This window comes from Eschrichtius robustus, chromosome 21 (assembly GCF_028021215.1).
Source record: "Eschrichtius robustus isolate mEscRob2 chromosome 21, mEscRob2.pri, whole genome shotgun sequence".
In the NCBI taxonomy this organism is placed as follows: Eukaryota; Metazoa; Chordata; class Mammalia; order Artiodactyla; family Eschrichtiidae; genus Eschrichtius; species Eschrichtius robustus.
In genome coordinates this window covers 17,424,431-17,485,378 of record NC_090844.1, presented here as the reverse complement: position 1 = coordinate 17,485,378, position 60,948 = coordinate 17,424,431, and the positions used below count along the sequence as shown (strand labels likewise).

Below are 60,948 nucleotides of genomic sequence, written 5' to 3'. Positions count from 1 at the left end.
TACTCAACTCTTGAAATCTAGGATCTAGCTGGATAGCCTATCAATTCTATGATTTTAAAAAAAGAAAAAAAAATAGGAGCTATAATCTCTTCTCCTAAACAAGCACTGAACGATTTTTAAAAAATCCATCATACTAGCTCTTGGCATACTGAGAGCTTAAGGAGATGACAGAAAAATATTTTCAGTATCAGATTATTTTGGCCATGGCAGATTTTCAACGTGAAAATGATTTGAAAAATATAAATTTTTACCTGGCTGCAAAGACAGCGATATTGTTCAGTACATACTGATTTGTTACAGATTCCCTTATTCCATCTAGCAACTGTAAATTAATGGGAAAAAACACATAATACTGAAAATCTATTTTCTACAGTCAAGACGATAAACTTAATTCTCTACTGATAATGACAGGGCAAGCCAATCATTAGGTGTTAGGTACACAAGGAAATATTTATTTTCAGTAACTAAGATGGAAAGTCTTACTTACTTATTCTGTTTGGCGATAATGGTTCATTGTACCTGAGTATGTGAAGAACAGAAACTGTTATTAACATCGTTTTTTCTCCTTGGTCATTGCTCCTGTGGGTAATGAGATTTCACTCACCCACACACACCTGGGCATGCATGGTCTTGCAAGTTGACATGTTAGAACACCCATCTCTTATCATAATATTTTGAAATAATGCTCTCACCCCAGTCTCATATCTGTATGTGGAAGTTGAAATTATTTGTTTAGCCCAGTGGGCTACTGTAGAGCATAATTTGAATTGATTATGTTTTCCTGAGACTGAAATAGGGTTGGCATTGAACTCAGGTGCTACATGTTTTCAAACTTAAACAAATTTACTGTCAGTGTGTAAGATACACATATGTATTATACAGATGTTATCTGTGTATAAAAATAACGTCCATTTGCCACTGACAGGCTATTTGGAGGCATCCGAGCTAGCTGCCCATGACTGCTTTAACAATGCGCATGCTTTCTGCAAATTAGTGTGTCGTCATTATTTTGAAATACTTATTAAGAAAACTTTTGAGTAGATTCACCCATGCATGTCTGTGAATAAAGAAAACTATAACGGTTCTGACGTCTCCAACAGCACCTGGAGGTCGGCTGCTACCTAACTGCCTCCTAAGCTGAGATGCAGTTTAAATCTGGATTCATAAAGCTAGAAGAAACCTTGGAGAAAACTGGGGTTAAACCCTCACTTGACAGAGGCAGACCTGAGGGTGTTGGAAGGCTTGGTGGCTTGTCCCAGGGCACGCAGCCGCGATGAAAGGCCTCCGGGTTCACTTTCCACCCAGAGCTCTGTGATGGTGCTTTCCAACCTTTTCGCATGCCATGGCGCACACAGAAAATGACAGTGTTTTAAGACACACTGAGGTAAACTGGAGGGGGCAAGGGACTTCATGAAAAATTCATGACATTTTCTATTAAAAAGTTATGAAACGTGTAAATTACAGAAGATTTTTAAACAAATTAATCGAATCTTGTTTTCAACACAAATCCTCTTGTAATTCTCCCTGCTTCACTGAGATAATACTAGCGTCACTGCAGTCGCACCACCTGTCGGGGGGAGAAGCTGCCTCTGGACACACTCGGTTGATACCACTGAGTTAGGGTTAGTCATGTAAGACTGTGACCATTTAGTCTTAAGTTGAATAACCCACCTCCATAACCCTTGTAATGTTAATTCAAATATTACATTCAGCTCGAATTTCTCCATAACCCCACCCTCAAACCAACACGTGAGGTACACACTCAGCCAGCACACATGACTGCTGACTGACACTTCTTCCAATGACTGTTTACTGAGTGTCACGAATACAGCTGACATTATACAGAAATGAAGTAGCTACAGTCTTGCCCAACTGGCATACATTTCAAAACTGTGAAGGTCTGAAAGGTTAACAAGTCCTATCAGCACTTCTCATAGATTTCTGAAAAACATTTTTAGTAACTATACTTAGTTAAAAAAAATACATATTTGATCAGAAGGAAAAACTAAAAATCTATTTATTAAATGAATGATACTTATGAGAGTTTAAAATAACAGTTCACTTCCCATTTCCCACTAGTCTTTGACCTGCTTATTTACTATTGATTCATAGAACCCGGGACTGTTTTTGAAATGTATTTAATAACTTCCTGGGGTTAGTGGGTGGTAGGTTAATTATGAAAAAGGAAACACTTCAATTCTGAGTATAAAAGACTGCCTTGCATACCGGTTACTTCAAGAACCCAAAAAGTACTTCTATTCAGAGTCAAAAGCCCATGTGCTGCCCATGAAGAGAAACATACAGGTGAATGCCTGTCTCATCCCCCGCCAATCAAAATTAGTGAAATACACTGCTGTCACAGACAGCAAAAACAATGGTATATTAATTTTAATAGAGCCAGGAAGAAAAGACAGAAACATACGAATATGTAGATAAAAGTGAAACACTGAATAATGTGGACTATTTATTACACAGATGTACAGGATTCTGTGGTCACAGAGAATCTTGCTTTATTCCATGGGGTGGGTCCCAAAATAGTTTTAATTGCCCATCCCCATCCCCAAATGAATCAGACTGAAATGAATCACTGTAAATTCTGGATGATTGTTGCACTTCACTAAAAGGAGTTATCTGTATATAAGGAAAATCAACCATTACGGCAAAAATAGCCTGTGAATTGTAAACATTACCAAGCAGGACAAGCTCACACCTCAAAGAGAACCTGCCCTGAGTCTCAGTCTTTGGAAGGAGATCAGACAGCTGTACTTCTCAGCCCCGTGTGAGCTCCCATCTTGATGTCATACAGGGCGCATCCTACAGGCCAGGTGTGTGCTCACCAACCTATACAGGGGTCTGGGCAGTCCCGCAGGTATGTTTCAAATTGGCCTTTGGTAACGTCTATCAAGGCTGTGTATACCGTCAGCTGAAAGAAAAGTTATTTTTACTTTAAGGATGTTTTCAATTCTAAGATGACCTGCCTCATATTAGCATTTCTTGTGGAATTGCTTATGAAGTTTCTTAACATTAAATAATTAATATATAATATATATGTGAAAAGACACAAAATAAGTATCATATAATATAAAGATCCAAAAATTAGTAAGTCAATAACAACTAAAACAACTGACTTCAGTAGAACCATTATTCCAGGGCACGATATAAGCAGGCGTGGGAGAGAATCTTCAGTTCTTTACAAGGTCTTAATTCTGAGCAGTATACTGCTTCACCACCAAAGCTTTAAGACTCACTTAACCCTCCTCAATGCACATTTTACAAAGACTAACGGTGTACTATGGAGTCTAAACAGTTTAGCTTCGGCTATGCTTATCCTGAAAGCATTTCTCACGCAGTGAGGGAAACTATGCAGGCATGCAGAAGGCACACACCCAACCCCCACAGGATGTGTAAGTAACCCAACTGTGAGCTCACACGAAGATGGTGTGGGCAAAATGAGAAGTATGGCGGGGTCAGTGGGCATAAGGAAGGCTTCCCTCAGGGGCCAGGTTCTCAGTCACATGCTAATGAACAGGACAGTTTGTTCTGGCAGAGGTGATGGAAGCACACTGATTTTAGGGAGGGTTTAGGAAAAGAACCAAGGAAAAGAAGAGAAGGAACAAATGGGGAAAATCAGGAATCAGAAATACACAAGAAGGGGCTATTGGCTATTGGCAAATTGGATGATCAGGACACTTCTGCATATTTTAGCTATAGAGAAGGGATAAGATAAAAGGATGTGATAACGTTTAAGAGAAACCCTAATCCACTAAGAAAGAAAGCTGTCTGAAAACACACTTCAGACTTTGTCAAGTATCAGGTGCAGCATACAACATTCGATTCCCCACAGACAGAGAAGTCAAGACTGACATGCTAGACTCAGTCCAAATGCCATGTAAGTAAAGCTGGAAATAACACTCTGACCAAACTGGATTATCAAGCTGCAGTGACCAACTTCTTTGTCACATTCCAAGAGTTACGGTTTTGGTCACACAAAAACATTTTAAAAAGCAGCCTTAAACTGAACATGACTTGGGATTCTAGCTCTGATTAATCCAAGACAACAGGGAAAGATAAAACATGGGATCAAATTCTTTTCCTAAAAGCAAATTAATTAATTATTTATTTAAAAAAATACCTTGTTGAGGACAGGTTTTGTTGACAGGACATCGTACATGGTTGCAAATGAGATATTCTAAAACACAAAAATAGTTCTTTTCAGTACATTAAATACAGATGTTGGCAGCCTTATCCATACAAATGGGTCATTAGACCAAGACATTCTTCAATCAACCTCCTCCCTTCCCCATAAAAGAATTTCCCTTGGGGTCACTGTTACAGGTGATGATTCTAATATATCACATTTTCTTTCTTTCTCTTCCTCCCCTCTTAAATTCTTGCCATTCAACTCCACAGAGTGGTGTCCAGCATTAGCTAAGAAACGAAAAAGTACGGCAAAATTTTGCTCTTTACATTAAAAACAAAACAGAAACTCGGTTGGGACTGTCCAGAGACACTGACTAACAGGAGGTTTATAAATTCTACAAAGGCCGATGAAAAATGCCAGAATGGAGATAACCTTTAATAGTCACCACTTCTTTCTGTATATGACACTGTGAATGTACCTCTTGAGTTGTCCGGTTTAGGCACATCTTTGCAGGTGTTCTGCGATTATCAAGGAAGAAGGGATTTTTCCAACGGTCATAATTTGTTTGTACCACATACCATATACCCTGCTTGGGGTCGAGTCTAGATACAAAAAGAGAGATTCCTCCTAGGTTTCATGCCTTAAACCTGTACATACGTCAGTCTATGCTTTACTGTCTGCTTATTTTGCTTTAACAAAGGTACTTACTCATATATATCCAAAGACTGTACTCTGTCTCGTGTAATCACACAACCCTGCCCAGACTTGTTGCCTCCCAGGATAAAGTATGCTGGGGCCAATATCTTGGTTTTGGTCAATATAGTCTTGGCTTCTTCATAACTATATAGAAACATTTGAAACAAAGGAAACATTTTTAGTTGACTTGGAATGGGAATTTTTTAGCTGTGGAAACGAAGGGGAAACAAATATCTGAGGAACACATTTTTTTTAAAAAGGATAGCGAACAACGGCTCAGGAAGAAACAATCCCTGACTCCTGTGTGGTGAAACACTGAGATCTGAAATGTTCCCTCTAACCTGAAGGACAAAAAAAAACAGTCTCAAGAGATAACCTTTCACACTTACAGTCTATACCTTTCACTCAACAACAGAACTAGGAAAAATAATATATATATATATATATATATATATATATATATAAGATAAGTGATCACAAAGCACCAAGCTGATCTCCCTGTGCTATGCAGCTGCTTCCCACTATCTATCTGTTTTACATTTCGTAGTGTATATATGTCCATGCTGCTCTCTCACTTCGTCCCAGCTTCCCCTTCCCCCTCCCCGTGTCAAGTCCATTTCCTACATCTGCGTCTTTATTGCTGTCCTGCCCCTAGGTTTGTCAGCACCATTTTTAAAAAAATATAGATTCCATATATATGTGTTACCATACGGTATTTATTCTTCTCTTTCTGACTTACTTCACTCTGTATGACAGACTCTAGATCCATCCACCTCACTACAAATAACTCAATTTCGTTTCTTTTTATGGCAGAGTAATATTCCATTGTATATATGTGCCACATCTTCTTTATCCATTCATCTGTTGATGGACACTTAGGTTGGTTCCACGTCCTGGCTATTGTAAATAGTGCTGCAATGAACATTGTGGTACATGACTCTTTGAATTACGGTTTTCTTAGGGTATATGCCCAGCGGTATTGCTGGGTCATATGGTTTTCTCAGGGTATATGACCCAGTGGTATTGCTGGGTTGTATGGTAGTTCTATTTTTAGCTTTTTAAGGAACCTCCATACTGTTCCCCATAGTGGATGCACCAATTTACATTCCCACCGACAGTGGAGGGTTCCCACTTTTCTCCACACCCTCTCCAGTATCTTATTGTTTGTAGATTTTTTGATGGTGGCCATTCTGACCGGTGTGAGGTGATACCTCATTGTAGTTTTGATTTGCATTTCTCTAATGATTAGTGATGTTGAGCATCCTTTCATGTGTTTGTTGGCAATCTGTGTATCTTCTTTGGAGAAATGTCTGTTTAGGTCTTCTGCCCATTTTTGGATTTGGTTGTTTGTTTTTTTGATATTGAGCTGCATGAGCTGCTTGTATATTTTGGAGATTAATCCTCTGTCAGTTGCTTCATTTGCAAATATTTTCTCCCATTCTGAGGGTTGTCTTTTCATCTTGTTTATGGTTTCCTTTGCTGTGCAAAAGTTTTTAAGTTTCATTAGGTCTCATTTGTTTATTTTTGTTTTTATTTCCATTTCTCTAGGAGGTGGGTCTAAAAGGATCTTGCTGTGATTTATGTCACAGAGTGTTCTGCCTATGTTTTCCTCTAAGAGTTTTATAGTGTCTGGCCTTACATTTAGGTCTTTAACCCATTTTGAGTTTATTTTTGTGTGTGGTGTTAGGAAGTGTTCTAATTTCATTCTTTTACATGTAACTGTCCAGTTTTCCCAGCACCACTTACTGAAGAGGCTGTCTTTTCTCCATTGTATATTCTTGCCTCCTTTATCAAAGGTAAGGTGACTATATGTGCATGGGGGTATTATGATTTAAATGAAGATTTTATTATACAAATTTTTCTTTTCTGTATGGGTGGGGATTTTTTTTTTACACCAAGAAAAATTCATAGATGCCCTTCATAGGGGCACTATCCCCAGAACTTTTTAAATAAATCATTTCATTTTCTTGCTATAAACATACACACACAAAACATGAAGAATTCCATGAGTGTCAAAGGTTCACCTAAGAAATTCTGAAATAGTTCCTCAGTGGAAGATAAAGCTGGGAAATATTTTAATATGAGTAATTTAAAGTAAACTATATTAAAAGGATCATACAGCATGATGGAAAGATGGTTCAACATCCACAAATCAATCAATTTGATACACCCATTAACAAAATGAAGGATAAAAATATGATCATCTTAATAGGTGCAGAAAAAGCATTTGACAAAATTCAACGTCCATTTATTCAACATCTCAAAAAAGTGGGTATAAAGGAAACATACCTCAACATAATAAGGGCCATATATGACAAGCCCACAGTTAACATCATACTCAGCAGTGAAAAGCTAAAAGCTTTTTCTCTAAGATTAGGAACAAGACAAAGTTGCCCACTCTTGCCATTTTTATTCAATACAGTATTGGCAGTATTAGCCAGAGTAATCAGGCAAGAAAAAGAAATAAAAGGTATCCAAATCAGAAAGGAAGAATTGGAATTGTCACTATCTGCAGATGACATAATACTCTATATAGAAATCCCTAAAGACTCCACCAAAAAAACTGTTAGGAATAATAAACTCAGTAAAGTTGCAGGACACAAAATCAGTATACAAAAATCAGTTGTGGTTCCATACACTAATAACGAACTATCAGAAAGAGAAATTAAGAAAACAATCCCATTTACAATTACATTAAAAAGAATAAAATAGGGCTTCCCTGGTGGCACAGTGGTTAAGAATCCTCCTGCCAATGCAGGGGACACGGGTTCGATCCCTGATCCGGGAAGATCCCACATGCCACGGAGCAACTAAGCCCATATATCACAACTACAACTACTGAGCCTGCGCTCTAGAGCCCACGAGCCACAACTACTGAGCCCACATGCCACAACTACTGAAGCCCATGTGCCTAGAGCCTGTGCTCCGCAACAAGAGAAGCCACTGCAATGAGAAGCCCACACACAGCAACAAAGACCCAATGCAGCCAAAAATAAATAAATAAATGTATATATATATTAAAAAAATCTCTATAAAAAAGAATAAGATACATGGGAATAAATTTAACCAAGGAGGTGAAAGACCTGTACAGTGAGAACTGTAAGACACTGTTGAAAGAAGCAGAAGGAGACACAAATGAACAGAAAGATACTCCACTGTCATGGACTGGAAGAATTAATGTTAAAATGTCCAAACTACCCAAAACAATCTACAGGTTCACGGCAATCCCTATCAAAACTCCAAAGGCATTCTTCACAGAAACAGAACAATCCTAAAATCTGTGTGGAATCACAAAAGGCCCTGAATAGCCAAAGCAATCTTGAAAAAGAAGAATAATTATATTCCACACTGTATTACAAAGCTATAGTAATCAAAACAATGGTACTGGCATAAAAACAGACACATAGATCAATGGAACAGAATAGAGAGCCCATAATTAATTTATGAAAAAAGAAGCAAGAATATACATTGGAGAAGGACAGTCTCTTCAATAAATGGTGTTTGGGAAACTGGACAGCCACATGCAAAAGAATGAAACCAAACCACAATCTTACACCATACACAAAAATCGAAATGGATTAAAGACTTAAATGTAAGACCGGAAATCATAAAACTCCTAAAGGAGAACACAGGCAATAAGCTCCTTGACACTGGTCTTGGCAGTGAGTTTTTGGACTTGACACCAAAACAAAGGCAACAAAGACAAAAATAAACAAGTGGGAATACCTCAAACTAAAAAGCTTCTAAACAAATAAAACTGTCAACAAAATGCAAAGGCAACCCAGTGAATGGGAGAAAATATTTGCAAATCATATATCTGATAAGGGGTTAATATCCATAATATATCTGGAACTCATACCACTCAATAGCAAAAAAAAGACAACCTGATTAAAAAATGGACAGAGGACCCGAATAGACATTTTTCCAAAGATGGCCAACAGGTGCATGAGAAGGTGGGAAATGCAAATCAAAGCCACAATAAGGTATCTCACATGTCAGACGGGCTACTATCAAAGAGACAAGGGGTAACAAGTGTTGGCCAGGGCGGGGAGAAAAGGGAACCCTTGTGCACTGTTTGTGGGAATGTAAATCGGTGCAGCCACTATGAAACCACGAGTATGGAGGTTCCTCAAAAAGCTAAAACCACCATTACCACCACCACCAGTCCCACTTCTAAGTATTTATCTGAAGGACATGAAAACACTAACTCAGAAAGATGTCTGCAGCCCCACATTTACCGCAGCACTATTTACACTAAGCCAAGTTATGGAAACAACCTAAGTGTCCATCTAAGGACAGATGGATAAAGAAGATGTGGTACATATACACAGAGTATTACTTAGCCAAAAAAAAAGAATGAAATCTTGCCATTTGTGACAACATGGATGGACCTTGAGAGCATTTTGCTAAATGAAATAAATCAGAGAAAGACAAATACCGTGTGATCACACTTATAAGTGGAATCAAAAAACAAACAAAAGAATTCATAGATACAGAGAACAAACTGGTGGTTGACTGGGGGCGGGTGGTGACAGGTGGGCAAAATGGGTGAAGGGTCAAAAGGTACAAACTTGCAGTTATAAAATATGTATAAGTCCTGGGGATGTCATGTATATCATAGTGACTACAGTTAATAATACTGTACTGCATATTTGAAAGTTGCAAAGAAAGGAAATCTTAAAAGTTCTCATCAAAAGGAAAAAGAAATGTGTAACTACATGTGGTGATGGACGTTAACTAGACTTATTGTGGTGATCATCATGCCATATATACAAGTATCTAAACATCTTGTAGTACATCTTAAACTAATATGTCAATTGTATCTCAAGAAAAAAATAAAATAACAAATATTAAATCTGATAATAAAGCAACCAGATTACCTTGTGCTGTTTTCCAGAACTGATCTAATGATGAACCCTATCCACTTGGCATCTTTCTTTCCCAAAATCCATTCTATGACACCTGGAAGAGATCAAACACACACAGTGTCACAGGTCCTAGAAGAGATTAAACTATTAACCAGAAGGCACAGTAGCCCTCCTCTTAAAACAGCTATGAAATTCCCATTTTATTTAAGAACTCTCTACTCACCCATAAAACCACCATTTGTACTGAAACGCTCATTGAGCGTAAGACTAAATAGTCCCTGAAAAGAAAACAAAGCAACGTCAGAAACCTCAACCATCCTGTTTAAGGCCCTCTCACTGTGCCATTTTACACTGTTATATCAGGTCCTGGATTGGGGAATTGAGCCGGGGTCGGGGGAGAAAAATCAAAACCATGATACTATCACCTTCTATTAACAGAGCTTTTTTAGAAGTTCAAAGCATTTTTCACATGTACTGTGTGAGGTAAGTAGGTGGGATGTTGTTGGCCACAATTTTCTGACCAGGAAACTTACGTGCAGAGACTTAATGACTAACTTGCTTGAGGGGCAGACCCATGGCCAGATTCCAGATTTACACTCCCAGCCCTTGAGACCCACCACATGCTTTATCTCCACAAAAGGCTCCGAAACCTCCACTTCCTACTCTTCTCTACCACGTGAGCTCAAACCTAAGAAGGAAGGCAACAAGTACAATGCCATGAACTGGGGCTTCATATGCTTTTTAGGTCCTCATTTCCTTAGACTCCACCTTTCGCAGAGAGCTACCTGTAAAATTATGTAACAATAGATTCCTTACTGGTTTGAATCCTGTTAACATGCCCACATAGCCAGCAAAGCCTGCCGCCTTGAAGACAGTTTTACTGTTTCTTTGGAAGTCCAAATTCACTGTTAAAGGTTTTAGTTCCTCAGTTATGACCCAGGTATTATTATTTACATTCCACCTACAAAAGACAAATTTCAGTGACATTTAATAACAATGATAATAATGATGAATATGGTAATGATGGTCAGGCATTACACCATGTGCTTTATCTACCTAATTAATCCCTAATGATCAATCCTCACAAGGATTTTTCAATATGGGTAGTTTGAGCCTCCATTTTCCACATGATAAAACTGAGGCTCAGAGAAGTTAAGTAACTCCCCCAACATGACACAGCCTATATTAGCAAACCCCAGGTTAGTATTTAGGTCTCTAATTACAAAGCCCTGTTATATTTTTTTCAGAAAGGTCAAGAAGACACATGAAATAGAATGCTACTCTCCCTTCTAAGCAATAAACTAGACGTGCATCTAGGGCCTTCAAGCATGCTCCAGATTTCTGTTCACTGGGTGCACCTCAGCTACAAACTCTCAAATAACTGAATAAGAGTGTGCCCACCTGGTCTCAAAACTAAGGAATCTAGGATCTCTACTTCTGGTCATATTCTGGGAATGACTTGGGACTTACTTTTCATCAGTGTAATACAACCTACTCTTCTTAGGGACTGAGACACACCACATTTTTTACTTACCCAAGAAATACTCCAAAATCCATGTTTCGTGCATGTAGTAGATGACCTAATTCAAAGTAAGCAGAAGAGACATGTAACAGCAATTATGACAGTATGATTGATTCTAAACCAAAGCTGGACACTTAATTTTGGTTAAGTGATATTCCCAACTGTTCAATCCAACAATAAGAATTAAGCAGCATCTCATATCATAGGCTGTAACAAGATCAAACTGCTGTCCCTGTCACATTGGCCAGATTCCCCCCCCAATACCTGAGAGCACGGGGTTCCAGAGAACTGAGACTGGAATATGGGACAAGGGTAGGTGGTCATTTTGTGGTTCACTATTACACAGTCCTACTCAGACACAGCTATCTCAGCCTCATCTAATGCAACTTACCAACATGCTTCCCTTCAGGGATTGTCACCTACAGCTATACCCAGAGTACAGGTCAAAAATAAGAGTGAATCAGGGTAAATCATCCTGTGCCTTGTACACTGGGGACTTGTCAGGAAAAACATGGAAAAGTGAGCACAGGGTCCCTTGGCTGGAAAATGATGGGAGAAAGTCTGTCCCGCCCCTGTGAGTACTTATATCAAATCATAAATAGGGGTATAAGTAGACTATGAAGAATAGTAAGAATGTTTATAATCCTGAAACACTTCTTCCAAGAGTTTTGCATACCTGAATTAAACTTTAGTAGGCATTACAGTGGTCTTAAAATAAGAATAGCTTTCAATTCACTTTCAAAAACTTACCAAGGTCTGTAAAACCATATGCAACATGCACATGGTATTTACATAGTAAGCCTGTATTTTACAAGTTCTAATTTCATTTCTTTAAAGATTTTTCTTCTACTTTGTACTTTGTACCACCCACCTTCCCTCAGCACACGTTTATTTACCTTCTTTGTCTTCTGTTATTATTGAAGTACAAATGGTAAAAAATTCATAGAAAATATTGAATGAAATAATCTCTCCTATGAGAAAAGACAGGAAAATTTTGGTCAATATATAGAACCATGACATTGTTAGAAAATTCTTATTTAAGAAAAGGTTGAAATATCATCGCCGTGTGAGTTTTTGCCAGGGCATACGTAAGTGTCCGCAGACAGTCTGAGTGAGTCTGAACGGCTGGTTGGGTGGAGATGTCTCACTAGCCTGTACTCTCTGCAGACTCAAGATGAAACGAGTCCCCAGAGAAGCAGCTATTGGACAAGCTGAACCTCTGGGCATGTTGGAATTATACGGCAACATAATGTTCACATTTTTCGTCAATATGCTTCATTTTAGTTTTCTTTGGAGGGCTCAAATATGATAATTTAATACATCTGGGTGTTGGTTGGATGCCGAAAATGTATTTTGCCCAGGTTTTTAGAGTGTGACTAATATTTCTAAGGTGAGAAAAGAGACAATAAGTGTTGAGCTTATCAAGAAATTCCATTGTAAAACATTTTAATTTTTGAACATTTTTCCTAACCTGTACAATAATGATACCACTCAGCCTTTAATTTGAAGGTATACAACACACTTTTTCTCTGTTCCATTTCATGTTAACATGTTAAGCGTAATGTTTTTTTCCCACCCTAATGTTTATTTTATTTCCATTTGATTTCTATTTTGGTGAAATTCCACTCTTATTTTATTATGACTCATGTGTTAACCTTCTCAATCCATTTTTCTCTTGAGATATTTATACGTGGTATTCATTTGCTAGAGTCCTTTACATAATAAAGGAATTAAAGACATTTCTCATATAGACTGAAAAAATATATTTCTAGTATGTTAATTATATTTTTAAAGAAGCAAAAACAAAAAAAATTAGCCACTTTTGTTGATAAATACTATTGATTTTTAGAAATTCTCAGTCATCTCTTGTAAAACCAAGGTATATAGAGTTTACTTAAAGTAACAACTCTATTGATTTGATGGCTTAAAAATAAAACTTTGGGGTGGCAGAAAAAGTCTTTTTCATTAAATTAAGTGCTATAAATTGGAAATGGAAATTTTAAAAATAGCTTCCAAAAACATCAATACTTAAGGATATGATGATTATGAAGAATATGATAAATGATGTAACAAAGGATCTGATGAATGAATGATATGCAAGACCTCTTCCCTGAAAATAAAAAATACTGCTCAGAGAAATCAATAACCTAAATAAATGCTGAAATCTCATATACCAAGTTTGTGGCTTGGAAAACTCAGTATTATAATCCCACTGAAAATATCAGTAGGCTCTTTTGTCAAGTTGATTCTCAAATTTATGTGGAAATGCAAAGGGTCTAGAATACCTAAGAGAATTTTAAAGAAAAAAAGTTAGAAAACTTACACTACCTAATATTAAGACTTACTATAAAGCTTTAGTAATTGCAGTAGCATGGTATTGGTGTAAGGAAAGACAAACAGACAAATGAAACGAGGTGGAAAGTCCCCAGATAGAATCAGATACATGCAATCATGTGATTTATATCAAAGGCACCACTGCAATTTACTGAGGGAATGATAGTCTTTTTAATAAACGGTGTTGTCAATTGGAAAAAACTTGAACCTTGATCCCTAACTCATACCATATGCAAAAGTTAACTCAAGATACACAATGGGCCTATATGTAAAAAGTAAACAAAAAACATACAGAAGAAAACATAGAAGAATATGTTTGGGGGTAGGCAAAGATCACTTAAATGGACATAAAAAGCACTACCCATCAAAAAATTGAAAAACTGGACTGCATTAAAATTAAGAATTTCTGTTCATCAAAAGACACCAATAAGAAAATAAATGCAAGCTACAGTGTGGGAGAAGATGTTCGGCATACATATATCTGACAAAGGACCTGTATCAGTATACATATAAAGAATTCCTTCAAACCAATAAAAATGGGTATTAGATTTAACAAGCACAATGAAGGAAGGAGGGAGGGAGGGAGGAAGAGAAGAAGAAAGGAAGGAAAAAAGGAAAAGGTCAATAAACTGTTCAATCTCATTAGTCATCAGGGAAATGCAAATTAAACAATAATGGGCGAATATAACACACCCGACAAAATGGCCCAAATAAAAAAGACTGAGACTATCACGTGGAGAGTTAGCAAGTGGAGAAAACGAAAACTCTTGTACTAGGTTGACTGTCAGTGGGTACAGTCACTTTGGAAAACTGGCTGGCAGAGTGTACAAGGCTAAACATATAGCTACCCTGTGACCCAGGACATAGCGCAGAGAAATGAGTGCGTATGCCCATCAAAGCACATGTACAAGAGTGTTCATAACTGCTTTATTCTTAATATCCCAAATCTGGAAACAACAAATATCCTATTCATACAATAGCCTACTACCTATAATGATAAGTGCAAGAAACCAGACAACAGTTCATACTGTTCGGCTCTATTTGTAAGACGTTCAAGAGGCAAAATTAATCTACAGTGAAGTCAGAATAATGGTTAACAGAGGACTCAGAACTGTGTGAAAGTGCAGGATGGAGCATGCTGGATTGCTGGAATTTATTTCTGTATCTTGTTCTGAGTTGTGATTACATGTATCTATGCGTTTAAAAAATTCTACTGTATACTTAAGATCTGTGCACTTTATTGTATGTATACCATACCTCAATAAAAAAATTTTAAGTACTTTATCCAATTTTTTAAAAGCTGTGAAGTGAACTTTACCTAAAGGTATTTCAGTAACTGCTGCAATCCCCTTCATTTCCTCCTCGAAAGGCCCAGGAAAGTTGCCAAGTAGACCAGGCTGAAAAACAAATACATTAACAGTCATTCAGCCTAAAGTGTGGCTTTGAGATTTGGTTCTTTTACATATAATTTGTACTAGCTATTGCTGCCATAATAGGTGATCAAAGCTTACTTTTGAACGCACTTTCACATCATGTATTTCTAGAAGATTCTATGTGATACTCACTATTGGGCCCCTATAACTCTTGCTTGTGTACCCCATAAACTCATCTCAAGTACTAGGCAGAGACCTATGATTCTCAGATTGTTTTTTCCTGCCTTATAGTTCACCCTATTCTCTAGAGAGATGAACTGGAGTAGTTCCACTTGGATGTCCTAACATGGCTCACAACACAGACACATCACAACAAGCCCTCCTCATCTCTGCTCAAACTTGCCCTCCAGCCATTAGCGTCACACTCTCATTACTGCTGTCCTTCCTGAACCGTGGTTTCGCTTTCTGAGGTTCCAGTTACCCGTGGTCAACCACAGCCCAAAATATTAAATGGAAAATCCCGGAAGTAAACAATTCATGAGTGCTAAATTGCATGCCATTCTGAGTAGCACGATGAAATCTCCTGCCATCCTACCCTGTCCCACCTGGGGTCCCCAACCACTGACACTGTCCGCTCCTGACATTCAACCATCAGCTTTGTCATGGCTTGATGATCCAGGATCACCAGAAGCACATGCTCCTCCTTCTGAAGTAATGTCAGGTCACTAGTAGCCTAATGGTACGTCACAATGCCCACTTCATTCACCTCACGTCACCTCATCATGTAAACATTTAATCATCTCACATCGTCACAGGAAGAAGGGTGAGTACAGGACAGTACGACAGCTTGAGAGAGAGAGCACATTCACATGACTTTTATTACACTGTACTGTTATAATTGTTCTATTTTATTATTAGTTGTTGTTAATCTCCTACTGTGCCTAATTTAAAAATTAAACTTATAGGTGTGTATTTATAGGAAAAAAATAAAGTACACATAGGGTTCAGTACTATCTACGGTTTCAGGCATCCACTGGGGGTCTTCGAATGTATCTCCCAAGGATGAGGGGTACTAGTGTACTATTCCCTTCCTACACTCATAGCAACAAATCTGTATTCTAGTGATTCACAAAACATTTGTCATGGTTAACAGCCAATCTTAGGCTGAGATGCATTACCACATCCTGTTAGCAAACACTGGACACATGAGCAAATTCAATGGTGGACATACATACATTTTTTTTGCATGGTTTGATTTATATACATCATTAAGCGATTACCAAAATAAGTTCAATGAACATCCATCATCTCATATAAATATAAAATTCAAAAAAAAAGAAAAAAATTTTTTTCTTGTGATGAGAACTCCTAGGATTTTCTCCTTAACAACTTTCATATGTAACACACAGCAGCGTTAATTACAATCATCATGCTGTACATTACATCCCTAGTACTTATTTATCTTGTAACTGAAGTTTGTAACTTTTGAACACCTTCATCCAATCCACCTTCCCAAATCTGATCTCTTTTTCTACGAGTTACTTTGTTTTTGAAGTATAATTGACCTACAACACTATGTTAGTTCCCAGTACACAACACGGTGATTCAATATTCTATACATTTAAAAATGATCCAGTCTAGTTTTATCTGTCACCATAAAAAGACGTTAAATTATTATTATTAATTATATTCCCCACACTGTGCATTTTATACCCATGACTCTTTTATTTTGTAACTTTAAGTTTGTACCTGTTAATCTCCCTCACCTGTTCCTCTCCTCCCCCCAACCCCTCTCCCCTCTGGCAACTACCTGTTTATTCTCTGTATGTATGACTCTGTTTCTGTTTTCTTAACGTTTGTTCATTTGTTTTGTTTTTTAAATTCCACATATAAGTGGAAACATACAGTATCTGTCTTTCTCTGACTTATTTCACTTAGCATAATACCGTCTAGGTCTTTCCATGTTGTCGCAAATGGCAGGATTTCATTCTTTTTTACGTCTGAGTATTATTCCATTGTATGTATATATATGCCACATCCTCTTTACCCATTCATATATACTTTTATTCTCAACTGCAACTATTCACTAACAATTAGATCAAGAATTAAGCTTACAGCCTCTTGCTAAGATAATGTGTTTAAGGTTTGCAAGTCTCATTTTTCACCAACTTGGTATTTATATGTAATGTAATCTAACTAAGCAAATCATTTTTCCGCCTAGGAATTCAAAGCATTGCACAAGTGGAATACTCCTGCCAATTTAACAAACGAAAATGACTTACTGAACATTTGTTTACCATTTTTTACATGCAAGCACTGGGCTTTACATACAGTAAGTCGTTTAACCCTCACAACCACCATATGAAATATGTATGTATTATTAGTAAATTCTCCCTGGTGAGAAATCTGAAGTTGCATATGTTAAGAAACTTGTCGAAGGACACACAGCTAGTGTGTGACTGATCTAACCTTAAAATCCAATGTTTAAAGAACAAACAAAACCCCTAATGTCTGATTGCGAAGTCTGGGCACCTAAACCGTCTGCATGCTGCCCTCCCTGCTGACACGGAGCTTAGGGGGATTAGGGCACCTGGGGCATCTGGGGGCCTCTTCTGCTACTGCTTCTGCCAACATTTGTATTTTGGGGAAGTCTGGTGAGTATGAACACAAAGGATAGCCTTAATCAAAGGCTCTGAGAGCATAAACATGAGGAATAACAGGTTTGGTGGTTGGCAGGTACAAGTGTCATAGGGATGGTGTGCCCAGAACGTCCAGCCTCTAGGACAATGATTCTCGACCAGGGATGGCTTTCCCCCCAGGGGAGATCTGGTGAAGTCTAGAGACATTTTTGGTTGTCACAACTGAAGGGGTGCTACTGGCATCCAGCGAGTCGAGGCCAAGGGTGCTGCTCAACAACCTACAATGCACAGACAGTGCCCACAACAAAGTGTTACCCAGTCCCACGCCATCACTACTGAGGTTAAAACAGCTGCCCTAGGGCCTCGGGTTCCTCCCCAGTCCTTTGCACCCTGCCAGCCGGCGAGGGCCCCAACGCAAAGACTGAAAGAGGATGATGAGGATCTCTCTGGGGGTTCTAGGGGCCAGGCCCTAGATTTTCCACTGGTTTCATCTAAATTAAAAAAGGGTCTGAGAAATGGAATCTTCCTGCATGACCAAGAAATGAAATGGTCTGGTGAATGTACAAAGACATGAAACACACAACCCAAGTGCGTTTCAGTGGTCACAGCTACTGAGGGGCAGGGCTGGGCTGAGCATGTCATTTGGTCGTATCTAGAACATCTCTCAGTGTCTTGACATACTCAGGCAAAGTACTTAAGAAAAACCCCAAATTTTCAATAGTGAACTTGCAAACCTAAGTACACATAACAGAAGGAAATGCTGTACTCCCAGATGAAATATGGATATTTGCCCAATGCTCTGTAAAACAGTTCATACTTTTATAAAACAATAAAGTGCAGCTAACTGCCAACATTTGCCATGCTATTTCATGTCGTCCTATTACTGTCATATTACCAAGCCCCAGAATTTTAAGTCCCTCTGAAGTTTTGACAGTAGTCTGGAATAAAAGCAAACTTGTCCAAATTATGCCTTTAAATAAATAACAGCGCCTTTGCTGAACTCCTGTGTGTATATGTGTACCTGTGTGTGTTTAACATTTACTGTAGGAAATAATATTTCTTACCAACTTTTGATCCACTAACTGCACAATTTTTCCACTTGGCTCAAATGCATTTATCATATTTTTCAGGGAATTCACTATAACTTTTAGCTGAAAAATAAATTTAAAAATTGATAAGAGACATAAAGAAGTGTTGACATTTAAGATTAACACTGGTATAATGAAAACAGATATAGACCTTTTGACTTACCCATATGCAGCTAAATAAAGGAGTACTATTTAAAAACGTATACGTAAACACATCTTTAACATGACATTTGATTAACCATTTAGATGATGCATATGATATGAGATAAAGAAACAAAGGCAAAGGCTAGTAAAAAGAGCAAGATGCTACAGAGAAATGACATCTTTCCTCTACTATCATTTATTGTAAATGGCAGAGAACCATGGAAAGCAGATTCTTAAAATACTTGGTACATAATATCATGATATGTTCTTCAAATGCAATTATATCCAGTAAAGTCAGAAACAAAAGATTTAAGAATCATAGCATACCGCTGGTGCCTTGTCAACCATCAATTCATGCCATCTTTTGTACGGTGGTAAATCGAGATTTATAGTGTACCACGGAACCGGACCCCTATAGCTGTAATGAGAGGGGTATCATCTTGAAATGTTAAAAGCAGTTTTTTGATGATGGTTAGATAGTTACACCTATATGGATATGTTAGAGACATATTCTTAATAACAACAGAGAAACTGGTACTCAAACCAGAACTCGCAAAAAAAGCTCATTTCCCACGCAGTGCTTCTGCCCTATGTTGCATATACAATCACAAGTCATTTTAGAAATCCTAGAATAGAATTATATGTTCTAGAAGGTTAATGTGTCGTGGTGATAGGCAAAATAATCAACTTTGGCTCAAGAGCTATACGTAACCTGAATATCACTGCTAGAAAATATCTGCCCTTTTTTCCCTCCTAAATCTCTACGAAGATTTAGTCTAGGCTCTGGGCACTTCTCCAGTTGGTTTCCCAGTCTCAGAATTCCCTCTTAGACAGTCTAACACTACTGTCAAATCACTGACTCCAGCGCTGGCTTCAGTAAGGTCACTTTTTAAGCCCCCAGAGTGGCAACACAGTGTATGAGTTTCCCATGACTGGCTTTAAGAAACTTCACTATTCCCTCGGTCATGCTACTCTTCCTACTGTACTCCCTCTCTTTCCTCTCTTCTCATTCTTCTGTAGTAAGTCCAAGCCCAAGCACTGTTTGATCATACCCATTCCCCAAAGTCCTAGTCCTCAGTCTACACACAGCAATTTCTACTATGAGGATATAGCAACATCCACTCCCGTACCCGTGGAGCTGGGCCGTATTCCTGACGGATGAACTCTACAACTATTCTCTGTCGCCATAGAAACGTTATCTTCTGGCACTTGTTACTGAACTGAAATAGCCTCTAAGGGTGTGCCAGTCAGTGACTGATCAGCTTAAAGTGGCCTAAAAATAGCCAGCATTTGCTCCCTTACTGCCCTGCTCCAGAGAAGCACAGGTGAGGTCTGGTGGGTACTACAGTGTTACCAGGCTCTTAAACATACAGACATAAATCCAGACTTACGTGCACAGTGGGGATGGGTTAAGGGAGTATGAGTTAGTCCCTAAAAGTCAAGAGTTGGGGTCCTATCTATACTTCTAGAGTCATGAATAATTATTTGATTCACACTGCTGAGCTTGGGCCCTGGGTGTATGTATATGGTTCTATGAAACTGTTAACCAGAAGCCACTCACGCTGTGATTTAGACAAAAAAGGAAAGCACATGCAATTCTGGAAACATACATTTAAACCAAATCGCAAGACTGAATTTTGTTTTTCTCAAAGCACTTTCAACCTCCCATTTCCTTAGTAGCTGATCTCTATATTAAATACTGTAACACTTAAATCCCAGAAAAAAGCTTTATATAAAAACAAATGAATTCAACTTCTAACCGTAATTTCACACGTGAAATTCTGTCCCACAATTCAGTAAAATAATGACTGTTCCTCCTGTTATGGCAGGGGCTACAACCCCCTCGCCTCTCCGCCAGCACACATTTGGATTTCCGTGTCTACTAGCAATGATAAATCAGCGGCCCCCTGGAGGCAGGCACGTTGGTGGCACTGTCATAAGATACGTGTTCTACCTGTGAACTCCAATCAGCTGCTTCTCCCCGCGTAACTTCCAAAAAAACCCAAACCATGTCCCTGTATCTGCCCTAAACTCCTGATTCTTTTTCAGTCTAGGATTCCAAAGAAGAAATGGAGAGGACAAACTCATTACAGCAGAGGATTATGCTTAAGTGGGAATGGGAAGACCCCAGAAGCCTCTCTACAGTAAAATCTCCACTCATCAGAATTCTTTGACAAAACCGTTATTAATCTGATTAAGAAAATTATTTTAATAGCTAAAGCTTACTATGATTTTGGCTAACTATAATCCCATGTTTCACTTCTCATTCAATACTTTTCTAAAATGTTTCAGTATTTAACATCTGTACCTCAATTTCCTAGAGAAATAAAGAGTATTTACCTTATGAGAGCAGTGAAGATTACATGAAATATGCAAAAAATACTTAGCAGCATCGGTATTTATTTATCTATTTAGGCTGTGCCATGCAGCACGCGGGATCTTATTAGTTCCCCAACCAGGAACTGAACCTGTGCCCCCTGCATCGGGAGCTCGCAGTCTTAACCACTGGACTGCCAGGGAAGTTCCAGAGCATTGGTTTTTTTTTTTTTTGAATTTTATTTTATTTATTTTTTTATACAGCAGGTTCTTATTAGTCATCAATTTTATACACATCAGCGTATACATGTCATTCCCAATCTCCCAATTCATCACACCACCATCGACATCCCCCGCGGCTTTCCCCCCTTGGTGTCCATATGTTTGTTCTCTACATCTGTGTCTCAACTTCTGCCCTGCAAACTGGTTCATCTGTACCATTTTTCTAGGTTCCACATACATGCATTAATATACGATATTTGTTTTTCTCTTTCTGACTTACTCCCCTCTGTATGACAGTCTCTAGATACATCCACGTCTCAACAAATGACCCAATTTCGTTCCTTTTTATGGCTAATACTCCATTGTATACATGTACCACAACTTCTTTATCCACTCGTCTGTCAATGGGCATTTAGGCTGCATCTATGACCTGGCTATTGTAAATACTGCTGCAATGAACATTGGGGTGCATGTGTCTTTTTGAATTATGGTGTTCTCTGGGTAAATGCCCAGTAGTGGGATTGCTGGATCATATGGTAATTCTATTTTTCGTTTTTTAAGGAACCTCCATACTGTTCTCCATAGTGGCTGTATCAATTTACATTCCCACCAACAGTGCAAGAGGGCTCCCTTTTCTCCACACCCTCTCCAGCATTTGTTGTTTCTAGATTTTCTGATGGTGCCCATTCTAACTGGTGTGAGGTGGTACCTCATTGTAGTTTTGATTTGCATTTCTCTAATAATTAGTGATGTTGAGCAGCTTTTCATGTGCTTCTTGGCCATCTGTATGTCTTCTTTGGAGAAATGTCTATTTAGGTCTTCTGCCCACTTTTGGATTGGGTTGTTTGTTTTTTTAATGTTGAGCTGCATGAGCTGTTTATATATTTTGGAGATTAATCCTTTGCCCGTTGATTCGTTTGCAAATATTTTCTCCCATTCTGAGGGTTGTCTTTTCATCTTGTTTATGGTTTCCTTTGCCGTGCAAAAGCTTTTAAGTTTCATTAGGTCCAATTTGTTTATTTTTGTTTTTATTTCCATTACTCTAGGAGGTGGATCAAATAAGAACTTGCTGTGATTTATGTCAAACAGTGTCCTTCTTATGTTTTCCTCTAAGAGTTTTATAGTGCCCAGTCTTACATTGAGGTCTTTAATCCATTTTGAGTTTATTTTTGTGTATGGTGTTAGGGAGTGTTCTAATTTCATTCTTTTTCATGCAGCTGTCCAGTTTTCCCAGCACCACTTATTGAAGAGACTGTCTTTCCTCCATTGCATATCCTTGCCTCCTTTGTCACAGATTAGTTGACCATAGGTGCGTGGGTTCATCTCTGGGCTTTCTATTTCGTTCCATTGATCTATGTTTCTGTTTTTGTGCCAGTACCATATTGTCTTGATTACTGTAGCTTTGTAGTATAGTCTGAAGTCAGGGAGTCTGATTCCTCCAGCTCCGTTTTTTTCCCTCAAGACTGCTTTGGCTATTCGGGGTCTTTTGTGTCTCCAGACAAATTTTAAGATTTTTTCTTCTAGTTCTGTAAAAAATGCCATTGGTAATTTGATAGGGATTGCACTGAATCTGTAGACTGCTTTGGGTAGCTTGGTCATTTTCACAATACTGATTCTTCCAATCCAAGAACATGGTATATCTCTCCATCTGTTCATATCATCTTTAATTTCTTTCATCAGTGTCTTATAGTTTTCTGCATGCAGGTCTTTTGTCTCCCTAGGTAGGTTTATTCCTAGGTATTTTATTCTTTTTGTTGCACTGGTAAATGGGAGTGTTTCCTTAATCTTTCTTTCAGATTTTTCATCATTAGTGTATAGGAATGCAAGAGATTTCTGTGCATTAATTTTGTATCCTGAAACTTTACCAAATTCATTGATTAGCTCTAGTAGTTTTCTGGTGACATCTTCAGGATTCTCTATGTATAGTATCATGTCATCTGCAAAGTGACAGTTTTACTTCTTCTTTTCCGATTTGTATTCCTTTTATTTCTTTTTGTCCTCTGATTGCCATGGCTAGGACTTCCAAAACTATGTTGAATAATAGTGGTGAGAGTGGACATCCTTGTCTCGTTCCTGATCTTAGAGGAAATGCTTTCAGTTTTTCACCATTGAGAATGATGTTTGCTGTGGGTTGGTCATATATGGCCTTTATTATGTTGAGGTAGGTTCCCTCTATGCCTACTTTCTGGAGAGTTTTTATCAAAAATGGGTGTTGAATTTTGTCAAAAGCTTTTTCTGCATTGATTGAGATGATCATATGGTTTTTATTCTTCTATTTGTTAATATGGTGTATCACATTGATTGATTTGCATGTATTGAAGGATCCTTGCATCCCTGGGATAAATCCCACTTGATCATGGTGTATGATCCTTTTAATGTGTTGTTGGATTCTGTTGGCTAGTATTTTGTTGAAGATTTTTGCATCTATATTCATCAGTGATATTGGTCTGTAATGTTCTTTTTTTGTAGTATCTTTGTCTGGTTTTGGTATCAGGGTGATGGTGGCCTCATAGAATGAGTTTGGGAGTGTTCCTTCCTCTGCAATTTTTTGGAAAAGTTTGAGACGGATGGGTGTTAGCTGTTCTCTAAATGTTTGATAGAATTCACCTGTGAAGCCATCTGGTCCTGGACTTTCGTTTATTGGAAGATTTTTAATCACAGTTTCAATTTCATTACTTGTGATTGGTCTGTTCATATTTTCTATTTCTTCCTGGTTCAGTCTGGGAAGGTTATGCCTTTCTAAGAATTTGTCCATTTCTTCCAGGTTGTCCATTTTATTGGCATAGAGTTGCTTGTAGTAGTCTCTTAGGATGCTTTGTATTTCTGTGGTGTCTGTTGTAACTTCTTTTTCATTTCTGATTTTATTGATTTGAGTCCTCTCCCTCTTTTTCTTGATGAGTCTGGCTAATGGTTTATCAATTTTGTTACCTTTTCAAAGAACCAGCTTTTAGTTTTATTGATCTTTGTTACTGTTTTCTTTGTTTCTATTTTATTTATTTCTGTTCTGATCTTTATGATTTCTTTCCTTCTGCTAACTTCGGGTTTTGTTTGTTCTTCTTCCTCTAGTTCCTTTAGGTGTAAGGTTAGATTGTTTGAGATTTTTCTTGTTTCTTGAGGTAGGCTTGTATTGCTCTAAACTTCCCTCTTAGAACTGCTTTTGCTGCATCCCACAGGTTTTGATCGTTGTGTTTTCATTGTCATTTGTCTCTAGTATTTTTTGATTTCCTCTTTGATTTCTTCAGTGATCTCTTGGTTATTTAGTAACATATTGTTTAGCCTCCATGTGTTTGTGTTTTTTATGCTTTTTTCCCTGTAATTGATTTCTAATCTCATAGTGTTGCGGTCAGAAAAGATGCTTGATATGATTTCAATTTTCTTAAATTTTACTGAGGCTTGATTTGTGACCCAAGATATGATCTATCCTGGAGAATGTTCCGTGTGCATTTGAGAAGAACGTGTAATCTGCTGTTTTTGGATGGAATGTCCTATAAATATCAATTAAATCTGGTGTCTTGTGTCATTTAAAGCTTGTGTTTCCTTGTTAATTTTCTGTTTGGACAATCTGTCTATTGGTGTAAGTGAGGTGTTAAAGTCCCCCACTATTATTGTGTTACTGTCGATTTCCTCTTTTATAGCTGTTAGCAGTTGCCTTATGTATTGAGGTGCTCCTATGTTGGGTGCATGTATATTTATAATTGTTATATCTTCTTCTTGATCATTATGTAGTGTCCTTCCTTGTCTCTTGTAACATTATTATTGTAAAGTGTATTTTATCTGATATGAGTATTTCTACTCCAGCTTTCTTTCGATTTCCATTTGCATGGAATATCTTTTTCCATCCCTTCACTTTCAGCTTGAATGTGTCCCTAGGTCTGAAGTGGGTCTCTTGTAGACAGCATATATATGGGTCTTGTTTCTAAATCCATTCAGCAAGCCTGTGTCTTTTGGTTGGAGCATTTAATCCATTCACGTTTAAGGTAATTATCAATATGTATGTTCCTATTACCATTTTCTTAATTGTTTTGGGTTTGTTTTTGTAGGTCCTTTTCTTCACTTGTGTTTCCCACTTAGAGAAGTTCCTTTAGCATTTGTTGTAGAGCTGGTTTGGTGGTGTTGAATTCTCTTAGCTTTTGCTTGTCTGTAAAGCTTTTGATTTCTCCATCGAATCTGAATGAAATCCTTGCTGGCTAGAGTAATCTGGGTTGTAGGTTCTTTCCTTTCATCACTTTAAGTATATCATGCCACTCCCTTCTGGCTTGTAGAGTTTCTGCTGAGAAATCAGCTATTAACCTTGTGGGAGTTCCCTTGTATGTTATTTGTCGTTTTTCCCTTGCTGTTTTCAATAATTTTTCTTTGTCTTTATTTTTTGCCAATTTGATTACTATGTGTCTTGGTGTGTTTCTTCCTGGGTTTATCCTGCCTGGGACTCTCTGCACTTCCTGGACTTGGGTGGATATTTCTTTTCCCATGTCAGGGAGGTTTTCGACTATAATCTCTTCAAATATTTTCTATTTTCCTTTCTCTCTCTCTTCTCCTTCTGGGACCCCTATAATGCAAATGTTGTTGCGTTTAATGTTGTCCCAGAGGTCTCTTAGGCTGTCTTCATTTCTTTTCCTTCTTTTTTCTTTATTCTGTTCCACAGCAGTGAATTCCACCATTCTGTCCTGCAGGTCCCTTATCCGTTCTTCTGCCTCAGTTATTCTGGTATTGATTCCTTCTAGTGTAGTTTTCATTTCAGTTATTGTATTGTTCATCTCTGTTTGTTTGTTCTTTAATTCTTTTAGGTCTTTGTTAAACATTTCTTGCATCTTCTCGATCTTTGTCTCCATTCTTTTTCCGAGGTCCTGGATCATCTTCGCTATCATTATTCTGAATTCTTTTTCTGGAAGGTTGCCTATCTCCACTTCATTTAGTTGCTTTCCTGGGGTTTTATCTTGTTCCTTCATCTGGTACATAGCTCTCTGCTTTTTCAACTTGTCTATCTTTCTATGAATACGGTTTTTGTTCCACAGGCTGCAGGATTGTATTTCTTCTTGCTTCTGCTGTCTGCCCTCTGGTGGATGAGGCTATCTAAGAGGCTTGTGCAAGTTTCCTGATGGGAGGGACTGGTGGTGGGTAGAGCTGACTGTTGCTCTGGTGGGCAGAGCTCAGTAAAACTTTAATCTGCTTGACTGCTGATGGGTGGGGCTGGGTTCCGTCCCTGTTGGTTGTTTGGCCTGAGGCGACCCAACACTGTAGCCTTCCTGGGCTCTTTGGTGGGGCTAATAGCAGACTCTGGGAGGGCTCACACTAAGGAGTACTTCCCAGAACTTCTGCTGTCAGTGTCCTTGTCCTCACGGTGAGCCACAGCCACCCCCCGTCTCTGCAGGAGACCCTCCAACACTAGCAGGTAGTTCTGGTTCAGTCTCCCCTGGGGTCACTGCTCCTTCCCCTGGGTCCCGATCCGCACACTACTTTGTGTGTGCCCTCCAAGAGTGGAGTCTCTGTTTCCCCCATTCCTGTCGAAGTCCTGCAATCAAATCCCATTAGCCTTCAAAGTCTGATTCTCTAGGAATTCCTCCTCCCGTTGCCGGACCCCCAGGTGGGGAAACCTGAGGTGGGGCTTAGAATCTTCACTCCAGTGGGTGGACTTCTGTAGTATAAGTGTTCTCCAGTCTGTGAGTCACCCACCCAGCAGTTATGGGATTTGATTTTACTGTGATTGCGCCCCTCCTACCGTCTCATTGTGGCTTCTCCTTTGTCTTTGGATGTGAGGTGTCTTTTTTGGTGAATTCCAGTGTCTTCCTGTCAATGACTGTCCAGCAGCTAGTTGTGATTCTTGTGTTCTCACAAGAGGGAGTGAGAGCACGTCCTTCTACTCCGCCATCTTGTTCAGTATCCTCACTGCATTGGTATTTAATCAGTAGTGATCACTATAGAATATTTTCCTCCTTTACTCTGAACAATAAACATCATGAAATTATTTTTGAAACTTAGCATTTCCTGTGCCCAGGTCAGCACAAGCAACATTAATCACTGACTGAACCCACCTGGTAGTGTGGCAACTAGTCCAAGTGACAAACACACATACACAAATAAGACAGCAGATGCTAAGCACCAGTGAGCAGTAGAAAAGAAATGATAATGGGATTCAGATGGATACAGGAGTGCCCTTGTTGTCAGTCCCTTGATCTCCAGCACTGATTTGACTGGTCAGGCTGGATAAACAGGTGTTTCTCTCCTCCCTCATAACTGCCAATGCATACCTCCAGAATCTGTGCACTTGATTAAAAAGGATGGTCTTAAAGGTACAGGAGGGACTTCCCAGTGGCTCAGTGGTTAAGAATCCACCTGCCAATGCAGGGAACACGGGTTCGAACCCGTATGCGCGCGCACACACACACACACACACACACACACACACACTAACATGGAACCAGTTAAATGCCCAAGCAGGGAGTTTGCAGGGCAATCAATTCACTGACACCTACACACAAAATGGAGTAGGGACAAAAAAGCCTTAAATGTCGCAGGTACTCATTAAATGTTCAATGAACTGGGGCAGAGAGAGCAGCCAAGAGACACTCGCAATCAATAAGGCACTGAAGATCAATACAATGCCAGTGGTGATGAAAAGGAAGAGCCTCAGAGACCGAGCCATGAGAGAGGGCTGGAGTGTGCACTGGCTTCATAGCAACACAGAAACTGGTAACTTCTAAATACTTCCTGCCAAATATTTGCTTCTTTCTACAGAAAGGTGAGTAAATACAAAGAATTTAGTTTATTATGGTTTCACTGTATCTAGGACAGAGGCTATTTAGAAAACATAATTCAGACAAGTGTAGCACAATATATATATACTTGAAGTGCCATAAAAACTGAAATGTCATCTTGATATTACTGGTTAAAGTTGTACGTACTCTGCCTTCCCTTCCCTGCAGCAGGCTTTTAGCAAGAGGGAAGAGCAGGGATAGTATGGTTACCCTTCCCGACACACCTCTTCCTTCTTTTTCACATTCTGCACCCTCTGGACCAGTGAGCTGTTTTTATGTCTTTCCCACAGGCTTATTTAGCCACATAGGATCTGAAAAGGCCAAAACCCTAAACTAAAAATATTAATGTAAACACACTAAAACACGATATTGGCCCATCCCTATGTTTTCCAATCCTGTTTTGTCCTCAATACCTTTGATTATCATGCCAGGGTTAATTCTTTTAATGTTTCACATGAGACCCTACACTTCTTTGTTTCAGTATGATCCAGTAGTTTATACTCAGGCACCACAAAAAATCACAGGTCACCTCTGCATTTGTCATGATGAGAAAAATACTCAGGGGTAGATAGAAGAATTTAGTGGAGAATGGAAATCCTTTTTTTTTCTCCTATGATTTTGAAAGGCTAGAAATGGACATTTTCATCATGGGGTATTTTCATATTTGTTCAAAGTCTTAGCCAAATGCATAATACACAAACCTGAGGGAAGAAAAATTTGTCTCAGGATAGAAGACATGACTTAAGTTTTTATTCACTGTCATTATTATTATGAGATCATCACATGGAGAAAAGTCTCCACGAAGGTCAGAGTGAGTCTTGAACATCTGATGTTTACTCACGTTGGTCCAGAGGGAGGATAAGTTGATTTTCTGCAGTCTTCTGTCCACTAAAAAACAAAGACAATTAAGTTTCAGAAAAACAAACTGAGTAGGCAATCTGCAAAAACAGTTAAAGCTTGTGAAGACAAAATCAAGTATGATCTGTCACTTTAGACCATTTCAATGCCTCTTAAAAGTCTTTTCCTCCCCTGAAAACTTCTAATATCTCAAACCTAAGTGCATTTTCATTCAATTCAACTTGCACTATTTGCCAGGTATTGTAATTTCGCTTTTCTACTGCAAATATATTGAGTAAAGAGAAAATATAAGAACGTAGATGGGCAGAGTTCCCAGGTGGCCCAGTGGTTAGGGTTCCGGGTGTTCACTGCTGAGGCTCAGATTCAATCCGTGGTGGGGGAACTGAGATACCCAATAGTGATTTATCATTCTTTTATTATTAGTTCAAGATGCCAAGGCATGTTCATCTCCTTTCTGCTGGAGACCCAATATTGTAATAGAAAAAAAACATTTTTTTTAAGAAGTATAAATCCACAATAAGAGGAAGGCCAAGTAGGGAAGGAAACTACTAGAACTGTAGTTTGAGCTCAGAAAATATATCTGCAGCAAATTTGTGTGGGAATGGAGATCTCACATCCTGTTTTAACTTTTGATTGTATGGGAAGTGTATAAGGTAGCTTGACATTACCTGAGATTCAAACATTAATTGTTGTCAAAATACTACAGTATGTTTCCCATATAAGTACTGTCTGCCTTGTAATTTTAGGCTGACCTCATTAACAGCATCAAGTGTAAACTTAAATTATCAAAGGATAATTTAATCATTAGCATTTATATTCTATTTCTAAATTATTAGAATATAAAATATTAGATATTAAATAATACCAATTTGATAATTCAGTATCAAATTAGCAAAAGCTAATTTCCAAAGCCATTCAGTGTTCAATAATAGTGATTGAGGGTGGTTCTTCTTATTCAGAAAAATTTCAGTCTCAGCCTTGAGCTCAAAAGTTGTAGTAAAACTTCACTGCTGCCAACCTAACTGTTGAGTGGTAAGGGCAGTCAGGATATTCAGCATCTATTTCTTACAAAATTCACTCAAGTGAAAATCTATGAGAGCAAAAGAAGTTCATGGTTGAATATTAACAGAATGATAGATTTAAGTATTGTCCACAAAGGACCTGCCAATCAACAATATATTTAATAACCACAAGCTTTAAACATCTTGCATTTTCAGAAGTTTTGTACATTTGTCCAACTAAGCTTTTTTTTGCTCCACACATATTTTTACCACTGTCAACTGTTACACATCATAACAGATTCCACTTCAGGTCTTTCTGAATTACTCAATTCTCAACTTCTTTGAAAACATCCCTGCCTGTTGTTGTTTTATGCAGACTATTCATAGAGACTAATTCTTTAGTCTCAAACTTGGCATCGGATGCTCTAATAAATGTTGATAACTGATCAGTATCAAGAGTCAAGAAAAACAACTAGGAATCATTTGCCTTGTTCATTAATTGATGTTGATGTTGCTGCCAAAGTCCCAGGCAACTGTTCTCGGCTAAAAGCTAATAGTGTGAAACAAATTTTCTCAGGACACATTTCTTCAACTTCTACAAGCAAATGTGATTTCATCAACTCATCTTTGGCAAATGGCTTTCCTTGCTTTGCTAACAAATAAGCTACCTGGAGACTTAATTTGGCTGCAGCCTCATTTTACTTTGTAAAATTTGTAAATAAATTCTGCTGTGATGAGATACTCTAGATCTTGTTTTTCTAACCACTTTTTTCCCTAGGAGTTGGGAATACTGTGATGACTGCTCGGTCTCGTAATATCAACATACACTGTATTCTTTTAGCACAACTCTAGCGTCACTGTGTAATAAACACAATGCTTTGCCAGCTAATTAACAAGATAATCCCTACTCCGCTTGGCCTGAAGAGCACGTCTGAAGTCCACTTTTCCCTTCTTTTCTTGTTTTGACGTGATAGGTCTAGACTAGTAATTTACTTAAAGATTAAAATAACCTGGTGCATTGATACACACGGCACTTAAAATGCAGTTGAGTTATAATTGCATAAGCGTCATCTGAAGTGTGCAGAGCAGCAGTGAAAGCCACGAGCACACTGCATTCAGTCTCTGCTGCAACAACCCAACTGCCATAGCGCTGAAGCAGCCAGACAAAATGCAAACAAACAAGTGTAGCTGTGCTCCAATACAACTCAGTTTATGGACCCTGATGTGTGAAATTTACAAAATTTTGACATGTTACAAAATGTTAATCTTCTTTTGAATTTCCCCCCAAATTTTAAAAGACGTAAAAATCATCCCTCACTCGCAGACTTTAAAAAAACAGGTGCCAGGCTGTAATTTGCCAACCACCACTCAGGATACTAACACCCGTACAAGTTGCCCTTGCTCTTGCTAGATGATTTCTTCAGTTTCTGTCAAGGAAAACCCTTTGAGGTGGTATGTATGTGTGAAAAAAAAAGAGAAGAGGGAGAGAGAGTGTGTGGGTTTAGTCTTTTGCTTAGCTATAATGTTATATGCAGTTCTCTATGCAGAGGTTGGGATGGGGGTTATTTTCTGTTTGCTGGCCCCTCAACTAAACTCTTTTCATCCTCATTTATTATTCTTACTCTCCAGAATAAATGCTACTCTGAGCCAGGAATCTCTCTGGGATCTCCTTTCCTCAAAACAGCTTTGCCCACTTTGTTTCATCAGTCAAAACTCCTCCACCTATTACCTAAATGCTAAGAAGTAACTAAAAATCTCTCAGACATACAGAGACTCAATTAAAATCATACACTCTTGGACTGATATTAGTCTTTGGTGGCACTTAGTTGTATTAGTTTCCTATTGCTGCTGTAACAAATTACCACAAACTTAATGCTTAAAACAACACAAATTTATTATGTTACAGCTCTGAAGGTTGGAAGTCTAAAATGGTTCTGCACAGCTGAGTTTCCCCTGGGGCTCCAAGGCAGAATCTGTTTCCTTGACTTTTCCAGCTTCTAGGGGTCACCTACATTCGTTGGTTTGTGCCCCACTTCCTCCATCTTCAAAGTCAGCAGTATAGCATCTTCTCTCTTCTTTGGCCTCCTGCCTCCCTCTTATAAAGATGTCTGTGATTATATCGGCCCCCTTGGATAATCCAGTACAACATCCCCATCTCAAGATTGTTTACTAAATCACATTTGCCAAGTTCCTTTTGCCATAAAAAATACAAGATGAATGTACAACAATCAAATGTATTTCTATACAGTAACAATGTGCAAACTGAAATGAAACTAAGAAACTACTCCACTTACAACAGCATCAAAAAGAATAGAATACTTAGGAATAAATTTAACCAAAGATGTGTAAGACTTGTACATTGAAAACTACAAAACACTGTAGAAAAAAAATTAAAGACCTAAATAAATGGAAAGATATACATTGTTCATAGATTGGAAGACTTAATATTGTTAAGATGGCAATGCTCCCTAAATTGATCTACAGATTCAATGCAATACCTATCAAAATCCTAGATGGTTTCTTTGCAGAAATAGACAAGTGATCCTAAAATTCACGTTGAAATTCAAGGGATGCAGAACATCCAAAACGATCTTGAAAAAGAATAACAAAGTTAGCGGACTGACACTTCCTGATTTTAAAACGTACTATCAAAGCTACAGTAATTAAGATAGTGCACTACCAGCATAAAGATATAAATCAATGGAATAGAATTGAGAGTCCAGAAATAAACCCTTACATTTATGCCGATTACAAACCATATATTTGGTAAAAGATTTGTCTAGAATATATAAAAATCTTACAACTCAATAATAAAAAGACAACTCAATTAATAAATGGGCAAAGGATCTGAACAGACATTTCTCCAAAGAAAATATAACTCAATAAGCAAATGAAAAGATGCTTAACATCATTTGCCAATAGGGAAATGCAAGTCAAAAGCACAATGAGATACCACTTCACACCCAATAGGATGGCAGTTATAATAATAAAACAAGTGTTGGCATGGATGTAGAGAAACTGGAACCCTCATGTACTGCCAGTGGGAATATAAGATAGTGCAGCTGCTTTGGAAAACAGTCTGGCAGTTCCTCAAAGAGTTAAACACAGAGTTATCATGTGACCCAGCAAATTACTCTCCTAGGTATAAACCTAAGAGACATGAAAACATGTGTTCACACAAAAACACTGTACACAAATGTTCACAGTAGCATTATTCATAATAGCCAAAAGCAGAAACAACCCAAATGTCCATTAACTGATGAACAAAATATGGTATATCCATAAATGCAATATTACTCCGTCATAAAAGGGAATGCACATTTACTGTACTGATAGATGCTACAATGTGAATGAACCTTGAAAACATTACGTGAAAGAAGCCAGTCACATGTATTGTATGATCCTCTTTATAGAAAATGTCCAGAATAGGTAAATCTATAGAGACAAAAAGTAGATTAGTGGCTGCCTAAGACTGAGAAGTAGTTTTCAGGGTTAAGGCTAAGTGGTGAGGGGTTTCTTGGGGGTGATGAAAATGTTCTAAAATTGATTGTAGTGATGGTTGTACAACTCTGTGAATATACTGAAGCCATTAAGTTGTACACTTTTAGTGGGTGATTTGTATGGTGTGAATTATATCTCAGTAACACTGTTAAAAAAAAGAAAAAAGAAAGGTGCAGGGAAGATTGTTGAAAGTAAACTACATTTTTATCCATCACTGAGATGGATATGTATGAGAGCAGACAATGCCTCAAGTGGATTCAGACAAATTCAGCATAAACACATTATCAATAGCAGTATTCATAAAGCTAACCAGGGGTGATATTTGGATCTTTCAGCACCCAATTTGGCATGGGCACCAATTAATCAAAACAGACTGAGCTGCAAACAACTAGTAGGACAGTAGAGGTGGTATCTGGCTGAACATCACTTGGGTATGAACAGTTAAAAGTGCCTGCTTCCGAGATGAAAACTCTAATTCGAAAAGTACATGCACCTCAATGTTCACAGGAGCACATTTACAATAGCCAAGATGTGGAAGCAACCTAAGTGTCTATCAACAGATGAATGGATAAAGAAGATGTGATGTATATATACACAATGGAATACTACTCAGCCATAAAAAGGAATGAAGTATTGCCATTTGCAGCAATATAGATGGACCTAGAGATGATCATACTAAGTGAAGTAAATCAGAAAGACAAAGACAAGTATCATGTGATAACCTTATACGTAGAATATAAAAAGTAATATCAATACAAATGAATCTACTTACAAAACAGAAATAGACTCACAGACATAGAAAACAAACTTATGGTTACAAAAATGGAAAGGGAGGGAGGTAGGGAGGGATAAGTTAGGAGTATGGGATTAACAGATACGTACTACTACATGTAAAATAGATAAGCAACAAGGATTTACTGTATAGCATAAGGAACTATATTCAGTATTTGTAATAACCTATAATGGAAAATAATTTGAAAAAATGTATATAACTTAATCACTTTGCTGTACACCTGAAACTAATGCAATACTGTAAATCAACTATACTTCGAAAAACACAACAATAACAACAAAAACAACAAAAAAGTGTTTGCTTCCAGAGAAGGGGGATGGGGTAGAAGGAATAAGCCTGGAGATGGCTGGGTTTTTTTATCATAAGCCTCTCTATATTATTTGATTTTCTTTAACTATGTACACTTTGATACCCATTTTAAAATATCAAATTAAAAAACTGCATGATTTCATTTACATTATGTTGAGGATTTTCAGAGAGTGATTTTCTGACATGATTCTAAGTTTTCTTTTTAAATTTATTTATTTAATTAATTTATTTTTGGCTGCGTTGGGTCTTCGTTGATGCACGCGGGCTTTCTCTAGTTGCAGGGAGTGGGGGCTACTCTTCGTTGCGGTGCGTGGACTTCTCATTGCGGTGGCTTCTCTTGATGCGGAGCACGGGTTTCGGTAGTTGTGGCACGTGGGCTCAGTAGTTGAGGCTCATGGGCTCTAGATTGCAGGCTCAGTAGTTGTGGCGCACGGGCTTAGTTGCTCCGCAGCATGTGGGATCTTCCCGTACCAGGGCTTGAACCGTGTCCCCTGCATTGGCAGGCGGATTCTTAACCACTGCGCCACCAGGCAAATCCTGACTTTAAGTATTTTTAGTTGTCAGTATCTAAAATTATTTTAAGATAACAACATATGACTGCATTGGAGGGCAGGGTATTCTAAATTCACTAGTCCTTGCTTAGTGAAATTGGAAATGGGACACCAAAAAGCAACACTCTACTTAAGAACATCTTGATTTAAAACTACGGATTTTCCAAACAGCACTTAATAAGAAGGGCAAGTATTAATTTTAGAAATACAACTCTTACTTCATTCTAATTTATTCACTATAAGATTCTTCTAAATATCAGAGCTTTCAGTGAGTTTAAAATGTGATTTGATTCACAAATATCTAATTTATGCCCTTTTTACTGAATTTCAAGTTTTCAGGAACTTTACGGTCATGGGGTTATGTTCTGGATGCAAGGCCCAGCTCCATTAGTGACAAGGTTACACAGTGGGTGACAGAGCCCCAGTTCAGGCTCCCCCTGATCTCTCCCATAGCTTCCCACAGAGATAACAAGAAAATCTCAATTTAATTCCTAATAGGGAACAATCTGCATTTCCTTCAGGGCTTTTGATGATCACTAGAATCAACTCAGTGAGTAAATGAAATGTAATGACGCTCATCCTTCCCTAGTAATTTTATCTGCATGACCTGGGTTCCAAAGCCAATATAAAATTAAACTACAAGGCATATTTCTTACGACTGTAGGGAAGTTACAAGTGCTCTATCAAATATTAGGAGAGAGTTCAACTGCCCCAGAGGTAACAGAGCAACCTAATCATACATGCAAGAGTCTGAGGTTGATAAGACATTTTACTATGATAATGCTGACAGCAATAAATAAACATGAAATACAAAGACATGAAATCTACACAGAAATTGGCTGTAAGAGTAAAGGGTAAATGTGATTGTAAGTTTTAAAGCTAGCAGCCATAAGATCAGGGTATTTCAGGTGTTTATAAGGTACTGACACTGAAGTCATTTTTTTTTGTTTTTAAAATTTTTTAATTTTTTTATTGAAGTAGAGTTGATTTACAATATTATATTCGTTTCAGGTATACAGCATAGTGATTCAAATTTTTATAGATTATACTATAAATTTAAAGTTATTATAAAATATTCACTATATTCCCTGGAGTGTACAATATATCCTTGTAGCTTATTTATTTTATATATAGTAGTTTCTATCTCTTAATCCCCTACTCCTTATTTTCCTCTCCCCCTTCCCTCTCTCCACTTGTAACCACTAGTTTGTTCTCTATATCTGTGAGTCTGTTTCTGTTTTGCTATATTCTTTTGTTTGTTTTATTTTTTAGATTCCTTGTATAAGCGATAACATACGGTATTTGTCTTTGACTTATTTGACTAAGCATAATAGCCTCTAACAACAGTCATTTTAAACAAAAAGATTAGATTTGGGGTAGAGTGGAGACAGGTACATCCTTACTTTCAAGGGAGACCTCAACAGGGAAAGACAGCTTGAAAAATCTATGTACAGACTTGAAATAAAATTACAGTGAGCTCATTTGTTATTTAAAGTTTCTTACTATCTCCAAATTTAACTATACATGGTTTTAATAACAGACAACCTTATCAAGGTAAGTAAAAATTTAAACAGATGATAGGTATAGAATGTAAATAGATGAAAGGGAGCGATATTAGGTAGTCAACTTGGTATACTGTGCTACCTTGTCAAAGGGTGAAAAAATACAACCAACTTAAAATCTCAATCTTTCACGTATGTGCTCTCTCATTTTTGCTTCCTAAAGCCAAAGAAAGTGGTGAAAATCTCTGTAAAATGTTTTCTTAATATTTCCTGTGTCAGCGAATTCTCTAATTATTCTAGTTATTTGATAAGAACTTGAACGTCTTCAGAATTAATCAGTCTTTACGTCCTCCCCACTCACTAAAAAAAAAACTAACTACAGAGCTACTTGACATAACTATATTTAGGAAAATAAAATATAAAGTGAAAATTATTCCATTAGCAACCTGAACGCTCCATGCCTAAAAGAAATGAGATAATTCATCCAGCTCCCTAAAATATTTGAGTCCTCTGGAATGAGAACCTCAATGAAATGTATGCTTCTAAGACTGTACAAAAGAGTTCAGAAAGCCCTCATGTGCTTGTCTTATTCACATAACCAGAAAAAGGCAATGAAAGGTGATTTAATTATATAGCTCACACCAGTGTTCTTACCATCAGAAAAGAAGCTGAACAATTTCAGCAAGACAACTTCTTTCTTTCTTCCTCCGTTCCTTCCTCCGTTCCTTCCTCCGTTCCTTCCTTTCCTTCCTTCTTTCTTCCCTTTTCCTTCTTTCGTTTCCTTCCTTCCTTTCTTTATTCCTTTATTTATTTATGGCTGCATTGGGTCTTTGTTGCTGCGTGCGGGGGCTACTCTTTGTTGTGGTGCACGGGCTTCTCACTGCAGTGGCTTCTCTTGTTGCGGAGCACAGGCTCTAGGAGCGCGGGCTTCAGTAGTTGTGGCACGTGGGCTCTAGAGCGCAGGCTCGGTAGTTGTGGCACGGGGGCTCAGTAGTTGTGGCTCACGAGCTCCAGAGCGCAGGCTCAGTAGTTGTGGCGCACAGGCTTAGTTGCTCCACGGCATGTGGGATCTTCCCGGACCCAGGCTTGAACCTGTGTCCCCTGCATTGGCAGGTGGATTCTTAACCACTGCGCCACCAGGGAAGTCCAGCAAGACAATTTCAATTCAATTCTTTAATTCACTGACAACTATTTTCTAAATAAGATTTTTTCTTAAAGTGTTCTCTATGTAAGACAGAGCAGACACATATTCAAGACACACTTGAATAAGAAAAGGCATGTTTTCTTGCATATATAACAAATTCAAATGAGCATGCAAAGTTTTTCACTTGTTTTCTGACCTCTGATGGAACGGTACCCTATTAAATTGAGAATATTTAGGTAAAAGGCATGTGAACAAACTCTCCATAAGGGCAAAGACCTCTCTATCTTGTTCACTGACCTGTTCCCAGCATCTGTAACAGTCTGGCACAGAGTAGGCGTGCAGTATTTGTTGACTAAGCAAACATATGGTATCTGTGTATTCCTTCCTTTAAAGTACTGGGTGGAAAGCAAATGCAGTACAGTAAAACTGGCCAGGCCAGATGGGGTTTAGGTGATTTGGGAAAACTTTGTAAAAATCATTGCTAAAACCTGATTCAGTGGCTAATGTCAACAACGTTATTACTCACTTGAAAAACTGATGCATAAAAATAAGTTCGATTCAGCAATTCACTACTGAGCCAGTGTGTTTAATTTTCACACATTTTAGGGATCTGCTTAGATTTATTACTGAGAACAGTCATCTCGCCTACTCTGATTCCTTTCCTTCTGATCACTCCATAGGCTACTACAATCTATTTTCTGCTCCCAACATGCTCTGGCCAAGGTGACCAATGACCTCTAGGTGCCAAGCACAACAGATACTAGACATCTCAATGGCATTCAACACAGGTGACCTGTCCCTCTCTCCCCTGAGCTTCCCTAACACTCACTCTCCAGTTCTGGCTGCTGCTTTAACTTTGCCAGTTCTTCCTGACCTGACACATGCCAGTCCCCTGAGCCTTTGACTAAGCCTCTTCTCTTCTCTTCTATCTGCTCATTGTTCACTCCAGTGGGCTTCAAATAATATGCCTACGACTTCCAATATCCTCTTCTGAGCTCCTGTCCCAAATGTCTGCTGGGTATCTTGGTGCCATCTGAAATTCGACATAACCAGAGTGAAAAATGATCTTCATTCTTCCCTCCTCATATTCCTAGGTAGTGATGCCACCATTCTCCCAGCTGAGCACTTCAGAAAGGTGCCAGTATCTCATCCCCATCCAACCCCTCCTTCTTCTCATTCTACCTCCGAATCTTCTCTGGAACCATCCACTTCTTTCCTTTTCCACTAGCACAACCCTCCTGTAAGTCACCCCTGGACTAGCTCCTCAGATCCACCCTTGCTCCCTTCCAATCCAAACTGATCTTCTGAAAGTGAGAAATTCATCACATCTTGTTTAAAACCAGTCAACAGCTTCCCATTGTTTTTAGGATGAATTCAAAATCCTTAACAAGGTCTACAGGGCCCTGGATGATGGCATCTCCATCTCCCTCTTCAGATTTTCTTGCACCACTTCTGTCACCACCAGCTCTCTTTTTAAAATATTTTTTAAATTTATTTTTTATGGACATAATATTGGTTTATAACATAAGTTTCCAGTACACATTATATTTCTACTTCTGTATACACTACGGCATGCTTACCGCCAAAATTTTAGTTTCCATCCATCACGATACAATTGATCCCCTTTACTCATTTCACCCTCCCTCTGCCCCTTTCCCTCTGGCAATCACTATGCTGCTGTTCTCTGTATCTACATGTTTGTTTTTGTTTGGTTTGTTCGTTTATTTTGTTTGTTTCCACATTTGAGTAAATCATACAGTATCTGACTTTCTCTGTCTGATTTATTTCACCCAGCATAATTCTTTCAATATCCATACATGTTGTTACATATGGCGAGATTTCATCTTTTTTTTATGGCTGACTAGTATTCCATCGTGTGTGGTGGGTGGGTGTGTGTGAGCAGGAGAATCACATCTTCTTTATCCATTCATCCATTCATGGGCACTTAGGTTGTGTCCATGTCTTGGCTCTTGTAAATAATGCTGCAATGAACATGGGGATGCAGATATCTTTTCAAATTAGTGTTTTCGTTTTCTTTGGATAAATACCCAGAAGTGGGATAGCTTGTCACCACCATCTCTTAATAGAATCAAATAACTCAAGAAGACCTTAAAATATGCCATAGTCTGAAACGCCTCAAAAACAAAACAGAACAGAAAATCCACAGACATTCCAAATCCAATGATTTTTGTTTGTAATTTAAAGCCAGTTCCCACTATCATATTTATCAAAAGTAGTTTTGAAATATATTTTGTTACTATGTGTGGCTACAAACAGTTTATCATAGAACAATTCAAAATGGAAAAAATGCTTATTCTTGTCAAAGGATGAGGTCACTGAACTTCTGTGAAGTTCCCAAAATCCTGTCAGCCAGTGGCTCCCAGATTTTCCAGATCAGTTAAAAAACTGAGAGGGGCCCAGCACAGGGGAGTCCCAGTTTTTGTTCTCCAGAGTGAAGATGTTAAAACAAACAAAACAAAACAACTCACACACATAAAAGAACATTTTAACAACAAAAATTGGAAGGTCAAAAAAAAAAAAATTGGAAGGTCATAATCAGAATAAAAGCTAACATTCTAAATTAATAATTTCAAGGCCTCATTTTTCTCATTTCATTAAAGACTTGTGAAAGCAGCTTCCCAAACTGACACCAGAGGCCAGACTAGAATTTGACAACCACTGTTCCAAATAAGAACTATTAAATTCATGGAGGGGTTGTTGATTTTTCCTGTTCTACAAATACCTTTTAAAGTACTTTTGCTTGAAAAAATAAAGTACTGAGAAAGAAAATAAAAGGCAGACATTGACATATGAAACTGTTCTGAGGTCCACAACTAGACCTCTCAGTATTATCACTTGCTGATCCGACACTCAAAAGCCAGGCCGTTTCTGTTCTCTTGTTAGACACAACCAAACTCACAGAATACCTACCTCACTGAAGGTGAATCTGAGACATGATCAAATGAGACAAAGCAAGGCCACTTTATGACTCTGTCTAAGCACAGACAAAAACAAAGGTACGTGTAACACGCAAAATACCAAACACCTCCTTCTCTTGCTAAACAAATAACTGTTTCTTCTTTACCCATAGTGTTGCCTCACTTTCTAAAAGCAACCAATCTAGAGCAAACCACCGATTCCTTAGACCTGCCCCTGAAACACACAAAGTCCAAATTATAAAACAGGTTTTTCCTAATGCCCTTTTACTGAGAGGCCCCACGGTTGCCCATGGCATGCATTCTCATTCACTGCAAAATCATAAACCCAATTTCTTCAACTACAGGTGTGTTTCCTGGGGTCTTTGGCTGAAAGCATTGACAGTATCAAAGTATAAAATTCTTTAAAAATTCCCATAATCCCAACCACTTTAAAGCAAATTAATTCCCTACCCACACTAAAGCAGACTAATTTTATTTTTCCTTATACCCTTCCAATCCTCACCCACATGTATATACTGTGTATTTTTCTGTTACTGAAATCGCTGTGTATACTATTTTGTATTCTATTTTTACTTGCTTTATCTTGCATCAATTTTGAATGGCTGAGTAATATCTCACCACGATCTTATTCTTAAAGCTTTTCTCCGCAGAGAAATAAAAGAATAAAAGAGGAGAATGCACATCTTGCTTCCAATGTCAATGTTCTACCTAAACTATTCAAAAACACCCTCACCTAGTCTTAGGTCACATGCACCCAAGTTCCTATTTATCTGATCTGTTGATAAGAAAAATGCAGTCTTATTGCTTTTAAAGAAGAGAATTATGCAAGAGCACCAGACCGGGTGTCCAGAGGCTTGAGTTCAATCATACTTCCGAAAACTATACTGTGACCTCTGGCTAGACATTTTCTCACTCGGAATCAACTTCCTCCCTTGCAAAGTAAGTGAAACTGGTCCCTCATTGTCTCTTGTAGTTATCAAGTCTGTGTTCCTGCTACTTCCCTCAAGGGGAAATAGCCACAGGCCCAGAGATAAAGGCCAGGCATCCACACCTGGGTTGGCCTGGGCTGCTCCCATTGCCCTGACTGGGAATGCCTCGCCCTTTCCCAGGGCCCTCAGGATCCTTAGCTAATATTTTTCCTTCAGCACCTCGTCACCAGGCAGAGGATGCCAAAGTCCTCAGGAAGTTCGTCATTTAATCATGTACACAAATCAACTGCAACTTTTTCTCTTACAGTTCTGGATGCTCGAAGCTGGCACTGGTAGAACAGATGCAATCCATCAAACGTGAGGGTATGCAAATCATAATCGCCAGTCGGCAGAGATCAGGATTCCCCCAAAAGGCTTCCTTGTTCCAGCTTGTACCGAATCAACCCGGGGTGAAATTCGCCAGCCCGCTCTGCACCCACACCTCTGCTCAGGAAAACACCGACCCCTGTAAAGATGCTGCCAGGACTAGGTGTCCCTCAAGCCCCGGCGGCCCCGCACCTGAGCCCCCCGCCTCTCCGTGCTCCCGCGCGCCCCTCTCCGCGCCCTCGCCTCCAGCTCACCCACCGGTGGCACATGCTGCGCCACCGAGCAGGTGACGGTCACGCTCAGTAAGACGAAGGTTAGGCGACTCCAGCCAAGCATCGCTCCGACCGCGAACGCCACTACAAAGGACGCTAGATGAGGCCGCACTAGGTACCACCTGAGCTCAGAGCAGACCACGCCCCCGCCGCCGCGTGACCCGCGGGCTGGACCGCACCACGCGAGGCGGGGGGAGACGGGCGCGCAGGAGATGGAGAGGGCCGGGCTTTTCGGTGACAAGGCAGGACAAGGGAGCCTTCCGAGAGGAAGAACGAACCCACAGGATGGGGGTCAGCGCTCGTGTTAGGACCGTGGTGTTTGTCGGTCGCCTCCACCCCCCCCCCACTGCTCCGCGGGCAATGGTTGCGCCGAGCCCGAGCTCCAGCCCCAGCTCCGCCCCGGAGGGTGGGGCTGAGGGACTTCTAGTCGGAGAGCTGCCCAGCTAAGGGCCGCGCCCACCCCCGAGCTTGGGGATGGGCGCCTTCTCCGACTACCCTGCTGGCCAGGTGCGGCCGTGCAGCGTACGCAAACGGCCCAGGGCGAAGTCTGCCTTCGGGCAGCTCGGTACCAAAAGCCCACGAAACGGGCGCAAGCCACGAGAGTCTCAAAACGCGGCGTAGCACGCGAACGCGACCCGTCTTTGCGCTCTAAGGAGAGCAGGGCCGAAGTGAGTGAGGTTTTTCGTCCTGACCGTGGGGTCACCGGACAGGTGTCGAGGTGGGGGGATACCCGGGAGGGGGGATAATTAATTCTCACGGATAGTAAAGACTGTGAATTACCCATTTAGACTTTAGCAGCCGAGCTGACAAGGCACAGAATTTAGGCTTTAGTTCCTTGCACTTACACAACAGGTGGAATGTTCAGGTAGAACCGCGAACCTTCCTTCACTGATGGGAAGCAGCTGTGTGTTTTCACTTAACTGATGAAACGCTTCAGGTTGGCAGAGCCGGGGGTGAACCTGGGAGGAGGGTAGGCTTTCGCACCTGAAAAACAGCTTTACAGATGTATTTGCTTGGCCTTCGTCCCTTGTATGGACGCCGTCGCCCTAGTAGGATGAGTTACTTAAAAGTCCAACAGGAAATCCTACCCTCTGGGTTCCACTTTCTGATTGAGCCTCTTTGACATCCAACTAGCTTCTTTTTTTAATGCTTCAGTAAAACTCAGAATACTATCACTAAAATCTTCATGTATTTTTTTTCTTGTGTGTGCTTGAAATTGCAATTTGACCCATTTGTATTACTTCGTTAGAAAACCAAACAATCTTTTTGCTGGAGATTGGGAAACGAGAATTTGATGTTTGAAGGCTGTTTTCCTAGGATTTTTTGTTTGTTTGTTTTGGTTTTTGGTAGATGACAGGGTTCCTCTCTCTGAGGAGGAAGTTTGACTTTTGAAACATATCACATGATTTTGAAACATATCAGTGGTTCCTGATTCAACAGTGAGCAAGCAGATCATAGAAATGTTCATTAATTCAAAAATATTTACTGCCCACCTACAATGTGCTAATCATTTTTTCCAGACACTGGGGATAAGCAGGGAACAAAAAGACAGGAGGTTCCTCCCTCATGAGGCTTACATTCTAGATGAGAAATGGGCAGTAAACATCATACCCGAGAAAATTTATATAGGATGTTAGAAGGTAATAAATGTTATAGAGAAAAAGCGGAGTAAGGGGGATCAAGAGTAGGGAGAGTCACGATGTTAAGTAAGATGGACAGGACAAGCATTATTGAGAAAGTGATGTTTGAGCAGAGATTTGAAGGAGGTGAAGAAGTTAGTTTTGTGGATGCCTAGGGAAGAGTATTCCAGGCAGAGGGAGCAGCTGGGGCAAAGGGTTGACAGTGAGAATGTGCCTGGCATGTTTGGCTACAGCGAGGAAGTCAGTGTGTGTGGAGAAGGAAGAGGGGGTAAAAGAAGTAGAAGAAGTCTGAGAGGTAAGGGGGGTAGGGCAGATTATATAGGGTATAAGGAGCTATTGTAAAGACCTGGGCTTCACTCTGTGCAAATGTGTAATGTGTAAATAGGTTGAATTATCTTGGACCTTAAAATAAGTCTGAAAAAAAAGAAAAAAGAAATAGAGGATTCCCATCTTTTATATAAGTAGCTATTTGGTTTGAAGATCATTCATCTTTTAAAAAAATTTTTTTTTATTGAATGAAAGATTCTTTAAATTCTATGGTGCTTTACAGTTTCCAAAAGTTTCATGCACATGATTTCATATAATCCCATTATTGTCTCTCCCCTTTCCCTTCTCCCCAGCTGGTAACCACTAGTTTGTTCTCTATATCTTTGAGTCTGCTTCTTTTTTGTTTTATTCCCTAGTTTATTTTTTAGACTACACGTTAAGTGATATACAGTATATATATTTCTCTGTATTATTTCACTTAGCATTATGCCCTCAAAATCCATCGATGTTACTACAAATGGCAAAATTTCCTTCTATTTTATGGCTGAGTAGTATTCCATTGTATATATATGCCACTACTTCTTTATCCATTCATCTTGATGGATGCTTAGGTTGCTTCCATACCTTGGCCATTATAAATAATGCTGCTATAAACATAGGGGTGCATGTATCTTTTCAAATTAGTGTTTTTGTTTTTTTTGGGTATATAGCCAGGAGTGGAGTTGCTAGATTATATAGTAGTTCTAGTCTTAGTTTTTGGAGAAACCTCCATGCTCTTTTCCACAGTGGCTTCAGCAATTTACATTCCTACCAACAGTGTATGAAGGTTTCCTTTTCTCCACATCCTTGAAGATCATTCATCTTAAATACTACCGAGAGCACTTTAAACATGTCACCAAACACATTTTTTCCCTATAAGAGGATATTAATTGCTGGTTAGATGGTATGGCAAAATCAGAATCTTTATACAGAAAATTTACGTCAATTGGCATGATATTCTTAGGCATGAAAAATTCTAATTTTTGTATAACTTTGCATTTAACTTTCAAAGCCCTATTATATACCATTGATTCTATTTTCAGGCAAATTAAAATTTAAATCTACTTCCCTAAAATTATACCATTTTATGCATTTTTTTCTTACACCTACATCTTTTTTCTTAATCTACTTGATTCTTCAGTACTAGAAATGTACGGAAGGCCAAGGCAAAGCATGTGGCTATAGGAAACTTTGCTGTGGTTTATGGCACACAGACATATTCATAGAAATGGTATTTAAGTGTACAAAGGCATGATTATGTCGGCGGAAAGGGTGGTTCAAATACTATCTTCACAGCAAGCATCAGGTGTAAGACTTGGATGACATATTTAATGTGCAAGAGTCAGCATCAGTAATCGAATTGTTTATCAGAATAGCTGAAGTTCTTGGCAAGCTGTGGACCTTTTCTAATCTCCTACCTAACATTCCTGGGTTCCTGAGGTGATTTAAAATCATTGCAGTCTAATCACCCAACCCTTAATGAAATCTACCGCACATAACACATTACCCAGGACAGGTATGACTTGATTTAATAAAACTGGATATTCAAAGGTTTGCACTAAAAAATAAAGAAATATGGAAATAATGATCCAGTTTAAAAAAAAAAACACAACATTTTAGGGAATTCCCTAGCAGTCCAGTGGTGAGGACTCTGAGCTCTCACTACAGGGGACCTGGGTTCGACCCCTGGTCAGGGAACTAAGATCTCGCAAGCCACGCGGTGCAGCCAAAAAAATAAATAAAAATTTTAAAAAATAATAAATTAAAAAAATTTTACCAGAAGTATTTACCAATGAATTGTTTAATTAAGAAGAAAAGACTTAATATATCTAAAATGTAATCTGAGTTTCAAAGCTTTGATTTTTATCCATATTTTCAGAAAGGAATCTAGAGAATGAAAGATGAAATAGATGGAAAATCAGAAGTCTTGCAAAACTGTTACATGATTCTTTTCCTCCAGGAGCTTTATTTATCACACTAAGCAAGATTACTTGCTTTATGTTTTACTTTTATAAAGAAAAATATGTCAAATTATTACCTTTGGCTCAAGGTATAATGATATTTTATTCTATTACAAAACTATAAATTAATTGCTCACATTTAATCTAATTGCCCCCCCATGTAATATCAAAATCAAAAGGTTATCTTAATTATCCTTTACTTTGCGCTTATCTTTCTGTTACTTTGTGAAACATTTTTGTTGTCTTATTGAACCCCTGGTACCACAGACATGTAAGAATCTGAAGAGCCACTTTACAAAAAAATCCTTTTGTCTATTTCTACTTTCTTTGAAAAGACATATAGTTCTGACCTGAAAATTATTCTTCAATTCGGTTCAAATCCAATAATCTCTGAATCTTTTTTTCTTGTTCTGACTTCATAGTCCTGCATAGTTCCATTTTACATAAACCATTATAATTACCTATTTAATGCTTCCAACAGTTGTTTCTCATAAGTTTGTGGTAAATTCATTTTTCCCTCAATAAACTCTGAGGACTTACTCTAGGTGCTGGGTAACTAGCGAACAAATGATCCCTGCCCTCGGGCTTTGTTTTGTGGGAGAGAAAAATGAAGACGGAAGGGAAAATGTAAATCAAATGAGTATTTTGTAAAATATCAATAGATTTAACTCATTCCATGCTCTACCCTCTGGTTGGTTTATTGATTGATTGATTGATTGATTTACTTACTTACTTACTTACTTACTTATTTATTTATGGCTGTGTTGGGTCTTCGTTTCTGTGCCAGGGCTTTCTCTAGTTGCGGCGAGCGGGGGCCACTCTTCATCGCGGTGTGCGGGCCTCTCACTGTTGCAGCCTCTCTTGTTGCGGAGCACAGGCTCCAGACGCACAGGCTCAGTAGTTGTGGCTCACGGGCCCAGTTGCTCCGCGGCATGTGGGATCCTCCCAGACCAGGGCTTGAACCCGTGTCCCCTGCACTGGCAGGCAGATTCTCAACCACTGCGCCACCAGGGAAGCCCTACCCTCTGGTTTAATATTGTGAATGTTTTACCAACCTCAGTTCCACGCCTCCGTTATACAGCAGACGTGCGATTTGGATGAACCGTGTCCTTAGCCTCATCTCTGGAGGTGGGCCCTGGTTGGCCTGATGTTTAAGGTTACCCTGGTCCTCTTGCCCCCATGCTTGGCTTCGGCCTTAGTCACTCACTCTTGAATTCAATAGGCCATGGTTTGAATCTCAGGGTTTTTGCTCTATGATTGAGGCAATTGTCCTTTCTCTTCTAACAGGAAAGAGTAAGCTATTAGTCCCCATTGCTGCTGGCATGCATGCTGTAAACTTGAAGGGAGCTGCCTAAGGATGAATAGGTACTGTGGACAGCACAGAGGAGAGAAGGAAAGAAACTGGGTCATTATGACATTAAGCTGATAGATGACCAAACACGGAGCCTGTCCAGCAACTGGACTCTTAATTACGGTAAGCCACTACTCTTCTTTATTATTTAAGCCTGTTCAAGTTGGTTTGCTTGCAAGTTGAATTGTTGTATCTGATAGCATCCTAAGTGATGCACACATAAAAATAGATATGTCTACCTTCTCAAGAGCAGAGGAGAATTTATAAAGCTATATATTTATAAAGCTGTAATGCTTAAGTTTCAGGACCTTCACTTGCTCAGGCATCTTCCAAACCTTCTACCCAATTTTACACTTGTAATTTTGTATTCTTTTCTTTAAAGAGGACCATCCAAATTGTATAAGCTTTAGGCCTTACAAAACCATCAGATGTTTTGGGGGAGAAAATTTCCACTTTTCTCCCCAATCCCTTTAATTCATGTTTCTCTAGGGGAAGAGTGACTTACCGAATTGGTAAATAGCTGGATGGGTCACTGCACACGTGTGGCCTGACTTCTCTAGCTCTCTCACTCAGATCTGTGTGCCCACAGTGGTAAGTCCTGGATGACAAGAGTGGAGGGGGAAGTAATTGCTGTCTTTGACTACATCTTCCAAAATTGGCACCTATCCACCAAATTTTTAAAATACTATGTTAACGTCATGGCTGTGAAGACTTTGAAGAAAGCATCATGAAAGGGTGGCTCTGAGAGACACTGAGAGAAGGTAGTAAAAAAAATGGAGCCTTTTGTATGTACTTGCATCTGTTTCCCCCCAACCTGGCCTACTCTGCCCTCAGTTTACTCCCTGTCATGTTAGAAATTGGCTGTGCCCCTGGGAAGCAGTTTGCATTTGTCAAATGACTGAGTGCATAAATTCATTCCAGAGGAGAAGGAGTTGGTATCCCATCTTGGCCTCAGGTCCAAGTTATTTTCTCTTTTCTAGCTTAATTAGCAGTAAAGCTGATGTTTATTGCCACCTGATGCCTGTGTATATTCCTCAGTCATTTCCCAACCAGGAAAGGTGAGGAGAATGATTATTACCCTGAAATGACAACATACGTCAGCAGTTGCGATTATAATAATATATATATTAAAAGTACTAAATGACCTATTAAAAGTACCAAGCAGACCACTAGGTGCCATGAAAGACACACATGCAGTAAAATAGGAATTCCTGACCACAGGGAGTTTACAACTGAAAAAGAAAATACCACGAACATAAATATATATCAACTTATGAGGCCAACTACAATTCAAATGTATGTTTTATATATATTGGGTTAAATCATATGAGATTGCCATTTTTGTAGGTTAATAAGTACTTTCATATGGCCTACCTAATGTTACCAACACCCAAAACATTCACAGTTATTTGACTTGACTTGGAAGCTGGTGCCATCATACTAGGTCATCTGTAGACCTCTGATGGCTCCTGCTTTTCCTCACCCCTTGAAAATTTTTCACATCTGGCTCACTGTCACTCTTTTAAATATGATACCTGTCAATATTCTTGGTGATTGCAATTTCCACAAAGACAATTTTTCCAATATTCTGGGTTTTCTCAGTTTCTTGACCTCTTCCCTTGCAATGTTCTTAGCCTGTATTTTACCTCAAATGCCCAATTCCATTGTCATATCTTAGACATTGGAACACTTACTTGATTTTGCTTCTGGAATACCAGTCTTTTTTGATTCTTATATTCCTCACTGGACACGTCTTCAATATCTTCCATTGGTTTCTACTCATCAACTGACTTCTTTATGTGGGGTGCCCCAGAGCCTGGTCTTCAGATGTCTTTTCTTCTTTATGCATGTTCTCACTTCCCCACTTAATATCTCTCAGTGATTTCCCATTACCCTTACAGTCAAGTCCAGCATTCTCAACCATGGCTCAGAAGGCTCTGCTTAGAAGCTGGATTGCTTCTGACTTCCTCTCTGGAATATTGCTTATCACACCCCCTCACTCATTGCCTTAAAGCAGTTTTTCCAAAATACCATGCTTTTTCCCGCCTTAGTGGCCCTACTCACTGGCTTTCTATGCATGGAATATTCTTTCTCATGCCTGCCTTCACACGTATAGCTCCTGAGAGTTCTGCTTAACTTATGTCTTCCTTAGCAGAGGCTTCCCTGACTTATATCTTTCCAAACCAAGTTTTGTTACCCTGTTAATCAATTCTCAGATATCCTGTACTTTTCCTTGTCCTTTGCACATGTAGTTATTTGATTAATTACTATTTGTTTAAAGTCTGCCTTCCTTAACTATAAAACCTTTCAAGACAGGGGTCATGTCTATGTTGTTATCATGGTATCTGCAATATGTAGCACAACTCCTGACATAATGATGGTATAGAATAAATATATGATGATTAAGTGACATTACTTACAGAGCTCAGGATCCTAACTTCTCTAAGTAACAATACTTTGTGGGGAATGCATTCAAGTGCTAACTGGGGTTCTACAAGCCTATCCTTCCCTTCTCTTCCCTCAATCACACTTCTTTCATTTTCTCTCTCTTTTGCTTTCTGTGGTTTTCACAGTCTCCAACCTTCTTGTAGAAAGTCTCCAATTTGTGATGGGCTTTGGAAGAAGTGTGAGTTCTAGAAAAAGGACTGGGTCAAGGACCTAGGGTGAGACACCTTGGCTTTTATCTCAGAATATCTCAGAGATAAGCTGTCATTCTATTCTTCAGGCTCTAAAATAAAGCTTTAGGGATCTTGTTGTTGTTGTTCTATTAAAGATACAAGAAGCACAACCAAACCAACCATAATCCTATACTTCATTTTATCAGGATCATGTAGGAAAAGACCAAGTCTAATCCTGGATGTTAATATTACATCTGTATCTAAAATACAAAGATCTGAAGGAGTAGTATCTATGAGTTGTAGGATATGCATATATTCAGCCAAAGCGATTAATCCTATTTACTACCACAAACAGTGGATTAGAGTTCCTAGTGTTTCATATATTTGCCAACTCTGGTATTGACTTTTAAATTTTTACTAGTCTGGTGGCTGCAAATGCTGTCTCACTGTAGTTTTATTTTGCAGTGTTGGCGTGGGCTCTCATGAGCCAGTGACCACACAGTGTGATTGTGTTCAGTGACAAAACGTTGGTAGTTTGATTCATCATATAATATTTACCCCATGGAAATCAGCAAACATTACAAATCAGGGCTTTCCCCTCTGGAAAGCCAAGTGTTAAAGATTACCTATACACCATTGTTGATAAGGTTAAATATTTTCTCATGTATTTATGGGCTTTTGTAATTCTTTGAATTGTATTATCTTGAGTGGCTTGGGCTGTTATTACAAACTACCATAGACTTGGTGGCTTATAAACAACAGAAATCTATTTCTTGCAGTTCTAGAGGCTGAAAAGTGCAAGATCAAGGTGCTGGCACGTTTGCTATCTGGTCTGGGCCTGCTACCTGGTTCATAGACTACCGTCTTTTCACTATAACCTCACCTACAAATACCATCACATTGGCAATTAGGTTTCAACATATGAATTTTGGGGGAACATAAACATTCAATCCATGTCATATCTGTTTGTGTCTTTTGCCTATTTAAAAATTTTTTGGCTATCTTTTTTTTTTTTTGATTCATTCACAATTGTTTTTCGTATCTTATAAATACTTTACTCATTATTATCTTCAGTATATTTGCTTCACATTTCTTATTACACCTCTGACCTTCCCTCTGGGATCATTTTTGTTCTACCTAGACTTCTCTTAATGGTGATCTATTGGTGATAAAGTCTCTCAATTTTTATCTGTTGACAGTGTCTTTATTCTGCTTTAGTGCTTTTCTCTTATTCTTGAAAGATAGTTTCATAGAGTATAGTATTCTAGGTTGACAATTTTTTTCTCTCAGCTCATGGAAGATACTCCTCTGCTGTTTTCTGGCTTCATAGCTGCTAGTGAGAAGCTAGCAATTAGCTGAATTGCTGAAATTTTGGAGTGATCACTCTCTTCTTTCCAGCTGCTTTTAAGATGAAACTTTTTTCTCTGTAGTTCTGTAGTTTCACCATAATGTGTTTAGGTGTGCATCTTTATTTATCATGTTTGGGATTCACTGGTATGCCAAGATCTGATGTCTGAAAAGTTCTCAGTTGTTATGTCTATTATCTCTTTCTCATTCTTTTTATTACCTCCTTTTTGTATCTGAAGTAGGCATATATTAGACCTTCTCATCATGTTCTCTGTCTCTCGATCTTTATTTCATTGTATATTCTATCTCCTTGTCTCTGTGAGCTGTATTTGGGATCAATTACTGAGTTATATTCTGGCTCATTATTTTTTTCTTTGCTTTTGTTTAATCTGATGTTTAATCCATCCACTGAATTTTTAATTATGTTATTTTTTGAAGTTATTTTTTTTTCAAATCTTCATAGTCTTTTTATAATCTTTTTGTTTTAATGAGGTTTTTTTAAAATTAATTAATTTATTATTTGGCTGCGTTGGGTCTTTGTTGCTGCGCACAGGCTTTCTCTAGTTGTGGCGAGCTGGGGCTACTCTTTGTTGCACTGCATGGGCTTCTCGTTGTGGTGGTTTCTCTTGTTGTGGAGCACGGGCTCTAGGCACACGGGCTTCAGTAGCCGTGGCACGGGGGCTCAGTAGTTGTGGCTCACAGGCTCTAGAGCGCAGGCTCAGTAGTTGTGGTGTACGGGCTTAGTTGCTCTGCAGTATGTGGGATCTTCCTGGACCAGAGATTGAACTCGTGTCCCCTGCATTGGCAGGTGGATTCTCAACCACTACGCTACCAAGGAAGTCCTATAATCTCTTATTTCCTGCTTATATCCTTCTTTAAACATGTCAAGTATAGTTATTTAATATTATACATTTGATGATTAAATTTTTTTTTTTGCTTCTCCCGATTCTCATTAATGGTGCTTTGTTTCTCTGTGTATTTTTAATTTTTTCCTTTCCTTCTACTCAGTGCCAAACAAAAGAAAAACTTTGTCACCCACCCCTGTGCAATAAGATTTACTTCTCTGCACTGTTACCCTTGAAGGCATAGCCCTTTATAGCCATAGATTCCCTCCTGGGTGAGTCCAGGCTCCTACCTCCCATATCTTGGACACTTGTCAAAGCAAAAGCTCAAAGTCTCCAGGATTTGGCAGAAACTTCCAGGTGAGAGTGAGGTTTGGTCCTCATTCATCTCTGCGGGTTCCTGTTTTCCCTTTGTTTGATATCTGTAGATTCCTTTCTTTTGTGCGGATGAACACCTGCAGGTTTTAATTTGTAAGTCCTTGCTATGCAGTCTGAAAAGAAAATCTGTTTTTTTTAATGAAATACAAAGGCAGGGTTGAAACACAAGGCCAAATGGAAAGAAGGCTTGTTGTTTCTCCATCATGGAAAATAAGCCTCAGTAATGTTTTAAGTAGCCCAGTGGCAAAAAATTAAACAGAAATACATCAAATAGTGCCAGAGATTTTCCTGGGGTGAAGTACACAGGAAATGTCGTAAAGCAAAACCTGCCTTAACACCATCCAGTTCACTTAATGAAATACGCATTAAAGAAAAAAGCCTGTAAACTAGTAGGTGGGTGAGGGAAGGGGAAGTAAAGGTATGAAATTGTTCTTTTTCTCATTTTGTTTCTAATCTTTTAATTAAATGGATTTCAAGATGAGTGAGCTTGAAAAAATTATCACAGAGGTTACCTGCATTAATCCCTTTAGGCTAATACTGATGATAATACCATAAAAGAACAATATCTTGAAAAGTAATTTTTGATGTTTTTCACCCGTTATGAAAGCTATCATGTCATAATAATTTGGTTAATAAAATATGATGTTAAGCTAGCATATTTTAATATATTCTGCTGTGTTATAAGAGTTTAGAATTACTGAGTAAATATAATTCCTACAATAAGGAGTTGAACCCATGCACTGATTAGCTCTACACTAGAGCTGACCCAGGAACTCCGTGGCATTTGGGTGGGTACTGGGTCATCTGGTATGCTGAGTCCATTTTAGGAATTCAGGCCTATTTTAAGATGTATGAATGTATTCATTGATTTTAATGATTTCTTTATTAACTTCTTTCTGTAGGATGTTGGTGAGTTTTGTATCTGTATTTAGCAAAGTCCAGGCAGGTCCTTAATTTGGGAAGAGAGGGCAAGGAAAAAATAAGAGTTTGAGCATGTCATGGTGGAGTAGCTTGACTAGACTAACCCTCTCACATACACAAAAAGTAAACTTTGGACAAAATATTAAAAATTATCTAAAGGTAAAGGAGAGTGACCAAAAGTACACAGAAACTTGAGGGGAGTTAATTCTAGTAAGAAGGGAATCATATTTTCAACATTTTTTCAACTTAGGGCAGGCCCCAGGCAGTGCCACTAAGAGTCATTAAAACTCACACAGAAACCTTTAGTCTTAGTAGTTGAGGAATCTGAGGACAGAGTTCAGAGTAACCAGAGTCTAGAAAGTGAGGAGGAAATCCTGAAAAAAGAAGAAAGCCACAGAGGGTAGCCATACTGCCCAAATCTCTCACTGATCTCAGAACTCCACATCTTTGGGGCAGACTTCAAGCAGCCCGGCTAAAACTGAAAGAACTAAAAGGATATTTCAGCTGTTGCCCACTGTGGAGAGATAGAATTTGGAGCTTGAGGTCAACCATGTTAACTGCCTACTAAACAACAAAGATTCTTCAGAAGGACAAAACAGAATCCACAGTTTCTATAATGTATTATTCACAATGTCCAGGATACAGTCTAATTATATCAGACATATGAAGAAACATACTAAAAAGAAAAGGCAATCAGTGTTGACTGATCCTGAGATGACCCAGATGTTGGAATTAGAAGACAAGGGTTTTTAAGGTAGCTATTATAATTCTGCCTAAAAACAAAAACACCAAAAAAAGACTTTTAATGAATGGATAAGAAATTTCAGCAGAGAAAAAGAAATTATAACAACAGTAGCAATAACCACAGGATCAAATGGATTCTAGAAGTGAAAAATAGTGTCTGAGATTAAAAAATCACCAGATGGGTTTAATAGCAGTTTAGAGATGATAAAAGAGTCAGTGAACTTGAAGATAGAAAAATCAAAATGATCTAATCTGAAAATGTGTGAGCAGTCAAAATTGGGCGTGGGGAGCTCTTTGTTTGTGCTTTTATTGTATATAACCTTCCTTTTGATAAGGTTACTAAACTAGTAAATCAGGGGAATGTTTGATCAGAATGTATCTTGATTTTGATAGTGCTTTAAACAAAATTTCTCATGATATACTCATGCACAAGATGGAAAAATGTGCACTTTAAACAAAATTTCTCATGATATACTCATGCACAAGATGGAAAAATGTGCACCACATGACTATATGTAGAAACATTCATTCTTGATCTCTGCCACTCTCCCAGACTAACTTCAGTGCATAATGGGGGTTGTATAAAGTGCAATGCTGGAAACAGGGAAGGAATACTCACCTATTACCTGCAATTTTTATTCATTTGTTGTCCTCCTTCACTAGTGTATAAACTCCATGAGGGCAGGCAATGCCTGTTTTTAATCTGTATCCTCCAGTTGCCAGGACCTGTAATTAGTCCTGCTCTCTCAAATGGGGGCAGGAACTGGGTGAACATGAGGGTGAGCATGGTGACAAGGAGTCCAGGAATATACTACGTTCAGAAATTCAGGCAGACAGAATGTCTGTTCCAGGGAAATCAGTTGGCCGGCAGATGGCCTTTGGTACCAGGCCACTGTTGGAAATAAGACTTCAGTCTCTTGAGGGTAGTGTTCCTCAAAGTGTGGTTCAGATCGCTTGCTTCCGAATTACCTGGAGTGCTTGTTAAATGTCAGTTTTGGGGACTAATCCTAGATAAGCACCTCTAAGGATGGGTCTTGGAAATCTACAGGTACCCTAGGCGATTCTTACGTATATAAATTTGAACCAATTCTTTTTAGAGGTTGGGGAGCTGACAAAAGCAAGGACTAGACTAAGTCCTCGGGCAGGTTTCACAATCTCGGCACCGTTGGCAGTTTGGCTGATGGCTCTTTGTTGTAAGGGAGGGCTGTCCTGTGCATGGCAGGATGTGTAGCAGCATACCTAGTTTCTAACCCTCTAAATGCCAGAGTACCCCCTGTTCTCCCAGTTGTGACATCCAAAAATGCCTCCAGACATTCCAAAATGTCCCCCAGAGGGCAAAATAGGCCCTGCTTGAGAACTGCTGCTTTGGGGGATCAGAGTAGTACGTATCCAAGGATCCGAAGAGGGAGAAAGCAATATGGGGGAATGTCCAGCGATTGGAATTGGAATGCCAAGTTAGGGCCAGAGCTACAGCAAGAGCTTCTCCTTTATAAGGCTGATGTTGGTAGCTTAGCTACCTTGCTGTAGAGGGGCCATGTAAGTCTAGAGTTGGTGACAGATGGAATATAAATATAAAAGCTGAGAATTAGACGAGGTGTGGCACCAGGTCTCAGTCATGGCTGTGCATTGGAATCAATGTGGAATTGTAAAAACATAAAAATGCCTCGGCCAACCTTAGCTCTTCTGAAGCAGAATTTCCAGTGGTGAAGTCCAGGCAACTGGTATACAAGCTGGTTCGGGAACACTCACAGGGTTAGATGACATCCTGGATACTGTGTTCAGGAACTCAGAAAGAGACAGGCTAGGAATAAAACTGCCTCAGCATAGCAGACCTCAGCAATGCTTAGTGTCTGAACCTCTTTAATAGCTCCCATCCCATCCCACACGTGAGGATGAAAGCATTATATAAATACACATCCATTGTGGCTAAACTGTCCTAAGTAGGGAATTTCCCCAATTTTACTCTTATCCTCTGTTCTGAACCTACTTGCTCTTTTCTAAAACGTTTCCTGTTCCCACCCCACTGCTTAATACCCGATTTCTTTCTCTCTGTGCAGCCCCCTTGTCCTGATATTTGTTTGGCTTGTGTGTGATTTGGGCAATATTTAAGAGGTAGAATCAAAGCCTTGCTGACTGATTGGATTGGGAGTTTCTAATTTCCTTTTAAAGGTACTGATTAGGCATCTATTGTACTAAGTAATGCAAAGTAAGACTGTAAAGCAATAAGACAGCTTCCACAAGCTGCACAAGCATCAGTTTCACAGAGTAGCACTTCATGCTTTATGACAGGAAATCCAGAAAAAGAAGCGAATTCTGTGGTACTTTAAGTGTATACTCTAAGTTTCATTGCCATGTGAAACACTGCAGTTGACTAAAAAAATACATCCATGGAGAATCTCAATTAAACTTGATTAATCTTGGTTAAATCTAGCAACTGGTTCAGGAGTAATTCCATAACAGCCCAATAATTCTGTAAAAACACTTCCACTGACTTTTTTATTCAGAAAAAAAGGAGAAGACAGAAACAAAAATCCTGGTCATTTGCAATATCTGTCAGCTTTCAGTTTGGCTCTCCTGTTTAAACAAAAACAAATAATAAAAATTAATCTATGTAGAGACATGTCATATATAGTCAACTGCTACTAAACATAAACTCATGCTCAGAAATTGTGCTCTCAATTTTGGTTATTGTATTACCATACCGCTTATATTAAAATATTTTAATTAAAATTTTACTTTTCAATTTTATGTTTCATACTACATGGATTTTATTCTTACAAAAAAAATCTTTTCCTGATCTTTAACTCATGTTGCTTAAGGGCTTTTTAAATCCATAACAGCGATTTTAATTGCCTCTGAATTTAAGCATGCCCTAAGCTTCTATTTAACAATGTGGCAATGTTGTATTTTCATAAGTGATAAAAGTTAGAGGACACAGACCTTACTCTGTTTCTTTTGAGTCCATATCCTGATTATTATTTATAGCTTATTCTTGATTTCTTAGAAATAGGTACATGTTAAATTTGCTCAGCTGGAAACAATTATTACATCATTTGCTGTCTTTAGGTAACCACCTGATCAACTGGTTAACAGAAAATACCTGATAAAACACTGTATCAAGGAATGTAAAGAAATGTCTTAAGACTAATTTTGCAACGTAAGACTTGAATGAGTGGCAGGAGATTACCAAATTCTCTCTCGATCTGGCACTTCCTTGATTTATACTTGTAAGCTCACAGCTAAACCTCTCTAACCATTTTTTTAAATTTATTTTTTATTCTGAATGAAGATGAAATAAACTTTTAAAATGTTTTTACTGAAGTGGAATTCTAGAAACTTCATAAAGCTAGGCAAAAAGAATTATTTTCAAGAGGTAGTAAATATTATTATTCACACTTTAATATTAATATTGTTGATAGTGATAACAATAACACCATTATCTACATAACCCTTTTACAGTTTACAAACTAAATTTACATACATTATACCTCTTCTGTACCTATTTTTTTTCAATTTAATTTTATTTATTTTCTAAGCATTTTTTAAATGTTGTAAATCTAGGACACTACTTACCTAAATAGGAATACTAATAAAGAAATATTAATAATGTGCTATGATAAATATCCTGCACACGTCTGAATTCAACTTAATAAAAGTGCTTCAATTTTGTTATTCAATTTTATACTTAGAAATTTTTAAACTGATTTTTATCTCATTTTTGGAAACCTGTACTATTTTAATAGAACCCACTGAATTTTGAAATTAGTCAAACAACTTCTTTCTAGCCCTGGTTCTAATAGTTATAAAAAGTTGATGGTAAATAAATTTATGAAACAGTTTCAGTCAGACCTGAATTTCTTGCAATAAAATATATAAGCACTTGGAATCTGGCTATTTCCAGATATTCTTTCTTGGTGATCTTTTCCCAGACTTATGATGTCCTTTTAAGGTAATACCACCATATTCAAAACTTAAAAATAAAGACAAAAATTTGAAAATTACAGCAATTAAAAAAAGAACATGGGTTTATATACACTACCTTCTATTGGCCACTGAAAATAGTTGGAAATGATTAAAAATATACCTACCTGTCCAGAAGTGTTTCATGCAAAAATCCATCTTTCCGGGCCTTTTTAAGGACTTTACTGTCTTCTTTACTTATTTTAAGTTTGTGGTCTTGGAAGCTCTGGAATTTCTTTCTGTTAAGAAAATATCTTTCTTGAAAAATATCTCAAACTTTGATTATACATGTTTACTGATGAGCTTAAAATATTTAAAAAAGTTTTTTGTTTATTTAAAAAAACTAATTGTTTTTCTTAAATAACATACAACTTTTCAACAACAAAAATGACTTTAGTACCCCACCATCAAGGAGGCAGTTGTTTGGATAGCTCTACAAACTCAAGCTTTGGAATGTTGGCTGGAGTCTCCTGTGTCCTGGCAGCCTTTGGTTGGCATTATGTACTCACAGTGACAGACACTCTACAGAGTAGGGAGAATAGACTAACTCAAGTGACTTGAGCATTGAAAGCTAGCAGGATGATAATTACGAAAACTGAAGCCTTAACAGAAGCATTCTGTTTAGTGCTCTGTCCTAGAGTCTACGTTATGTTGTCTCTGCTTGTCCTTCAGGTTATTTTATTTTAGGTGCCTTGAGAAGCATGTCACTGCCAAATCTACAGTTCTAAAAGGAAAAAATATACGTACACATAATTGATTTCACACTGTTTAACATTTCCTTTGTCTTCTTCTGGAATATCATCTTTTTTCTTAGTTTCTCTTTCAGCACAGGATCTAATCTGCATATTGGAGATGAGAACCCAACAGGTTACACATTTATCTTCCCCCTGCTCCACCTTGCTTATTACAAAAGAACATTCTAGGTGATTTCTTATGCAAAAGAAGAAAACAGTTAACTTAGCAATTAGATTCAGAAAAAGACAGATTCTAGATATGTGTTTTTATTTATATATATAATTTATCTAAATAATTGCTATTATATGTTTCTTTAGAGCCCTTACATCAGAAACACTGAAGAGAAACTTATTTGAAAAGCATTTTACAGATCAGATCCCGCTAAGCCAATTAGGCAATAATTTAACTAGTTTAATTTTGGCTGCAAAAGTAAATACAGTAGGATCAAATTATCCTGCTATTTAGTGTTCATTTTATAACACTGAAAGTTTAAGATAGTAGCTGTTTTACTATGCATAGGATATTACCAACACATTAAAACTTTTAACATAACACAATTTGTTTTCATCTAATTGGAATCTATCCCTTTTAAATCCTCCTTATACTTTCATAAGTTTTGACAGATACTTACTAAAACATTCCATAAATTAATTGATACAGATATAGCAATTAGGATCAACTGAGTGGGGTAAGAGGAGGACAGAATTCAGGGCCATGAAACTGGCAATTTGCAACCCAAAGGACCCACATCTGGAAAGGGATCTCTGTGGCTTAGAGCACAATTCCAAGATTGCTTAGAAACTGGTGAGCAATAGGCATGTGCAAATAATACGTGTGCAACGGTTTTGGCTGGAGGAGTCCTAGAAGACCTGGGGAAATTCTGGGCCAGGTCTGTGACACAATACTGCTTTTGGCAGGAGGGAATGTGTTCTGGTAGATAAGGCTAGGCTATAAAGGTGGATGCTGACACAGACTAGCAGAGCCTGCAACGTAAAAGGCAAGGTGGAAAGAGTCCTGGATTATCATTGCTCAGAGCTTCTAGGTACCTGACTAACCAGACAGACCCAGGGAAATCTGACAGGTACTTCATATAAAAACGGTTGTAATTTTTTTTGTTTGTTTTAATTTTATTTATTTATTTATTTATTTATGGCTGTGTTGGGTCTTCGTTTCTGTGCGAGGGCTTTCTCTAGTTGCGGCGACTGGGGGCCACGCTTCATCATGGTGCGCGGGCCTCTCACTATCGTGGCCTCTCTTGTTGGGAGCACAGGCTCCAGCTGCGCAGGCTCAGTAATTGTGGCTCATGGGCCTAGCTGCTCCGCGGCATGTGGGATCTTCCCAGACCAGGGCTTGAACCCGTGTCCCCTGCATTGGCAGGCAGATTCTCAACCACTGCGCCACCAGGGAAGCCCAGTTGTAATTATTGATAAATATAGCATAGTGTTTTTTTATTTCTGTAGATGTGCAAAGTACTGCACATACATTTGTACTGCTTGTCTTCAATAATCATACTTTTATAATGTAATCCAGATGAAAAACAATTCAAGCATGATACAATAAAATTAAATATAAATAAATAAAACTAAAAATAGGTGAGTCAGAAATCCACCAGCATTTTTCTAATGACTGCTTCCTGAGAAGCAGTGTGGTGTGGAACGTAATTTCTAGAGTCAGTTGGGCCTGGGTACACATCCTGTCTCCACTTTATCTGTGTGACTTCATGAAGTGACTAATCAAACCAGTGAGGATGTAGGGGAGGTCAAAGGTTGTTTCCTCCTCTGTAAAGTTAAGACAACCTCACAGGAACACTATGAAGATGAAAGACAACTATGCATGTGCCTCACTCAGCAGAGTACCTGCAGCTACTTGCTGTAGTTTTGTTTAC

The 60,948-nt window shown here is 38.5% G+C and overlaps 2 protein-coding genes across 3 annotated transcripts in view; both read right to left on the bottom strand.

The window, feature by feature from the left end:
- Window positions 1-2,451: 2,451 nt before the first annotated feature.
- On the bottom strand, window positions 2,452-42,402 carry ASAH1 (N-acylsphingosine amidohydrolase 1). Its single transcript, XM_068532142.1, has 14 exons — window positions 42,247-42,402; window positions 28,937-28,983; window positions 19,133-19,223; window positions 18,638-18,724; window positions 14,880-14,958; window positions 12,124-12,198; window positions 11,240-11,285; window positions 10,522-10,666; window positions 9,929-9,983; window positions 9,718-9,799; window positions 4,850-4,981; window positions 4,620-4,743; window positions 4,133-4,189; window positions 2,452-2,923 (listed from the first exon to the last, which is right to left on the bottom strand). The coding sequence occupies exons 1-14, from the start codon at window positions 42,322-42,324 to the stop codon at window positions 2,834-2,836; spliced, it is 1,188 nt and encodes a 395-aa protein (XP_068388243.1). The 5' UTR covers window positions 42,325-42,402; the 3' UTR covers window positions 2,452-2,833.
- Window positions 42,403-56,836: 14,434 nt separating this feature from the next.
- Window positions 56,837-60,948, bottom strand: part of FRG1 (FSHD region gene 1) — a 13,970-nt gene continuing 9,858 nt past the window's right edge. For both annotated transcript variants that reach the window (XM_068532029.1, XM_068532030.1), the window contains 3 exons: window positions 59,076-59,167; window positions 58,457-58,567; window positions 56,837-56,942 (listed from right to left, as the gene is read on the bottom strand). In XM_068532029.1, coding sequence (XP_068388130.1) covers window positions 56,906-56,942; window positions 58,457-58,567; window positions 59,076-59,167 — 240 coding nt within the window. In that variant the 3' untranslated portion in view covers window positions 56,837-56,905. The remainder of the gene's footprint in view (window positions 56,943-58,456; window positions 58,568-59,075; window positions 59,168-60,948) is intronic.

Coding starts and splice junctions, on each gene's coding strand:
- ASAH1 (XM_068532142.1), bottom strand. CDS start 42,324: ATGCTTGGCTGGAGTCGCCTAACCTTCGTCTTACTGAGCGTGACCGTC. Junction 12,199..14,879: donor AGTTACTGAAATACCTTTAG/GTAAAGTTCACT, acceptor CTTTTCTCATAG/GAGAGATTATTTCATTCAAT. Junction 11,286..12,123: donor AATAACAGAAGACAAAGAAG/GTAAATAAACGT, acceptor ACTTTGAATTAG/GTCATCTACTACATGCACGA.